The 71670-nt window shown below is 35.0% G+C and overlaps 8 protein-coding genes across 8 annotated transcripts; 7 read left to right on the plus strand and 1 right to left on the minus strand.

Moving 5' to 3' along the window:
- The first annotated feature begins 175 nt into the window (after positions 1–175).
- On the plus strand, positions 176–3905 carry LOC103837506 (adenylate isopentenyltransferase 8, chloroplastic). Its single transcript, XM_009113866.3, has 2 exons — positions 176–2522; positions 3270–3905. The coding sequence occupies exons 1-2, from the start codon at positions 2017–2019 to the stop codon at positions 3736–3738; spliced, it is 975 nt and encodes a 324-aa protein (XP_009112114.1). The 5' UTR covers positions 176–2016; the 3' UTR covers positions 3739–3905.
- Positions 3906–4306: 401 nt separating this feature from the next.
- Positions 4307–7111, plus strand: LOC103837516 (polyadenylate-binding protein RBP47B). Its single transcript, XM_009113883.3, has 6 exons — positions 4307–4887; positions 5415–5898; positions 5974–6056; positions 6149–6279; positions 6378–6468; positions 6773–7111. Exons 1-6 carry the CDS (start codon positions 4486–4488, stop codon positions 6884–6886), a joined length of 1305 nt encoding a protein of 434 aa, XP_009112131.1. The 5' UTR covers positions 4307–4485; the 3' UTR covers positions 6887–7111.
- A 2368-nt stretch (positions 7112–9479) lies between these two features.
- Positions 9480–13330, minus strand: LOC103837533 (CDPK-related kinase 2). Its single transcript, XM_009113894.3, has 10 exons — positions 12260–13330; positions 11526–11656; positions 11319–11360; positions 11133–11241; positions 10679–11054; positions 10491–10603; positions 10314–10421; positions 10165–10227; positions 9911–10078; positions 9480–9822 (listed from the first exon to the last, which is right to left on the minus strand). Exons 1-10 carry the CDS (start codon positions 12788–12790, stop codon positions 9679–9681), a joined length of 1785 nt encoding a protein of 594 aa, XP_009112142.2. The 5' UTR covers positions 12791–13330; the 3' UTR covers positions 9480–9678.
- Positions 13331–33783: 20453 nt separating this feature from the next.
- Positions 33784–34767, plus strand: LOC103838290 (protein ALP1-like). Its single transcript, XM_009114721.1, has one exon. The coding sequence runs from the start codon at positions 33784–33786 to the stop codon at positions 34765–34767; it is 984 nt and encodes a 327-aa protein (XP_009112969.1).
- LOC103837543 (transcription initiation factor TFIID subunit 1) lies at positions 34762–49318 on the plus strand. Its single transcript, XM_009113905.3, has 21 exons — positions 34762–34912; positions 34996–39788; positions 39859–39906; positions 40049–40146; positions 40225–40275; positions 40389–40434; positions 40767–41021; positions 41153–41368; positions 41699–42782; positions 42928–43130; positions 43223–43460; positions 43597–43933; positions 44011–44205; positions 44297–44392; positions 44498–44704; positions 45001–45207; positions 45363–45828; positions 45912–46048; positions 46177–46233; positions 46314–47315; positions 47434–49318. Exons 3-21 carry the CDS (start codon positions 39879–39881, stop codon positions 47797–47799), a joined length of 5289 nt encoding a protein of 1762 aa, XP_009112153.1. The 5' UTR covers positions 34762–34912; positions 34996–39788; positions 39859–39878; the 3' UTR covers positions 47800–49318.
- An 891-nt stretch (positions 49319–50209) lies between these two features.
- LOC103837555 lies at positions 50210–50719 on the plus strand. The gene has a single exon (XM_009113915.2). The coding sequence runs from the start codon at positions 50324–50326 to the stop codon at positions 50504–50506; it is 183 nt and encodes a 60-aa protein (XP_009112163.1). The 5' UTR covers positions 50210–50323; the 3' UTR covers positions 50507–50719.
- A 9897-nt stretch (positions 50720–60616) lies between these two features.
- Positions 60617–61657, plus strand: LOC103838305 (putative transmembrane protein At3g54730). The gene has a single exon (XM_009114743.2). The coding sequence runs from the start codon at positions 60617–60619 to the stop codon at positions 61655–61657; it is 1041 nt and encodes a 346-aa protein (XP_009112991.2).
- Positions 61658–64323: 2666 nt separating this feature from the next.
- LOC103837566 (pollen-specific leucine-rich repeat extensin-like protein 1) lies at positions 64324–67805 on the plus strand. Its single transcript, XM_009113927.3, has one exon. The coding sequence runs from the start codon at positions 65119–65121 to the stop codon at positions 67639–67641; it is 2523 nt and encodes an 840-aa protein (XP_009112175.1). The 5' UTR covers positions 64324–65118; the 3' UTR covers positions 67642–67805.
- Positions 67806–71670: the final 3865 nt, after the last annotated feature.

A 71670-nucleotide genomic window follows, 5' to 3' on the forward strand; every position in this document is an offset into this window, starting at 1 on the left:
TTGATTTGGAGTTTAGGATTTATCTAAGGATTTAGGGTTTACCCAAGGGTTTAGGATTTAGGATTTAGGGTTTAGAGATTAGAATTTTGGGTTTAGTATTTTGCTGAGGACATTAAAAATATATTTTTTAAACTACTATTTTTTTTTTAAATTTATTTCTTTTACCTTTATATTTTAAAAATATAATATAACATATAGCTTGAGAAAATATTTTGTTTTCTTTTTTAAAAGATTTCGAATATGAAATAATACAATCCTATTGGTTGGTGAACCTAGAGGTTCACCCCCTAGGGTTTAGGGTGAACCCAAGAATAAGTCTTTAAAAAACAAGGAAACGTTCTCTTTCTAAAACACGTTCTCTCTCTAAACCCTCTCCAAAAAGAATTCCCGATCTTGCCTCCGGCGGTCTCTTTCCCTTTTCACCGTCGGAGGGCGCCTCCTCCTCCCTTCCTCTCCGTTTTCCTTTGCTTCATCTTCCCCCTTAGCCGCTCTTCGATATGCGGCTTTCCCTGGAGCTCGAACGTTCGCCGGCGGAGGAGCCTAAGCCAACTCTGGCGGTCGCCTCGTTCCTCTGGTGACGCTGCAAGACTGGTGTACGACGGCGGGAAGTTGAAGTCGGTTCTTTGGATAGGGTTTCGGCTGGAGTCGATTTTCTCTTTTTAGATCTACGCGAAACTCTGCGTATGGCGGCGCGTGGCTACGGTGGGGGACTCCTCCGACCCGGATCTGTCCTTTCCTCCGGTTGTTTCTATTTTTTGTTGTCCCGGTGGAGTGGTTGTGTCGGTCTTTGTTTTGACTAGTTCGAGTTGTTGTTTAGATTTTATTTTCTTTTTCCGTTTCTTGTCGTCATTGTTCTTTTGTCAAAAACTTGAAAATTGGTAATAATATCTTTACATTTTTACCAAAAAAAAAAACTCTGCAATACAAAATAAATTTTCAAAATAATTCTGGAGTAAACTTTTCCAAAAAATCTACATTTAAATCTAAATTACTTTACCTAATAATTGTACCAAAAGTTAACAACTTGCATCTATATCAATACGTGTTTTAATTTTGAAACAAATATCCGTAATAGTTACATATTTCCTGGTTAGTATTATTTACAAAATGAAAATCTCTATAACAGAATTGGATTTAAATGGAAATTAAATTTAGGTTTAGAACTTTTTTTTAATTTAGGTTTAGATTTATATTTAGGAAAATAAATCTTAAAGTATTATATAGCCGTTGTCGAATTGCATTTAGGAAAGTGTAGTTTTCAAAAAATAAAATAAAAGATTTAATTTTCAAATTTCAAACTGTTAATGGAGTAAATTTAAAATTATCCCTTTATTTAGTATATATATATATATATATATATCTACTTATAAATGTATATATACTATACCGGTATTCTCGCATATGTTTATCTCTATTTTCAACCATCAGTAAATTATTTTAAAAGTTGGATATCTTCATATACAAAATAGTAAAATGTACAAAATAATATAATTTAACATATACAAAAAATATGAATTTTTATTATATCTCTAATGTGATTATTCAATTTATGTTAATAATATAAAATTAAACAAAAATAATAGATGATACACAAATTGTTATCAAATCTTTCTTATTTAAATTAATTAATTATCAGATATTTTTTAGTCATATTAGATAATTCCGTAACTTTTATTTAAGAAAAAAATAGATAATTTTTTTTTGTAGATTGCTAATTAATTTTATGGTTAAATTAAGAGGATTAATAATAAATATAGTTTATGTTTATTGACCAACATATCTGTTTAAAAATTCTAAAAATTATTCTAATGATGACAATCGGCATATTTTACATATTGTAATGCTTCTCAGTTATTATATAGATATCTAACCTTATAAACAACTTTTCAAAGATCCTTTTTGTTTTTGTGTTTGTTATCAGTGTATAAAAAGCATACCACTAATAGACTCATGAGCAGATCTAGATAGAGGTTATAGAAGAAAACATAAACAACATTTGTCTCCTTCCGGGTAGACATGCAAGCACTTACCTCTTTCTTCGTCTCTCGTTCCCTCGTCCCGACCACTCCAAGGCGACCTCGAGTGCGACCACTATCAGTACCTCCCATGACCGTTTGCATTGACCAATCACGCAATGAGAAAGTGGTTGTCATCATGGGATCCACCGGGACAGGAAAGTCACGCCTCTCAGTCGATCTTGCAACTCGTTTTTCCGCCGAGATCATCAACTCTGACAAAATGCAATTCTACAAAGGCTTGGAGATCACGACGAATCAAATCACTATCCCTGAGCGATGTGGAGTTCCTCACCATCTACTCGGTGAGCTTCCTGTGGATGGCCCCGAACTAACTGCCTCGGAGTTCCGATCTTTGGCGTCAGGGTTCATCTCTGAGATGACCTCTCGTGGGAAGCTCCCTATAATAGCAGGTGGATCTAACTCCTTCATTCATGCCCTCCTTGTTGAACATTTTGACCCTGAAACAAATCCATTCTCTAAAACCTTGATACCTACCGAGTTGAGGTATGATATTTATATGTCTTGACGTTCACATTTACATATAGTAGTTAATTTGCGCCAAAAAAGTTCAAAATGAATTCAAAATCTTAAAAATGTATTAGACCATTGTGTATACTTGAAAATGAAATGTCAAACGGCAACGTAAGGAGAATCTTCTGTTTGTGTGTAACGTCTTGATAGTGTAGTTGTGGATACAAGAGATTGAATACTGATCTGCTAACAAAGAAACTTGTACTCTAAAGCCCCCAAAAAAAGTTTTAAGAAAACTTCAAAGTATATTTTGCATGTAAGGTTTCCAGAGGTGTACTTACAGTGTATTGAAAAAGACATTCGCTTTAGCCCCCTGATTAATATAAATTTTTTTAGGGCTCCAAAATTAAATAAATTTATAATCTAATAGTTTAGACTAATTTTTTAAAAACATTTTCCACATAGTAGACTAATATAGCATAAACTTATTCCTTTACAGCGTTAGATTTGTGTATTTGGTGAAAGCGATATATCATATTGCAAAATTATTTTCATTATAGTTGTAAATAAGTTTATTTTTAAAATTTGTGTTAGGCCCCTAAAACTCTTCGCACGGCACTCAACGTTTCTAACGTTGGCATTTTATAGTAACTCTTATAGAACATACAAAATGTTATATTTTTCATGTTTTAATTTATTTCACATGTATTTAACTTCATTCGTGCATCATCTATAATCATATATAGAACATTATTGTTTATGTCTTGCTTTGATCAAAAGGTACGATTGCTGCTTCCTCTGGGTGGACGTCTCAGTCTCAGTCCTGTACCACTACCTCTCAAAACGTGTCGACCAAATGATGGAATCAGGGATGTTCGAGGAGCTCGCCGATTTCTACAACTCTAGAGACTCCCGGTCCACAACCCGAACCGGGATTCACAAGTCTATAGGAGTACCGGAGTTCGACCGGTACTTCGGAGTCTACCCGCCGGAGAAAAACGACAAGGTGTGTGGGTGGGACCCAGCAAGAAAGGTTGCGTACGAGGAAGCAGTTCAGGAGATCAAAGAAAACACCTGGAGGCTTTCAAAGAAGCAGATAGATAGGATCATGAAGCTTAGAAGCAGTGGTTGGGAGATTCACAGGTTGGACGCTACGGCATCATTCAGGGCACAGTCAAGAGAGGTTTGGGACAAGAACGTTTTGGAGAAAAGCGTCAAGATAGTGAAACGCTTCGTGCTCGAAGACTAGGTGTTTCAATTTTTCTATCATTCTCCTCATATTATCAATAAATACAATTTTTACTATGTATCACTTCCTCTCTTTCAGTTTTGTTATATTTAAGAAAAATATATCTTTTCTCAAAAATAAGTGATGCTCTGAGCTCTCACAACTATATAAAATTAATGCCATTAATATATCTCTCAACTATCTTATACTACATATTAATTATCATAACAATTTAATTTAAATAAATATAAAAAGATTTAACCAATTAAAGAAACACACGTCCCCTTTTAGATGAGTTTCTCGAGTTTTCTTTCCGGTACATCTCCTATCTTTCCCTTTCTTTAAAGTAAAAAAAAAGACGGTAAATCCGTAGATATGGAGTTTTACCCTCGCGAGTTTAATTAATTCAGTTAATTTATAAACCCTACGGAAAAAATTAAATGCAAGTGGTGAAACTGCGGTGGAATCAGAGCCGTCCAAACTGGGCCCCACGTTTCGGCCACTTCCCAAAGACCCATAGATTCAGCCTTAAACCCCCCTCAAATCCACAATCTCTTTTTTTTTTTTTTTTTTTTTTTTTTTTTTCACAATCTCTCTCTCCCCCGCCTCCCTTTTTAAGACCAAACTCTCTCTCTCCTCGCTCTCTCCGCGATAACCAGAGCTCAACGAGCTCTCTCTCTCTCTATTCAAATACTTAAATCTAACTCGGAGACTCTCTCTCTATTCACGGAGATATCAGATCGGATCTTTAGAAACAATTCTTTTAAGATGCAGACGACTAACTGCTCAGATTCGTCGTTATCAACTCCCGGAGCCACGCCTCCTATCCAACAACCAACTCCTCCGCCGCCTCAGCAGTGGCAGCAGCCGCAACAGCATTGGATGACGACGGCGGCGGCTATGCAGTATCCAGGTGCGGCGGCCATGAACATGATGATGATGCAACAGCAACAGATGATGATGTATCCTCACCAATACGTTCCTTACAATCAAGGTCCTTATCACCATCCTCACTTCCAATACGCACCGTATCACCAGCACCAGCAACATCAGCACAAGCCGCCACACGAGCGTGGATCTGGAGAAGACGTCAAGACTCTATGGGTTGGTGATCTTCTTCATTGGATGGACGAGGCTTATCTCCATACCTGTTTTTCTCACACCGGCGAGGTAAAAGTGTTTTCTGAATCTGTTCAGTGAATGTTTGTTACGTGGAAGTTTTGGTGAAAAATGATTTAGGACATGTTCTTGAGTTTCTTGTGTGTTTGAGTTTGATTTGTCTCTAGGTAAGGACTTTCTTTTTTTGGCAAAGTTCTTTTTTTGGATTGGACCCAATGATTATTGAATTTTGCCCTAGAGACAAATAGGGTAATGGAAGACAGCATTGCTCTGAAAAGGACAGAACACAATTTCAGATATTCGTTAGGGTAGAAAGTACTGTTGTACATTGCCACTTTTAGATAAAAACTTTTCTTGAAAAATAAATGCATGTAAAGAGACTAATTGGGAAAGATTTGTTTAATGCAGAACCAAATGCATGTAAAGTCTGTTGAGTTTGGGGGTCTTTCTGGTTATGCCGCCAGTTTATGTATTAAAATGTGTATTTCACTTTAGAATGAATTTTTATCATATGGAAAAAAAGACTAATTGAGTAAGATTTTCATTTTTAGTTTTTATTTTAATTTAATGATGTGCAGGTGTCTTCTGTGAAAGTGATTCGTAACAAGCTAACATGTCAATCAGAAGGGTACGGTTTTGTTGAGTTTCTTACACGTGCTGCAGCTGAAGAGGTTCTTCAGACCTTCAGTGGTTCAGTAATGCCTAACTCTGAGCAGCTCTTTCGTCTAAACTGGGCATCTTTCAGTACTGGTGAGAAGAGAGCTGTTGAGAATGGTCCAGAGCTGTCGGTATTCGTTGGAGATTTGTCTCCGGACGTGACTGATGCTATGTTGCAAGAGTTGTTTGCTGAGAGATATCCATCTGTCAGAAGCGCCAAAGTTGTGATCGATTCCAACACCGGCCGGTCCAAAGGCTACGGTTTTGTTAGGTTTGGCGATGAAGGCGAGAGGTCAAGGGCTTTGACTGAGATGAATGGAGCTTTGTGTTCCAACAGAGAAATGAGAGTTGGTATTGCGACTCCTAAAAGAGCTGTTGCTAATCATCAGCAACATTCTTCACAAGGTAACATATATTCTTGGTCTTGATGCACTAGACAGAGCTTTTGAACTATAAAGTTTTATGATTTTATTGGAATAGCTGTGATAGTGGCTGGTGGACATGGAGCAAATGGTTCTATGGCTAATGGTTCACAAGCTGATGGTGAATCAAACAACTCAACAGTGAGTTGCTATATATAGCCTTTCCCCTGCTTTTACTATGTAAGCTGTGTATTGCCAAGCTTCTACTCATTTTCTCTTATTTTCTAATGCAGATATTCGTTGGTGGCCTTGACCCTGACGTTACTGATGAAGACCTCAGACAACCTTTTACAGAGTTTGGTGAGGTTGTTTCAGTGAAGATCCCAGTAGGCAAAGGATGTGGATTTGTCCAATTTGCTAACAGGTACGGTTCTTTACCTAAGACCGAACCAACCAACCTGTAGGTGCTTAGTATATATATCAGATAATGTGTAATCTCAAAGCAACTTGCTTACTTTTCAGGAAAAGTGCTGATGATGCCATCCAGAGTTTGAACGGGACAGTCATTGGCAAGAACACTGTCAGGCTCTCATGGGGAAGAACCCCAAACAAGGTAAAACTTTTTACTTTGGAGTTAGTATTTTGATCAGGACAAACTTTGGTAATATGTTTTTTTTCTTATATTTTATGTTGTGTGATATTAGATATGTATATAAGCTCAGTTAGTGGTTGACAATAATAGGCAATAGATCTTGGAATATATAGCACCTTATCTAGTTTTCTCTTTTTGACTATAGAAGTGGGAATATCTAACACATGATCTCCAAACCCAACATGTCACTTCCCTTAACATGGTCACACATGTTTCATAAATCCAATAGATCTCTCTCCAATAATCTTAATGTGTTGTTTGGCAGTGGAGAGGAGACTCAGGGCAGCAATGGAATGGAGGATATTCACGAGGGCAAGGTTACAACAACGGAGGATATGCTAACCACCAGGACTCCAACACCTATCCTGCCGAGACTTGAAGAGAAGAGACTCAAGTGATCATGACCACAACACAATCAATCAATGCTAAACTTGTAGTAGAAAAGGAGAATTTTGTTAGATGGATTTGGTTTCGTTAGACTTATGTTGTTGTTTGGAGATTCAAAGATTTTGGTTACTACTGGTTTTGTCCTAGACAAATAGTTATGGTTGTGCTTGTTGGATCATGTTTGCTTTAAAACCGTCACCTTCTTACAAGATCTCCATAAGCTTCCGTCTCTCTCTTCTTTTTTTTTTCAGTACTTGTAGTTTCTTATTCTCCTAAGAGAGTCAAAGATGGAAGAATGGCGATGCTCTGGCACCTACTTCATCTCCAAGACTCTCTAGACCCATGTGACAAACAGATGTTTCAAGTGTTTAGATATAAAACATTTGAGAAGAAAGTGTTTGGTCTTAAACATTCTCATTACAATTTTTTAAACCTGTCTGATATTTTTAGTACTCTTTTTCTTTATCAGAACTTTGATTTCCTTGGACACTATAAAATTGTTCTTGACATCCATTAGCTGTGGTATGTTCGTCCTCTTTCACCTCTGTTATAACCTCAAGTTACCACCTTCTTCACCTGAGTAAAGGTTGATGGGTAGATACACCGTGCAACAATTTGACAAAACCTAAGAAGCTCAGCTTCCCATCACTGTGCCTTATCCAATCATGTAGAATGGTGTGGACTGGGATTGATGATCCAACGCCGAGCTCTTACAAAACATTTGTGATGATCCCTTTAATTAGTACAAAAAGTCAAGGCCGTTTTGTTGATCCGCCACTCAAATATATAATTTTATGATCTTTTTTGTCAACAATTTTATGATCTTATTTTAAAAACAGTAACTCAAAAACTTATATTTCATAATAAATTATAGATAAAGTACATAGATTTATTTTAAAGAATTATATATAAATAAATTAGATAACTGATTTGGTTTGTGTTCATAAAACGATATTTTCTTTTGAAAAGTAATTTTTCTAAATTTTAGAGAATCTATTTGTTAAAATTTTGAATGGGTAATAAAGTGAATTTTACAGAAACAAAAAACTAAAGTCTAAATATAGATTGAATAAAAATAACTTTTGAAAAATAAAACCAAAACCAGTTTAAAAACTACAGACAATCAATACCTTAAACTTCAAGATAGAAACAGCTTACTACAGTAAAAATTCTATGAATATTAATGATGTTGGAACAATATTATTTTATTAATTTACAGAGTTATTAATTTATAATGATTTTTTTAGATTTTCTTATTTAATTTTACCAGATATACATTGATTAAAAATTTTAAATGCGACTTTCATATGGATTTTCTTATATGATTTGGTGTATATTAAATATGTTTCATAGAATTTAAATGTGGTTTTAAATATAATTTTATTAAATATTATCAAAATATATTGATATATTAAGAAAATATAGTCGATGACAAAAAAAAATATTAATAAAATATAAAAATAATTCAATTATGAGTATAAAGCAAATAATATAGTGGATTTGTCCAATTAACTAACAGGGGCAGTCTTGTCAATCATATAAGACTTAGCCAAAGCAATCTGCAGAAAGTGGGTGATCTCAAAGCTACTTGTTGCCTTTGGTTTGGACAGGAAGAGTGCTGATGATGCCATCCAGAGTTTGAATGGGACAGTCATTGGCAAGAACATTGTCAGACTATCTTGGGGTAGAACTCCAAACAAGCAGGTCAAAGTTTTTACTTTTGGAGTTGGTGGTGCATTCTATCTGCAGTCTATATTTAGTATGTTTGATTAGGTTAAACTTTGGTAATAGCGTTTTTTCTAATCCATGTTGTGATATTAGAAACGTATAAGGTTAGTGGTTGACAATAAATAATAGTCCATAGATGTTGGAATATATAGCACCTTCCCTCGTTTTTTACTTTTTGACTATACAAGTTGGAATATCTAACACATGATCTCCAAGCCCAACTTGTCACTCCCCTTAGTATGCTCACACATGTTTGATAAATGCAATAGATCTCTCTCCAAAAATCTTAATGTGTTGTTGTCTACTTTTTGTGGCAGTGGAGAGGAGACTCAGGGCAGCAGTGGAATGGAGGATACTCACGAGGATATGCTAACCACCATAACTCCAACACTTCTTATAACACCTCCATAAGCTTCTGTCTCTATCTCTTCTTTCTTCAGCACTTGCAAGTTCCTTCTTCTCCTGAGAGAGTCAAAGATGGAAGGATGCTCTTGCACCTGCTTTCATTTCCAAACATCTAGACCTATATGAGACCCATACATTGTTGGAGAGTGGTGTTACCCTCTTCTCTCTTTCCTCATGATACCCTTCTCCTCCAAATGGATCTGGCTTGCTGCCGGGAATCTATTAAACGGAATGCTGATGAAAGGGAGGTCAGTGGTTTTGGAAGCCATTGGGTTGCTCAAGGCTCGTGGAAGATTCTTCAGAGTTTGAATGTTGGAGTATACCATGCTCCCCACACTATTGGGGATTTTTTTTTGATAAAAAACTATTGGGGATTGTTGTGTGTTGCATAATCCATGTCTAATTGCTATAGAACCGGACCCAGAGATATGCAAGGATCAGGTGTTTTCAAGTGTTTAGATATAAAACATTAGAGAAGAAAGTATTTGGTCTTAACATCATCCCATTACAACTTTTCAGGCATGTCTGATATTTTGAAACTATTTTTCTTTATAGGAACTTTAGATTTCCCTATTTTGACACTATAAAATCGTTCTTGACATCCATTAGCTGTGGTAGTATGTTCATCCTCTCTCACCTCTGTTACCTTCTTCACCGAGTTTTAGCTAAAGGCTGTCGAGTAGATACACCGTGCAACAATTTGACAAAACCTAAGAAGCTCAGCTTCCCATCACTGTGCCTTATCCAATCATGTAGAATGGTGTGGACTGGAACTGATGATCCAACGCCGAGCTCCTACAAAACATTTGTGATGATCCCTTTTAATTAGTACAAAAGAATGTGAAAATAAAAAGTCTTAAAAGTGAAAGAAGACAAAACTTACAGAAGCAAGTTCTTCAATGACAATAACCCTGTTCCCATTCATCTCAAAAAGCTCATAAGCATGGCGAACGCTCTGCTCCCAACAATCAAGAGACTCATGCTGATGAACACTAATTGAAGCTGCACAAAACTCTTCAAAATCCATTCCTTTGTACTGTAGTCCATTTAACTGTTCATAGTTCCCAACACCAAATCTTTTGTTAAAAAACCATACAGCAAAAGAACGAGAACAAAAGACAACAGGAGAATCAATACCAATGCAAGAAAGTCTGGGATGCGTGACTCTTTCATTGCTTCTGTTGCATTTGTAGCAAGTGCCTGTCCAACAAAGAAATCGAAGCTAGCTTTTGAGCTGTTTGTTCTCTAACCATAGACAGAGAGAGATGGAAGTAAGGTGCATATACCGTTCTGATGTTATCCAAAGTGATGAGACCATTTTTGTTGGGTGCTAAGATTGCAAACTGTGCTTTCAGATAAAGAAGCTCATCTGTAATCAATGTCTTGGACAGAGCCTGGAGAGAGTATAAGAGTTAGGATCAACACTAACAATGTGGAACAAAGGTTGGCAGAAAAAAATGTACCATCAAAGCAGCTTTGCGCAGAGAAGAAGATTTCAAGTATGCTTTGATCTGCCTGAAGATGAGAATATCAAATGGGATATTCATCTTCTTACTACCAGAGATCCAAGGATGCACTGTAAAAAACAAAAGAAGTCTTAAGTTAAATTGATTTGTATTCAAAGGTTGTGGAGAGTTTTAGAGTTACTGACTCAAAGCTTGAGAGGCTGTCATTCTTTTCCGAGGGTCTTTGTACAACAGCCGCTTAACAAAATCTTTAGCTTCCAAGGACAGTGAAGGCCAAGGAGGCTCATCAAAACTAGGGTCAGCTTTAAGAACTGCTCTGAAGATTCCTGATTCAGTTCTTGCCCAAAAGGGACGGCTTCCACATAGGAGAATGTAAGCTATTACTCCTATGCTCCATACATCTGCTTCCGTGGTGTAAGATCTGTGTAGAACCTCAGGGGCTACGTAGTATGCACTACCGACTATATCGTTTAGTCTTTCGTCTGGTCTGACAAAGTCTGATAAACCAAAGTCTATGACTTTTAACTGAGAGTTCTCCTCCTTGGAAGTGTACAAGAAGTTCTGGTACATGAAAAAGTATTTCAGATTGGTGTTAAATTAGGGAGAAGTTTTAAAATAAGGACGAGAAATGAGGTTCACCTCTGGTTTAAGATCTCGATGAACAACTCCTTGGAGATGACAGAAAGCTACAACGTTAAGGATCTGTATAAGCACTGCTTTTGCATCATCTTCAGTGTATTTTCCTCCCCTAAAATAGAATATAGAAATAGTTAGTCTAAGTTAAACAAATTTTATAGCGATGAATCTCTTTTTTGATAGACAGACCTTGCTAGTATTCTGTCAAGGAGTTCACCACCTCCACATAACCTGAGAGTTGGAAGAAAGCAAATGTTAATTTACACAGCTGAATATTTTTGAAATCAAGAAAACGAGAATTTGATATGCTCCACTAGTTGATTATTTTCCTGAATTTATAATTATCATCTAGTTGATTCAAACATTGTATGTAGTGTGCTAGCACGGTTCTCTTACTCCATAACAATGTAGACGTTGGCATTGTCCTCGAAAGCATCGTAGAATTGAACCAGATTGTTATGTCCTGACAACGCCCGGAGGATTTTAACTTCTCTTCTCACGTCCTCTATAGATATTGCAGTTGTCATCTGCCAAACAAAAATACTAATGAGCAACAGTCTATTATGAATTAAGCCAACACTCACATAACTTGATATTATGATACAAATTTTCATTTCCTTAATGACACAAGCAGCACAAAAAAGTATATGCTTCTAGTTTATTGACCAATTTTAAAACGTGTAGAACTTTTCACCAAAAAGAAAGTCAGCAGAACTTACATCTGTTACCATTGAAAATCTTGGCCTTTGACAAACATATATGAAATATTGAAACGTTAAACCTCATATGTATTCATACATACATACTCGATTTTATATTAATTTCTAAGCATAAAAGTCCACACGCCATTTATTTTTCCAAAGAGATGGCTCAAACAAGAGGGACAGTAAATTGATGGAGAAGAAAATAAACATCAAGAGAACGTATCAATGGTTTCTTCTCCCTTCTAAGTTTCTTCTACTTGCATCCATAAGCTATTTTTTTATTAACTTTAAAGTTCAAACAGTGTAACATCTAATAACAAACAAGAGACCAACTAGTACACTGACTTAAGCATCAAGACTAGAGCATAAAAACTCAAAATCCAATTGAAGCATAAGCTCAAGATTAGTAAGAGTAGTAACATTGACCTTAGATTTAGGGATGACTTTAACAGCAACCTCATGATCCTTGAACTCCCCTTTCTTGAACTTAGCAGAGCAAGTATACCCAAAATGCCCTCTCCCAATCTCTTCCCCTAACTCCATCCTACTCTGAAACTCCTTGGAGAATCCAAATCTCTTGTCCAGCCCCACCTCCTCTCTCTCCTCCTCCTCTTGCTGCCTCGCCGCCGGTGAAGTAGCCTCCTTCTTCTTCTCCTTCCTCCGCCGCAGAACATCCCGTATGTGTTTCGCCGGGGACGGAGGGTGGAAAGCACGCGCGAGCTGACGGAGCGGAGTGCCGGTGACGCTCTTGCTCTCTCCTCCGCCTCCGTCGCGGTGGCTCTTGTTGCGGCGGTGCCTGGCGGGGCTGGGAGTGTAGAAGGGGAAGAAAGGAGAAGCCTTTACGGCGGTGGAGGTGCGAGCAGGGGTAGAATCGTCATTTTGTGGAAGGGAGTCTTTGGGTGCGTAAGGATTAGGTTTCACGGAGGTGGAGGAGGGCTTGGAGGTACAACCTCCCATACTCTTCTTCTTCTTCTCCGGTTACAGCACAATTAAAAAAAATCAATTTTTATTTTGAAAAATTAAATCAAAAAGACAGAGGAAGAAGGATTCGGACACTCGACTTTATGAGAATCACAGCAGGTCTGGTTTTTAGAGAGAGAAGGGAAGTGAGCTGTAGAGGAGAGAGAAGCCACATGGCAGGATCTGCGGGGTGTGTGTTTAAAAATTGGGTTTTGATCTGATGAAGGTAGATATGGGATTGGTTGAAATTAGTTGCTTTTTGCCACGTCTTTCTTTTTTTTTTTTTTACACATGTGTTTTTTCGTTAATTCTTTTCTAAGCAATATATAGTTGTTTTAATCATTATCATTTGTCTTTTTTTTTTTTGTGGGGACTAATATATTTTGTCTTTTGTAGTTTTCATATGTATTTGAGGAATATAAAACCAATCAAAGTTTAACATAACTTGGTGACTTGTGAAAATCTCAATTTATGGAAAACACAAAATCTCACAGAAATGATTAGATTATAAAAAACGGTATTTCAATCTAGTAATAAATACTACAACTTAAGATGAGATTAATATATTTTGTAAATATGATTTATAAATTTAGTAAGAACAAAATAGCTAATTTATTAATCCATATATTTATTTTTAAAATAAAATATAATCTATATTAGAATTACATTATGTGCATATTTCTTCTATAAAATTGAGTTGTTGAACTGTATTTCTTAAGAAACAACCCCACAAATGAAATCTTAAACTCATAAACGACGACATCTCAGTCAATTTAAATTACCACAAGTAAGTGCATGCGTTTCTGTATCTGTAAATAAATAGTTTTATTTATGCTTTGAGCATGGAAACAAAATGTGGTCCATTCTAACACACTTTTACAATTGGAACAACTGCATGTCATCGGTGGTGGTCATAATTTTGTAATTTTGTAGAGCTTCTACTTAAATTAGCTATCAACCATGAACCATTTTATTTAAAAAAATATGAATCATGTAGTAGCTTTTTTCATATTAGTTGTTGTTTACTCTATTTTCTCTAGTAGAAACTAAATGGTTAGCGAAGAAGCTAAATTGGAATATTTTACTAATTAACGACAGTCAGCCAATTTCTCCCTCGAAATCAGAATTACGTTACATATATCAATCGATTGTATACACGTATCTACTTGTTCTTGAGACATGATATCTGTAATCCAACAACTTCGTTGTATCTGGACAGGATGGATATCAATTTTTAATAGTTTAATTGATCTCATCATCTTCAAGAAAAATAAATGGTTCACATCTCTAGACTTTATTCTCACTAACTCTTTGATTTGATGATCACTCTAAGAATATTTTACAAGATCGGAGAAGTTACTTAATTGTTATTTTCATTCTCCCTACATAATCTTATTATAGACAAAGTTGGTCGTTTGATTTTTGATCATTCATCTATTCATATATTCAAAACATTAAAAATTGGGACAGCATGATTAATGATTAGTTTTCTACTACTAATATTCGAGTCACATAACTAGTACAAGTGAATTAAAAAAAAGCTGAAGTTTGAGAATGATACATTACAATCCCAATTAATCTCTCAAAAATAAATCAAAACATACAAAAGAAATTTCCCAAATGAGAATATGACAAAAAATAATGTATAAAGAGAAAACCCTCTAAAACTTAACCATTGCCTCCGTAGTTCATATACTATACCTTCCTCATATAGTCATGCCCTTGCTTCTGTTAACACATCTTACAAAACCAAGTCACATTTATTGTTTGGTTAATTCTATAGTTTTAGAATTAGAGATTCACTACAAGAAAACAGCGGTATTCTGACGTACGTTCCGACGGAAAATGAAATCCTCGGAAAATTCCGAGGAATTTCCGAGGAAATTCTGAGGAAACACAAAATTTGGTTTCCTCGGAATTTCCTCGGAATATACCGACGGAATTCCGAGGAAATATCATTCCGTCGGAATATTCTTATGGAATACCGAGGAAAATTGTATTCCTCGGAAAAAACCGATGAATTCCGAGGAAATATTATAGACGTTAGAGAGCCGTTGGAGAGCCATTGGGGGATTTTAAAAATTCCGAGGAAATTCCGACGAACTAGCCGTTGGCATCGGAATTCCGTCGGAATTTCCTCGGTCTGTCGGCAGGATTTCAACTATAAATACAAGCATCCCTCTTCCTCTTCATTCACTCCATATCTTCATCCTCCCTCTCACTCTCTTTACACACGAATTTGATTCATAAAAAAACATATCTTCTTCAAATTATTTTCGTTCTTAGATCGATCGAACTCATTTGGATCCGAACACGAGATTGCTTACGGAAGAATACCAACGAGGTATAACCGAATTCATGGGGTTAGTTCACCGACAACCGGAAGCAAAAACAGGTATGTTAAGATGTCCTTGCTCTAATTGTAAAAATAAAAAGTTTATTAAAGAGTGGGATGTTTGGACTCATCTATATTTGAGTGGGTTTACACGAAGTTACAAAATTTTGTATCATCATGGGAAAACTGATTATGAACATGGTAGTACTAGTACTAGCGAACCTCAGCCAGCGGTTAGATTAGAAGAACCAATTAGAACGGATGTAGATTATGGTGTAGGTACTGAGCAGATGGTAAATGATCATTTTAGAGGGGAAGATTTACCCAATGCAGAAGCTAGGAGATTTTATGATATGTTGGATGCTGGAAATCAACCATTGTACGAAGGTTGTAGAGATGGTCATTCAGCTTTATCATATGCTACAAGATTGATGGGCATTAAAACGGATTATAATTTAGCTGAAGACTGTGTGGATGCGATTGCTGATTATGTAAAAAGTATTCTACCCGAAGATAATGTAGCTCCTGGCTCATACTACGAGGTTCAGAAACTCGTAGCTGGTCTTGGTTTATCGTATCAGGTAATAGATGTATGGAGAGACAACTGCATGATTTATTGGAGGGCGGATGAACTGCGGGTTTCATGCAAATTTTGTGGAAAGCCTCGTTATAAAGATACGAGTGGAAGAGTTCCAGTGCCATATAAAAGGATGTGGTATTTGCCTTTGACGGAAAGGTTGCAGAGGTTGTATCTGTCTGAACGCACAGCAACCAATGAGATGGCATGCGGAGCACTCAACAGATGGTGAGATCAGACATCCTTTAGATGCAAAAGCGTGGAAGCATTTTCAATCAAAGTATCCCGATTTTGCGTATGAGAGAAGAAATGTATACCTTGGATTATGTACTGATGGCTTCAGCCCGTTTGGCAAGAGTGGAAGACAATATTCTCTATGGCCAGTCATTCTTACACCATACAACCTACCCCCAAACTTGTGCTTGCGACGAGAGTTTTTGTTTCTCTCGATTCTCGTTCCCGGACCAGAGCATCCTAAGAGATCACTTGATGTGTTTCTTCAGCCACTAATATATGAGTTGCAACAACTATGGGCTCAAGGTGCTGAAACATACGATGTTTCGTATAAAGAAAACTTTCAAATGCGGGCAGTACTAATGTGGACAATAAGTGATTTTCCAGCATATGGTATGTTATCTGGATGGACAACGCATGGAAGGCTATCATGTCCATATTGTCAAGATAACACTGATGCTTTCCAACTAAAACACGGAAGGAAAACGTGTTGGTTTGACTGTCACAGGAGATTTCTACCACCAGATCATCCATATCGTAGAAATAGGAATTTGTTTACGAAGAACAAGAGGGTGTTTGACAGTCCACCTCCGGAAATTTGTGGGGAAGATTTGAAGACACAACTGAGAGATTTTGGTGCAGAAAGGACGCCAGACGTCGGTGGACATGAGCGTTTTCCGGTAGATGGTGTTGGAAACCTACATAACTGGCACAAAAAATATATTTTCTGGGATCTGCCATACTGGGAGGATCATCTACTAAGGCATAATTTAGATGTCATGCATATTGAGAAGAACTTTTTTGACAATCTCATGAACACGATCCTTAATGTTCAAGGTAAAACAAAGGATAATTTGAAGTCAAGATTGGATTTAGTCGATATATGTGCTCGTTCAGAACTTCATGTTGATGAGAATGGTAGGGCTCATTTTCCCATATACCGACTTGATGCAGCGGGAAAGGATGCGTTCTTTGACTGGATTTCAAACGATGTGGAATTTCCAGACGGTTACGCATCTAATTTGCGTAACTGTATCGACAGAAAGGAAGGAAAGTTTACTGGCTTGAAAAGCCACGATTGCCTTGTAATGATGCAGCGCCTCCTTCCGTTTGCCTTCAAGGAACTATTACCACGAAATGTTCATGAAGCAATTGCAGGGATAAGTGGTTTCTTCCGCGATTTATGCACGAGATCAGTGACTCTTGAAGGTACTGAAAATTTGTAGACTAACATAGCCGTGATTCAGTGCAACCTTGAGAAGATATTTCCTCCCTCATTTTTTGATGTTATGGAGCATCTTGTTATTCACCTGGTAAGAGAATTGGAACTTGGTGGTCCTGTGCAGTATAGATGGATGTATCTGTATGAGCGGTATATGTTCCATTTGAAGAAGATGGTGAAAAATTTAAGTAGGGTGGAAGGTTCTATAGTCGCACAGATGATCAATGAAGAAACTTCAAACTTTACCGAGTACTACAGAAGTTCAGACCAAAAACAGAAGACCTGCTCGGCATAATGATAGAGGCGAACGGGCAACATATCATGTTACGGTTCCAGACATTTTCACAGACGTTGGACGACTTAGCGCAAAACCAAAGGACCGTCGACTTACTGATCAGGAGCGCAGTCATTTGCAAACATATTTGCTCACCAACTGCGAAGATGTTCTTCAATATGAGAGGATTTTCATGGCAGAAAAGCGGTTTGAATATAGAAACGCCACAGAGGCCGAACTAAAAGAAATGAAGCAGAGAGAATTTGGTGGATGGATGTTTACTTATGTGAGTGCTGGTTTGGCCAGAGGTGAAACATTTGACGATTGGATACGCGAGATGGTCGTTGGACCAAACTTTGTTGTGAAGTCATATCCGAGATTTTGTACTCGAGGATATGCATTCACAACTCAGAAGAGGAGACGTTCGAGTACGACTTATGATGCTGGCGTTTGTTCTGCATCAGGAGATGATGTATACTACAGACACATACATGAGATTTTGGAAATCAAGTATTTGGGCATGGTTGGATTGCGCTGTACTGTTTTCTATTGTGATTGGCACGACAACACTTCAGATCGAGGTGTGAGAACAGATGCATTTGGTGTTACATCAGTAAATTCGAGACGGAAGCTGCAATATTATGATCCTTTTATTCTTGCTTCTCAGGCCGATTAGGTTTGTTATATCAAGTACCCCCGGGTAAGGAACAGAGATGATCCATGGGTTACTGTTACAAGACTCAACCCGAGAGGCCGAGTTAAGAGAAGTTCTGAGCTGGAAGACCCACTACAACCAAGCACATCCGGCAACTTAAGTGCAGCAAAAGATTTAGGTGGAGTTGGGCTTGTAGTCGATTTAACCGACTTCGGAGAGGAAGCCGCCGTTCACGTAGAGGATGAACCAGTGATTGGAGAGTTTCACCAAGATCCAGATTCAGATTCATCTGGTGATGATGACTCGAAAACAGACTAGCCTCGATCTTTTTTTTTTTTTTAAATATAAATACCGAGGAAATTCCGAGGGTAGATAGGTTTTCCTCGGAATTTCCTCGGAATAGACCTCCGAGGAAATTCCGACGAAGGTAAGGTTTTCTTCAGAATTTCTTCGGTATATTCCCAGGAAATTCCGAGGAACTAGTGGTTTTAAACCGAAAACAACGTTTTGCGGATTGAATAACACGTATATAACCTTCATTAAGTGTCTTAACCAGATTATGAAGTCAAACTTTGGTGTTTTACCCAATAACAAACACTTTTACGATTGCATGAACGAAAATCACACAACATAAGAGAAACACTTATACACTTTAATAAACGGTAAAGGGAATACTTACAATTATTTTTGAAATTTTGTTATTTCATGGTTTATGATCATCTATACGAAGAATCCTCAACGGTATGCATTATAATTGTATAAGAAATGAAATACGGCGAAAAAAATCGATGTTTTGAAACCCCAAACCCTGGTTTCTCATAATTTCCTCGATAATTACCGAAGGTGTTCCGAGGAAACCTGGTTCCGTGGAATATTTTCATTTAACCGGGTAAACCAAGCCGCCAAATATTTCGCGAAAATTGAATTAATGATTTCCGAGGAAATTTCGACGGATATATTAAATATTTCCGAGGAAATTCCGACGGATAATTTCCGTCGGACGCCTCATTTTATTAGGTCGAGCCCGACCTTCTTCCCCATTTCTCTCCGCCGCACTCTCTCTTTCCCCTGCGATTTCGTCGACTCCTCTCTTCTCCCTTGCGATTTCTGGCGCTTTCTCTCTTCTCCCTCGCGATTTCCACCCTAATCCTCATGTATGAACCCTATCCCACTCTCTTAGGTTAGATTTGTATGGTTTTTACGTAGATTTGATGATTTTGGAATGAGATTTATAGATTTTTGTTAGGTTGAATGGTAGGATTGTGTAAAATCGAGTTTGATTATGTATTTCACTTGATTTGGATTATTTTTTTGGTTTTTATTAATTTTGTGGTTATAAAAATCGAATTTGTAATTATATATATATATATATATTGAAAACGTTTTTGTATATAAAATCTATTTTTTGTATTTTAAAATCATTTATATATTTATTAAACATTTTTAAAATCTATAAAACTTTTTTTGTGATTAAAAATCATATATATAATATTTCAATTAATAAGAAATATAAAATATAAATTTCTATATTTATTAAACATTTTTAATATTATTAAAACTATTTTTTTTAATTATTAAACTGTTTTTGGGATTTATTAAAACTATTTTTAAATTTTTAAAATATGTTTTATTTATTAAAATTTTTTTTTAATTATTAAACTATTTATATTTTTGTGATTAAAAACTATTTTTTAACTATTTTTTATTTAAACTGTTTTTTTTTATTAAAATTATTAGAACTAATTTTTAAAAATGTTTTTTTTTTAATTTACAGGTCTTATGATGATCAGACCCGGCCTCGACCCCGTCGTAGCCGGGGTGGTATGGGGAGCCAGTCTCGGGGTTCGTCCAGCCATGTTCAGGATTCCGTTTCGCCCCACAGCTCCTACCATACATCTCCCTCTCCATTACCCGCTCCTGCTACTCCCGCTCCCGCTGCTGCACCCGCTCCTGCTCCTCCGGGTCCTCCGGGAGTGATGAGTGTTGCGGAGTTGGTTCGACTGCCCGGTCGTGACCATCTTCCCTATCTCACTGAGTATCCACATGGACAGGGTCAAACATGGTAATTAAACTTTTATTTTTTTCCTTAAAATTTGATTGATTATTAATAATTTGTTCTTTTTATTAGGTTCAACCGATACAGGAACGAGATCAGCGCATGGATCAACCGTATGATGTACTAGGCCCTCGACAAGGGACACCCGACTTTCACTGACTTCCCTCTCGAGAAGCAGCATCTGTGGTTTCGTCAGTTTGCGGTAAGTATTCTAATTTTTTACTTATATTTTTTCTTTATTAAAACTATTTTTTGTAATTATTAAACTATTTTATATATTTATTAAACATTTTAAATATTATTAAAACTATTTTTTGTAATTATTAAATTATTTTTGGGATTTATTAAAACTATTTTTTTAATTATTAAACTATTTTTTATTTATTAAAACTTTTTTTGTAATTATTAAACTATCTATATTTTTGTGTTTAAAAACTATTTTTAAACTATTTCAGCAAGAATTCAACTGGAATTCCGATGATACGCTCTCTATCTATCACCATTTTGTCCATAAAGTTATGGACAACTATGGGAAGCAGATGTACGAGTGGAAGAAGAAGTGGGAAGCAAACAAGGTAGTTTTTAATTTATTAACAATTTTTTATTTATTAAACTATTTTTTAAATTATTAAACTATTTTTTTAAAAAAATTAAAAGGTCCCAAAGTCGATGAACGACACGGTCTGGAAGGACTTGTGTGCGCATTGGGATAAGGAAGAGATGAAAAAAACTTCTTCCACCAACTCCAACAACCGCAGGAGCGACCGTAAAGGAAAGGGCATCTACAAGCATAACTTGGGTGCTCAATCTATTGCCACTCTGGGGGATCGCATGGTAAGTTCAACCGCTTTTTCTTCAATTATTTAAGTTTCAGAATTTTATTTTTTGTGCATTTCTTCAAATTTCTAATGTTTGTTTAATTTATGTTTTTTCAAGGCGGAAGAAAATGAGGGCGAGCCGGTTGATGATCTCGCCATAATGAAAAGGGCGTATACCAACAAGAAGACCGGCCAGATTGATGATGGTCTTGTGAGGGACGTGGTCGACCTGGTCCAAACTAAGGTGTATGACGAAGTGTCTCAGCTTCAAAACGATGATGACGATTCGACGGCTTCGACCAACTTGTCCCGGGTTCGAATCAATGAAATCGTTGAATCGGTAAGTTCTTTTTTTTTAAAGTTTAATTTATTTATTTCTTGATTTTTATTTTATCATAAATTTATATTATTTAAATTTGGTTATTTATATTTCAGTCGGTTCCAAAGAAGAAGGGACGTTTGGTCGGTTTGGGTCGTCGCTCCCGGTCGGCTGCTCCTTCTTCTGCACCACCGCCATATGTTGATCCAGAAGTTCTTACGGCTCAGCTGAAGGACAAGGATGATCGGATATCTGCGTTGGAGACCCAGATGGCAGCTCAACAGGCGGGCTATGAGACACAGAAGAGGCTGAACGAGCAGATGATGGAGATGATGAGGAGGATGTACCCGAACGAGGTGTTCCCGAACTTTCAAGACCCGTAGTTTTTTTTTTCTTTACCAAAAACTCGGAATGTTTTATTTAACTTTGAATATTATCTACTATGTTTTCTATTTTAATTTTAATTTTATATTTTCGAATTTAAATTTCAAAAATTTTAATTTTTTTAAAATTTTTTTTTTTTTTAAATTATTTTTTCCGAAATTCCGAGGGAAAGAAGTTCCTCGGAATTTTCCGACGGACATAAGTTCCTCGGAATTTTCCGAGGGAAGTAAGTTCCTCGGGATTTTCCGAGGGACAGAAGTTCCTCTGAATTTTCCGAGGGAAAGATGTTCCTCGGAATTTTCCGAGGGCCAGGTTCCTCGGAAATTCCCGATGAACATTCCAAGGAATGTTTCGTCGAAACTTCCGAGGATTGGGCCATCGGAATTCCATCGAAATATTCCGAGGAAGGCGTCCCTCGGTATATTCCGAGGAAACTTCCGACGAACTTGGTGTCCTCGGAGTTTCCTCGGAATTTAGTTTCCTCGGAATTCCGTCGGAAATTTCCGAGGAATTTCCGAGGAAATATGAATTTCCGAGGAGTTATTTCCGAGGATTTTTTTCGTCGGTATGTCCTCGGAATAGCATTATTCCGACGACATACCGACGATTTTTTCCCTCAGTATTGATGTGGTCATCAGATCAGCAACTGAACCGGAGGTCAACCCAAAGCCCTACTCAACCAGCCAAGGCGCAAACCAGGACATACGTGCACTAAAAATGCCATATCTTACAACCCAGGAGGGTTTAAATCACGAGGATAATATTTATGGATTCTACACTCAAGAAGAAGTCCAGGCCAATTGGAATTGGGCCAAAATATTCACGGAGCAAGAAGTTATGAATTTTACAACCCAGAGGTTTCTCAGCCGGTCCATCTGCGAGTATCCGACTTTAGAAGGAGATTTAAGCTCAAGTAAGGAGCGGCCTGAAGCAAAGCCCATCATAGGAGTCAAGAGGAGTTTATCAGCTTTCCAGAAAGCCCAAGATCAGGAGAAATGGCCACGGAATTATGAAGTTATGATCCAATCTCCAAAACCGGTCAAACCAGTTCTACACTTGCCTCAATTGGAAGCTAACCGGTTCAATCAGCTTCAAACCAGACATTGGCGACCAGGAGATCATTTAAACCAATCAGGAGATATTCTAGGCATCCAGGAGGAGTTCTACAAGTTCATACCATGCACCAGAAACCATTGGATCAGGAGGATCCTCATTTACTCAAACCTGCCTTATTTGGAGCAAACCGACATTAATGTCCAACAGCTCTTTCCTCTTCAGTTTAGGCACGACCTCAGCACATTCCAAGCAGTAAAGAAGGTTCCCAGGAAGCTTACTTATCCCCTTAAACCATCCAGGTTCAAGAAAGATCAGATTCTTTACTTGGAGCCAAAATCCCACAAAAGGCTCCAACGGCTAGTTTTTGATTTCTTTCTTAGTTTTCGATTTGTTTCCTTTTCTATTTGTTTTAGAACGTTAGGACCTTTGTCTCTGAGCCTTATATAAGCTCCTAGACGTCCATTGTAAAGAGCACCCTTAATCACCAAGTTAATAAAAAGTTTATTCAGTTTTATCAAAGTTGTTCTTTGTATAAAATATCGGTCTTTAGGATTCAAAGAGAGATTCTTTGTTGTCTTATTGATTTCGTGAGTCTAGTTTGTTTGTGAAAATCAAACAAGCTCAGTACACAGATTGAGAGAGTCAATCACTTCGATCCATCATTCCACCAGATTGAGAGATTCAATCAAACCTTCCTCTGCAAATCCACTTCAGTTCATCATCTAATCAAGCTGAGAGTGATACACATCCAGCAACTTGATTCCATCCTATCCTTTGTTTATTTATCTTGTTTTATTATCTTTATCATCATCATCTCATTGGTTTTCATATTTGTTTCTGTTTGCATCATAAAAACTAAAAACTCATAAAAATCGGTTCTCTTTGTTTTCAGGTTTAAACCTTGGTTCCACCATTCAACCAATTCGTGGGTTACCCCCCCTGTGCCTACAACATTTTGGTATCAGAGCTCAAGCTCCTGAATCAGGTTACTCTATCCTTGCATCATTCATATTTGTTTGCATTTGTTTTTCATCATAAACCGAAAATCCATAAAAACTGTTTCTTTGTTTCAAGTTTTGTTTCTGCATTTGTTTTGTGTTCTTGCTGTTCATTCTGCTAAGTGCCACGAAAAAGAAAAGAAAAGTTTTGTTTGATTCATTTAAAATCGAAAATCCCAAAAGAAAAGTGTTTGCATTTATTATTTCCATAAAAAAAAATCCCATAAAAAGTTATGTTTTGAATTTGATTCCTTTTCATTTGCATCCATAAATTTAAAAGCCAAAAGAAATCATCCTAGTTATTGTTTCATATCATATTAGTTGGTCCATTTCGTGATTGCATCAGAAAAGAAAAATAAAATATTTTCAAGCTTAGTTTATATCTTTTGCATAAGTGGTTTAATTGTTTGCATCAAAGAAAATTTAAAAAAAAAAAAAACAAATATCAGCATTAGTTTGCTTTCCATATTTTCTTTTCATTTGTGTTTATTATCATATCATATTGATTCATTTCGTGTTTGCATTGAGAAAACCAAAAGAAAAATAATTTTTGCATACTTTATTTCATTTCGGTTCATAATTGCATATTTTCTCGGTTTAGTTTAAATTGCATTGTGCACTTGATTTATTTTGGTTCGACCAGACCTTCCCATATCTTTCACTTGATCTTTGAGAGTGTTTTCAGGAAGCCATGGTAGGAGAAACACACGGCCACTGTCAGATGGCCAAAGAGAACCAACATTTGACAGCTTTGCAAGAGGTTGATCTGATTGCACAGCTGAGGAAAAGAAAGAAGGCACAAGGCCAACGTCCACAACCAGGAGAAAGGAGATTTGGAGATGCTCCAGAGGCTGTCTATGTCGAGCCCAAGCCACCAGATCCTTCAAGGATCAATCAAACCCCAACTTCTCAAACCCACAAACACCATGTTGTTAATTCTCAATTTAATTATAACTCTTTTGCTGATAAAAATAAACTCTTTACATTTTCAGGAAAAAGAGGTTATCTAATATGGGAGAGGAACCTTGATGAATGGTTTCACTTCAACAACATCTTGAAGGAAGAGAGGCTTGCTTATGCCATTGAACAACTTAGAGATGATGCCTTTGAATGGTGGGTACAAGAAGAAGGTGATAGATGGTTTTACAAGGAGCCAACTATCAAAACATGGAGAGCTCTTAAGGAAGTCATGAGATATGAGTTTGCACCAAAGATTACAAGTTCTGAAATCCAGGAACTATATCCAAGGAGGTATCCAACTCATGGTTCCAAAAAAGCAAGAAAAGATGTACCAAAAGAAGGTCATAGAAGCTTGATCCATCAAGACCAGATTCGGCCAAACCAGAAGCCCACGGTTTTCTATGATCAAAACCAACCTATTGAGGTCCCAAAGACCATGGAGGAGAAGAAGTTTGTCAGCCAAGACACATTGGCCAGACACAAAGAAAAACCAGACAAACTGATTTTTCAAGAAAAGGCCAAGGTAAGTCCTATACTTGATAAATTTGTTTGTAAATCATCTCCCACTGGTATGAGTCACTTGTCTTTGTCCAAGAATGATAAGACAGGTCCTGAAGTCAAGAAAGACACGATCTCAAAGTCCTTTTTGGATTTAAAAGTTGTTCATGATTTAAGTCCAAGGAATGATGAGATTTCAAACCCAAAGAAAGAAGAGGCATCAAGCCAAGGTAAGTCTTCTAACTCTGAGGATTTGAAATATCAGACATGTTATAGATGTCATAAGAAAGGACACTATGCTATAGTTTGTCCTACTAAGAAAGCATTGATAGAAACATCACTAGAAGAGAAAACAGAATTATCTATGAAAAGTGATAGTTTTATTCAATCTGATATATTGGTTCCAAATTCTTGTATAATGCACTTGTCTTTGTCAAAGGGTGATGTAACAGGAACTAAGGAGCATAAATTCAAAGGAGAGGATCCACCAGGCGCCACACCTGTGATGAACCAGAAGATGGTTCAAGACACAATGCAGTCCATATTGCTTAAAGAAGCAAAACCAAAACAATACCAAGGTAAGGCTTTAGAATCTCAAAAGAGAATGAAAGCTGACTTGCTCTATCTTGGTGCAGATTATACAGTTTCGAGGTCGAAACCTTGTCAAGAGGGAGGGGATGATGTGGTCATCAGATCAGCAACTGAACCGGAGGTCAACCCAAAGCCCTACTCAACCAGCCAAGGCGCAAACCAGGACATACGTGCACTAAAAATGCCATATCTTACAACCCAGGAGGGTTTAAATCACGAGGATAATATTTATGGATTCTACACTCAAGAAGAAGTCCAGGCCAATTGGAATTGGGCCAAAATATTCACGGAGCAAGAAGTTATGAATTTTACAACCCAGAGGTTTCTCAGCCGGTCCATCTGCGAGTATCCGACTTTAGAAGGAGATTTAAGCTCAAGTAAGGAGCGGCCTGAAGCAAAGCCCATCATAGGAGTCAAGAGGAGTTTATCAGCTTTCCAGAAAGCCCAAGATCAGGAGAAATGGCCACGGAATTATTAAGTTATGATCCAATCTCCAAAACCGGTCAAACCAGTTCTACACTTGCCTCAATTGGAAGCTAACCGGTTCAATCAGCTTCAAACCAGACATTGGCGACCAGGAGATCATTTAAACCAATCAGGAGATATTCTAGGCATCCAGGAGTAGTTCTACAAGTTCATACCATGCACCAGCAACCATTGGATCAGGAGGATCCTCATTTACTCAAACCTGCCTTATTTGGAGCAAACCGACATTAATGTCCAACAGCTCTTTCCTCTTCAGTTTAGGCACGACCTCAGCACATTCCAAGCAGTAAAGAAGGTTCCCAGGAAGCTTACTTATCCCCTTAAACCATCCAGGTTCAAGAAAGATCAGATTCTTTACTTGGAGCCAAAATCCCACAAAAGGCTCCAACGGCTAGTTTTTGATTTCTTTCTTAGTTTTCGATTTGTTTCCTTTTCTATTTGTTTTAGAACGTTAGGACCTTTGTCTCTGAGCCTTATATAAGCTCCTAGACGTCCATTGTAAAGAGCACCCTTAATCACCAAGTTAATAAAAAGTTTATTCAGTTTTATCAAAGTTGTTCTTTGTATAAAATATCGGTCTTTAGGATTCAAAGAGAGATTCTTTGTTGTCTTATTGATTTCGTGAGTCTAGTTTGTTTGTGAAAATCAAACAAGCTCAGTACACAGATTGAGAGAGTCAATCACTTCGATCCATCATTCCACCAGATTGAGAGATTCAATCAAACCTTCCTCCGCAAATCCACTTCAGTTCATCATCTAATCAAGCTGAGAGTGATACACATCCAGCAACTTGATTCCATCCTATCATTTGTTTATTTATCTTGTTTTATTATCTTTATCATCATCATCTCATTGGTTTTCATATTTGTTTCTGTTTGCATCATAAAAACTAAAAACTCATAAAAATCGGTTCTCTTTGTTTTCAGGTTTAAACCTTGGTTCCACCATTCAACCAATTCGTGGGTTACCCCCCCTGTGCCTACAACAAGTATGCCGATGTTTTCTTGTAGTGATTGGTAGGTGAGAGTGAGACTGAAGGTTTGCCAGTTGCCACGTCTCATGGTGAAGCCTCTAGCTCCTCAGGCATTCTTGGTCCCTTTGTTGCTGTCTTTGGAAACAAAAAGTCGTGTAGGCTAAGGCTCGGTGACATTGGACTGAGGCTGAGTCCAAGCACGATCCCGGAGTTACGTCCTCCTCCTCCTTCCGCATAGCTTCTTGGACATCGTCCTTGTCCTTTTCCCAGAGTCTTCCAAGATTGTTGTCATCACCCTAACGTGCAGGTGCAGACCAAGAAATGGTGTTTCCTTAAAGTTGTATGGAGATTCAGCTGCTGCTGCTCGGTTAAATGGAGACGTGGGGAGTCTTCCCTAGATTCATAACGAGTTTCGTCATCAATGAGGATGCCATCAAAGTTTCTTCTGTTCTTGAGGACTTATTTGGGCTGTAAAAGACAATATAACGCAAATTAACAGCAGAAGGTTTTTGAGTGTTCATTGATAAATATATGAGTGTTTAGGGGTGGGCGTTCGGGTACCCATTCGGGTTTGGTTCAGATCTATTCGAATTTCGGATTTTCGGGTTTAAAGATTTCAGTCCATTCGGGTATTTCAAAATTTTGGTTCGGGTTCGGTTCGGATTCGGATAACCCATTTAAATTATTTTAAAATTTTTAATATTCATTATATGTTGAAAATTTCTCAAAATCTATAAAACAAAATAATATATTACATATAAATTTGTATAATATATGTCAAATACCTAAAATTTACATATAAACTGGTTTGATTTGAATATTTTGATAGAAAATCAATATGTATTTCAAGTATTTTGGTGTTTTGAATATATTTTAGCTATTTTAGACATTTATTTTTGATTATTTATGTATATTTTCAAGTATTTTTGACAACTTAAAAGTATCTTATATATTTTGGATGTTTTTAATATATATTAAATTTAAAAATAAGTAATATATTTAGGTATATAAATCTATTTCGCTTACATTCGGGTTCCCAAAATATTTTGGTTCGGATCGGGTTCAGTTTCGGTTCTTTAGATACCAAAATTTTGAACCCGTTCGGATATTTAATCAATTTCGGTTCGGGTTCGGTACTATTTTTTTGGATCGTATCCGGTTCGGTTCTTCGTATCTGGGTTTTTTTGCCCACCCCTATGGGTGTTATTGACTTACGGAGCATCTAAGAAGGAGCCTCACACGAAGTCCTTTCCTTCAATTTCTTTCATCGTTCAGCTTCTCCTGCTGGTATGGATCACATTTGGTATATTCTAATATATAGAGTTTTAGATTTGACCAAAAAAAAAAATATATATATATATATATATATATAGTTTTGGATTAAAGATGAACGTGTGAGAGAAAATATTCACTCACAGCTTTATCCGCGAAATTAGTTTTACCATACTCATTAAGTGCGTGAATCTTTGGATTAAAACACCAAGAATGTTAAGCTCTTTAAGTCCATGAAAAGCTCAAGAACGGAGGAAATGATTAGAAACAGAACTTAGTACTTACTTTGTTGCTCATCAAGAAATCTCCTTTTGGACGAGAAGAGTTTAATTCTGGACGATGACAAATTCGAATGGCTTTTTTTTTTGAATGAATGTAAAATTATATTCAGTCAAACTGTGTTACATCTAGTGCTTCTGTTTTTTATTTATATACTCAATCAACTAAAATAAAACCTTTCTATTTTCTATTTTCTATGTTGGATTTGGAACTTGCCTTGTTCCAAACCAAGTGCATAAGCTCCTTTCCAAGTATGCTTGACCCGTGGCTTTGACAGCAAGGAGATGAAGCCTTATCGTTTTGTCAATAAGCTTACTCAATATAGCAGCCGTTTTTGGTTCCTCTCCATGCCTTCTGCCATTTCTTTCTCTCCATATGCTATGAACTGCAGCCTGAAGAGAGTATCTGATAAGAAACATTTCTGTTGGAGGGTAGCTTCTACCACAAACCATTTCCCCAATATCATCCCAGTCAGTAGTGAAGTCATCCCTAAGAAGCCCTTTCACCAGAGATTCCCACACTTCAGTCGAGTAAGGACACTGAAAGAAGAGGTGCTTGCATGTCTCCTGAACTCCCCGACACAGAACACACTCTGTGCTCACAGAGACGTTCCAAGCTTGCATTTTGTCTCCTGTTTGCAATCTGTTCCTTCTCGCAATCCATAACATGAAAGAGTATTTTGGAGTAGACTGAGGAAACCATATACCTTGACTCCAAGCACAAGTTTGATGCTCATTTCGCACCTGTTGCCAGGTCCTCTTTGAGGAGAATTTACTCAGATATTTCCCTTCACCCCACTTCCAAAGCTTAACATCATCAATATCGGCTGACCCTCCAATACGCAGCCTATCAATCTCATCTTCTATGTCGTTGAGAATACTCTGTCTGTGCCTCCGCCGTCGATGATTTGATATAACATCTGCCATCGTAGCGTTATTTGCTATGCCAAGGGCAATAACGCCACGATCACCTACCACCTCTTTGAGACACCCAATCTGAGACCATACTTCATGCCAGAATGAGGTTTGACTTCCATTACCGACCTCAACCTTTAGAAATTGCCTTGCAATACTCCTCATCTTCAATAGCTTTTTCCACATCCAAGATCCCAAGTTTGTGTTAACTGAGATCGACCAAAAAGATCTCTTCCTTATCAAGTAGCAATGGATCCATTTGACCCACAGAGAAGAGCGCGACGATGCTATTCTCCATATAAGCTTCAGACAGTAAACATTATTTACTTCCTTCAAGGGCCTAATGCCCAAGCCGCCCTCATTTCTTGGTAGACAAATGTCTTGCCAGCTAACTTTTGCTTTCGTGGTTTTAAGGTCCGGTCCAGACCACAAGAAGGCTGCGCACAGTCGCTCTATCTCTTTCAGGCAGCTGCTTGGTAATCTGAACGCAGCTAGCCAAAAGTTTGCAAGACTCATAATGACCGAGTTGATCAGTTGAAGCCGACCAGCGTGTGAGAGGAAACGACCAGTCCATGAACTCATTCTTTTCCTGATCTTTTCCACACTTGTTGAAACAAATCCATACTTGTTGTTTGTGAATATTTTTAGAAAAAAATCCATGTTAAATGAAAGTGTGAAGTAGAGTTTTAAAGCCTTTTTACTTTCCAACAACTCCAAATATCTTCTCAAGATTCTGTTAAGAGTGATCATCTGGCAAATTCTCTGCGACACCAGTCCGCCCGTGTAGAAACAATAAACAAGAAAAATAAATAATTGATATTGTTGCAATGGATGCAAGGATTGCGGAAAACAGATGACAAAATAAATGAAACAGAGATTTAACGTGGTACCATATTGGCAACATTCACATGCAAGGAGATATATTATTATTATTGGATTGGAGGCAATTTCAGCATATAAGAGCATGATTAACCATAAATCCCATATGGGTTGCTTAATGAGTATTTAATTAATTAATTGAATTTTGATTGGACCTAAGCACTTTAGTTAAGATCTCATTAAGATGTGTCCTCCAATGGAGGATTTTTATTTAGGGGTGCTTAATTTTTTTTTAAGAGCCACCGAGGGAGCCGCGATTCGTCGCCGAGGAGAGCTGAAGAAACAGAGGCGGTGTGGTGTAGGAGAGCTTGAGAGACGCATCATCGGGGATCAAATAGGACACGATCGGCGAGACCACCAACAGATACGAGCTTTCCACGGAGACAGATGCCGGCGGCTCCAACCGATCGGTGAGAAAACAAGAAGCACTGGCGGATTCGACGAGGAGAGGTGGAGAGACGCGGTTTCGTCTATGACAAAGAAAGACAGAAGTCGTGCGTTTTGTGCGAGAGAGAGATGTAACCATTGCCCAACACGTGTCCATTTAGCACCGATTCTTCTGCTCCCTTTTTAAGCACCGTGTTTTAATCCCATTTTTCTTTTTAAAAAAATCATTAATTACCTAAGCATTGGACCTAAGCACCTGCGTTAAAGATGGTCTAAGAATATATGCAGATTTACGCCCAATACAAGTGACTAAACAGAATACTGTAGTTCATTTAAAAATGATTCTTTACTATTTGGTGGAGATCCACATGTTGTCTAATGCTACAGGTCACAGAAAAGATTCAGGACACATCAACATATATATAGTTGATTAAAAATACAAGGAAGGAAAAAATGAAGGCTTTCATGATAATTAGTTACCTGTAAATCCTCTGTCTCTGTCAGTAAATGGAACTTTACGCTTAACTCTCTTGTTGCAACCTAAATTTATCACAAAATATCTCAGTATAACTCGAGATCTCATAATAGCTTGAGAATAAATAAAGAAGCTTAGGAGCTTAGAGGTTGAGAATAAAGAAAGAAGCTAAGAAGATCATGGTTGAGGCTTATTGGTTGTCAAAGCTTACAAGCTTCGCCAATATTACCAGTGAAGAACAGGAAGACGCTCGTAAGCTTCTTGGTTGAACCGCCAAAAAAAATACACATCTACCAGATCTTTAGGTTTTCACGCTTCCTTGCGTAACGAATAACCCAATTGCGATCTTATATATGAACAAGATTAATGAGACCCAAAAAAAAAAAACAATTACACAGGCATAAGAGTACCCATTATCATATCAGTCACATATAGATACTATCGTGGCAAAGACTTTGGCATACTGTCTTATGAGGATTATCTAATATGAATATTATCTACTTTCACATGTTTATATTTAAGCATTCAACAGATAATATCGCTACTGAGTTATTTAACTACTGTATGAGAAATATCAGAGATATTAAATTGAATGCTTATCAAAATAAGAGTATAATTAGTTTAGATTTTAACTAAGAATCGTTTGGCAAATCACTAATTGGAAATGAAAATACAGTTTATCCTTTATCAAAAAAAAAGACAACGGTAGCGCCTGCAAATTAGGGCAATTTCCTGCATCCGAAAAAACGAGGTTAAATCAACCGGTCATGTGGTACGCTTCAACGGTCGAGAACAGCTATTAGTCTATGAATGGTAGAACTAGTAAGCGGAACGCGCTGGATCCGCGGTTGAACTTTGATATGATGCATATTATGTAATATTTTGACTTTAGATCATTTTGGTTGATGCTCTTTTGGGTTTTTATACATATTTTTAAAAAGTTAGGGCAATTCCAACAAGAATACCAATATAATATTGCGAAATTCTAGGTACAGTAGTTAGCAATATATATTATTTTTTGTGGTTAGCAATATTATTATTAAAAGATAAATAGCTACAGGGTTTTATTTGTTGAAAAAGAAAGAAGGTAGAACAACTGTCATAAACAGTTTTAAAGAAGCTACGGGTTATACTTTAGTATGGAGAAGTTTTAAGAATCATCTTACCAATCAAAAAACTTGGTATGATTGCTACAATTGGTTGTCCAATAAGACTGGAGTGACTATAGATCATAGCACAGGACAAATCAACATGGACAAAGAGTGGTGGGATGACCGGATAAAGGTATTTTGTTAGATTAAACACTTTTTATATATATATATATTTTTTCTTTTGACCTATATCACTAATTTTGCTTTATTGAATTCTTAGGAAAATTCAGTGGCTGGAAGATTTCGTAAAAAATCTTTAGCCAACCAAGATTTGCTAGAAAAGGTTTTTAGTGGAACTCATATTGGAGCTAAAGATGGATGGTCAGTTGGGAGTGGCCAGGATGTTTATCGTCCCCAATATGGATATGATACTGAGATGGAGTTCAATATTGGTACAACTTCTCAAAACGAAAATGTAGACGGGTCATTACCAAACATGGTAAATGACCAAGGTGATGATCTTCCATATCCAACTTCAAGCAATAATCACCCTCCCCGTGCTGGTGGTAATAATAAGCCAAACAAGCGTAAACGTACAGCATCAAATATTGATAATTCGTCTGAGTTATCAACAGTGATTCGAGAACGTTCTGATGCAATAAAATTGGCAGCATGCGAAATGTCGTCGGCTTTGACATCTGACATAACTATGGCTTCACGGCGTCTACACCAAATTTCAGAGATTGAATTTGGTTCATCTTTTTACTGGGATGCCACTAAATTACTTTCTACAGATGAAACTGTTCGAAGATGGCTAATAGGCATTTCTGAAAATGAACATGCGCTTCGTTATCTAGAACATGTTGTTGGTCGTAAACATAATGAATAGTTATTAATATTTAGAGCTTGGTTTTCGATAGATTTTAAGTGGGGATTTAAAAATTGATTTGTTTTATTTATTTTGCTTTTTATTTGAACTTAGTAATTTAATAATTTTTCTTTTATACTAAAATTTTATATTTAATACTTTATTTCCCATGTAACTTATATTTAGATTGTTATTTACAGATTGTACAACTATTTTGGTGTATGATAGAAGATGGAGATGAAGAGTCTCGGTTGATTTCTGAACTGTCAGACGAAATCAGGCTAGAGAAAATGATTAGACAACCATTGTGTGCACATCCTACTCGTGGTCGTCAACTTGTCCACGATTTAATCCATGGACATTCATTACAATGTCACTTTCTCTTAAGAATGCAGCCAGAGGTATTTCTTGATCTATGTGACAAGATAGAGAATCAATACAAGATGAAATCTTCACGAAATATGTCGGTGAAAGAGAGTGTTGCAATATTTTTGTACATCTGCGGTCACAATGCCACTCAGAGAAGCGTCATGAGAATGTTTGGACACTCACAAGAGAGCATATTTAGAAAGTTTCATGAAGTTCTTGATGTCATGGAACTTATGGCAATAGATATGTTCAAGCCGGATCCAACAAATCTCACTCAAGTCCATCGAAAGCTGCAGTCAGATAGACATTATGGATCAAACTTCAAGGGCTGTATAGGTGCAATGGATGGAACACATGTTCCTGTTATGGTCTCAGGACGAGATCAACAACGATACTGGAACAGGAAAAATCAATGCAGCATGAATATTCTAGGAATATGCAACTTAGACATGTTGTTCACATATGCATATGTTGGTGTGCCTGGGTCTGCTCATGATGCAAAGGTTCTAGCATTGGCTATGGAAGATCCTATTTTTCCGCATCCACCTTTAGGCAAATACTATCTTGTTGATTCAGGGTATGCTTTACGTCGTGGATATCTGGCACCATATAGACAATCTCGGTACCATCACGGTCAGTTTCAAAATCAAGCACCACCCAGCAATTTCAAAGAAAAATTTAATCGTATTCACTCTTCGATTCGATGTGTTATTGAAAGAACTTTTGGAGTGTGGAAAGGAAAATGGAGGATAATGCAAGATCGAGCAAGATATGACATTCAAACGACAAGAAAACTTGTGGCAGCAACAATGACACTGCATAACTTTGTACGAAAATCAAGTATACCAGATCCTGATTTTGAAGCAAATTGGCAGCAAGGGGGCAGCCATCAAATAGATGAAGAGATTGAAGACCATGAAGATGCACAAATGGTCGATTCTCGGCAATACATGGAAGGCTTTCGAGATGAGATTGCAATGAATTTATGGAATTCTCGTAGATAAAAGAAGAAGAAGACAATAGAGAGAAGATAGATCTCTTCGTCAAGATGGTGCACAGGCATTATACATTTGAAATCCGTCAAATCCGTTCACATTTACTCCTAGTTCGTCACCCTCGTCCAACAAACCTGCGATAGTTGAAGAAGATGTATTTTAAAATGTGGTTTTCATTTTTGATTTAAAACCCTTTTTTAATCTCCCTTAGTCATTCACTCTCGTTCAAATCTCCAGGAAGGATTCCGGTGAGTTCATGGTAGAAATCTCAAACCTCCAGTCAGTTTCGGAAATGATATCAAGAATTGAAAAACGTATGATAGAACTCGGAAACATGAAAATTAAAAAAAGGTATCTTTACATCTCTGTTTGATCGATTATCTCTCTAATTGATTCTCTTTTTATTTATAAGTATGTGTATTTCGTATTCCTATAGCCATGGCCTTAGCCGCCGAACGTAAGGCGGAGAGGCGTAGAGTCATTGAGGCAATAAAAAAGTAAGCGTAACAATGATTTACATAACTATGGTCATGGTTTATAGGTATTAACAGATTAATTTACGATTACTTTTACTATAATAGTTTAAAGGAGACTCTACTCAGGAAGATGAACTCTGAAGATCAAGGAGGGTCTTAAGTTTTAAGTATTGATAGTTTTACGTACTGATGAAATAAAATTCAATTTGAGATAAACCAGATTCATGATATTTATCTTTCCTTTTTGATTGAAAAATCAATTGACAGAATTATTAAATATTTTTTCAATAATGGTAATTAAATAGAATATTTTTAATTTATTAAAGATACTTGTGTAATTAACAAATAAAAAACGTAACTGAATGTGACAGATATGAAATGATTGCTCAAATAATATTATAGATATATATATTTTGCCAATTATCCCATATTTTATTCACCTGCTAAATGCTTTTAGTGGATGTTGAAAAAGCAAAAAATGTTACGTGATTATCTGGTGTTTAATGTTTTCAATGGTTTAAAAATTAAAACTAAACAATGTAATCCACCAGAATAACATGTCATTTTATTATTGGTGACTTAAATTGCTGATATTTTTTTACATCTTAAGTTTTTTTCATATCAATTATATAACAAATTAGTTAATTAATTTAAGTATTATAGATATCTTTAGTTTTTTTTTTCATATCAATTATATGACAAATTAATTAATTAATTTAAGTATTATAGATAAAACTTTATTATTTTGTGTTATATAAGCAAAGACTTGTTTCATTTAGTTTGGGTACACCACTTTAAATAATGAACTAGATTTTGATCCGCGCTTAGAAAGCGCAGGTTTATTTTTTGAATTTAATAATTTTTAATAAAAAATTTTATATAAGATAGTTTATAAGTTTGGCCATATTATTCGGAACCGAATAATCAACCTGTACCAAATTGAAAAAATGAAACCAAACTTGAACCAACATTTATAAATAACCGAACATATCAAATATCTCTAGAACCAAGATAAATAGATACCTGAATTTTTAAAATACAAATTATATACCTACAAATATTAATTATATGTAATTTCTAAATAACCAAATATCTTAAATATACTATTTATAAGCTGAATTATCCAATAAAAACAAATTACTCAAACATTTTTTTCAAATATTAAAAAAAATATCTTAATAAGTCCTCAACATTCAGTCTAATTTTCCACTAAAAGGTACCAAAACACCAATAAGTGGTATCCACAGTCAAACTAGTAAACACAGTCACCATATATAATCTAGTTTTAATTTAATAAAAATATATTATTTAAAATCCTTTAAAATCTAAAACCCATATTAACTCGTGAATCTATACTAGATGACATGGTAAAAATCTAAAATAACATGATAATATTTTTTCAAAATTTGATTAAATTTTTCATATAAATTTTACTAAGATATAAAATTGAATAAACTACATTTTTTATGTTATACATTCTAGTTTATAGGTTTTATAATGACTATATTAAGATTAAATTTTTGAGTTTTAGAAATAAAATTATTATTAAGTTGAGTATAGTTGAGTTACCTATAAATGTTAAAAATAAATAATATATTTTATTTAAACATAAAAAACATTCTAAAAATGCTATAATTTCCTGAGAAAATATTTATACAAAACCCTTTCTCCTAATAAACTCAGTTGTAAAAGATTTTCATCACAAAAAAAACCTAGGAAGGTTTTCAAAGAAAAATTTATGATTTTGAAATATAATTAAGCTTGTTGTTGTACTGTGAAATATTTCTCTAATCGTAATTGGAAGTTAATATGTTTTGACCGTCGAATGGTATCATGTTTTTAACTTTCGGTTAACCGTACTTGCATCATGTTTTTATGTTAGTTTGAGTCATAAAACATTTAATATGAATTAAAAGTATGGTATTGTTCAGACTTTAATTACCAATAAATCCAAATGTTTTTATTGTAACTGCTTTTGTTAAAGAAAAATTATTGTTGGTTGTATGATTATTAAATCAGTTATAAAATAATCTGTTTTTTTTAATAGGTTTAGTGGCACAAAAGTAGTATTCCAAGGAAAAATATGGGTAAAATATATCAATGATTCTGAATTAATAATATTGATGTATAAATCTTTGGTGTATTATAGTAAGTTGAGTATTAAATAAAAGCATTGGTTATTTTATAGGTAGAGAAATATAAGGTAATTGATTAGTGTATAGTAAGAGAAATATATAGTGAGACCAAAAAAATAGTTAAGTTTAGTGAATAGGTCCAACAACCTTTCATAAGTAGATTGTTTGGGACTCCTTCCCTTTTAATAGTATAGATATAAGATTTTATGTGTATTAAGTATCAGGCGAAAGAACGAGATAATGATGTTGATTGTTAGAAAGTAAAACTAGTTTGTTAAATAAAAAATCATTGTACATGTTTTAGTTACTATTTTTTCCACCAATCAATTAAAAATGGTTTTCAATTCATTTACTCCAAAAGTAACAAATGTAAAATTAATATTTTCTTTTCAGTTTACTTTTCGTTTCACTTTTTGGATGTACTCAAGAGTTTGAAATGATATGATTTTAATGAGTATTTAAATGATTTTATATGAATTATAAAATTTATTATAATTTTTGTTAAACAACTTTAGAATTTCATCTAAAAACATATAATTTAGATTTTTTATTTTTATTTTTTTAAAATTTTTACTAAAAACTATATCTAAACACTCTAAATTCACTTGAAACTTTCAAAATTCATAACTTAATCTGATTTTTAATAACAGTGTATTTTAGAATATTTTATTAAATTTCTAGTTTAATAATGGTTGATTTAAATCAATCTTTTAAAATAGATATTTGAATAACAGTAAATTTATTATTTTAATACAAATCAATTCAAACTCTCCTTTGAATACATCCACTATTTTCTTCCTTTTCTACCTTTCTTTTTGCACTTTTTAACTCAAATCAATACCTATCAGAGCCATAGATTAATGAAGCAATATAAAATTCAAAGTCAAACTGTAACATGTAACTCAAGGTTAATCAATATTAAATTTAAATTTAGAGCGGTCAGAGAAACACTAAAGTGTTAATGTAGACATAAGTAGGAGCAAAAATAATTCGAACCATGCATGTAAGAGGAGACAGAGGGATTGATCAACACAGCAGCGAAATGAGAAGACGAAAGTTGGAAGATGCAAGAGAGAGTGGAGGATGGATCCTTTGTCTTTACTGTCTATTTGAGTAGGTATTGTCTTACACTAGGTGACCTCTGCTGGATCGCAAGAAGTAACAAATAAGTTGTTCACAATTGCCGACATTGATATCTTCGGGTAACTTGTGCGTTCCTAAGAAATGATATTCTCATGCTAGTAATAAGTAGCAATGACAAGTTTAAACGCAGCGATATAAGTTGGTGAAACTTACCAAAACATCCGGGTTGGCAGAGGCTGAAGCTCTGTACCGTTCTTCAAAGACCTGAACTCTTCACCACTCTTTTAGATATTAGAAGCGCTTTGAAACTAAGAGATTAGAGACCTTGAAGACTTAACATGAACGAAAAAAATTCAACATTATGTGTGCATGCATGAAGCAAGGTGGTTAGCATTTGTTGTAAAGAAGAAGAATAAACTTAACCACATCATAGCATGCATAACGCTTTAGATATAAAAGATTGTAAATTTAAGCTTTCTTCATACCCAATTCATCGATCGAACGAAATAAAATCTGAGTATATTATCTATGTACTGGTAAAACAATACTTCTTTTATGATTCCAAATATTCCACCAGCCGGACAACAACATTAAAACCTAATGTCGAACTCGGTAATCAATACTTGAATTAATTCCTTGTCCTTGGTGAGGATTGACTGGAGTCTGTGTGCAAATTGAACTTTTTAATTGATTATCTGCATGGACCTTCTTCTCCGAGGATCAACAAAATCAGACAATTGATAAGCTTACTCGTGTATATTTCAAGAAGAAACAGAGTGGCGGGAAGAAGTTACAAGAGAATTGAAGAAGAGAAGATTTGAAAATAAAAGACTCTAGTTCATTGAGAAGGTTTTACTTTCTGTATGTGAGTATAGATAATGTGGCCGTTGAGTTGGATAGCTTTTGGATTGAGTTGAGTCTGTTGACTTGAGGAGCTACGTCTCGGTTAGGCCAGCGTTTCCATAATCAAATACATTGGATTGAGTTGATTTTTATGCGGAGGAGAAATACAAGTAATGTTAATTGGAGATGTTGAAACAGCTTTCTCAATTGGTTTAATTGTCGGATAGGGTTTGGTTTGGTTTGATTTGGATCGGTTAATAACATTAATTCCGGTTGAGAACTGGACCCGGAAAACACTCAATTTTTATCGGGTCGGGTTGTAATCCTTTATAAATAAACGCCTCATACGATCTATCGAGCCCGCTAATTTCATCCCCCTTGCGATTTGGTTTTCCTCCGATTCGAGCATTGTTGCCTCGGAGCTCCTCTTCGCCACCGTGCGCCGTCTCTTCCAATCGCTCAATCGGCTTAGTTCTCCGTCTCCGGTTTAAAGGTTTTCTATACTCTCAATCTCAATTAGGGTTCCAAGGTTGATTCTTGATTCTAAGAAGCGAACTTTGCAGGGCACTTTATTGGATTTGAGATGGCTGAACGCAACGAGGGTTCTTCAGGTAATATATCGTTGCAATTTAGGCTATTTTAGCTATGTTTATAGGGTTTAGTTTCATTAGATAGAGTCTAAGAATTATTATGTAAAATCAAATGGCTGATTATAACTAACATGTTTATTGAAAACTTTTGATTGATTTGCAGAGGACGATGAAGAGTATGCGGACAGAAGCAGGGGACTGGAGTTTATCTTTGGAAACGTTGATAACTCTGGTGATTTGGATGCTGATTACCTTAATGAGGTGATTATTATAGCTTTTACTCTTTCTGTGTCTTCATAAGTTATGATTGTGTATGCTCGATGGTTTTCAATTCAACAGGACGCCAAGGAACATCTTTCTGCATTGGCTTCGTCTCTTCCAGACATAATGGTGACATTCTGACTCTTTTCTAGTCTTGTTTCTTTAAATTTATAGCGAGAGTGAAGTGTGAGTCTTTTAAGTGATGTTTCTTGTACCAAAACTGGTGTTTCTAAACTCAACAGCTGATGGCAAGTTCAGGATGTACAACAAGTGATCCAGCTGAACAAGGTGATGTTGTCCGCTTGTCTCCTGCGTTTTTTTTATAACTTTTCTGTTAGTTACCTTCAGTTTCCAACGTTTAGTTTTCATTTTACCCTGCTACAAATTTCTACCTTCCAATGAAACGTTCCCATCATCATGATCTTGCATTCTCTTAGTTTGGCCTTGGTCATAGTCTATTCTTAACTTGATAATGTGATGGAAATTGTCTTACATAAGTTGTATACATCAAATTTTAACAAGGTTTAGGTGTGAGATTTTTAAATCTGCAACAAGCCCTGCCTTCTATGTTACCAAAGCCTGCTTATCAGTTTGACTAACTAGGATGGTATATCATGTAGATTACAACGAAAAAGCTGCGGATGCTGTTGATTATGGGGATATTGATGAAGAGTATGACGGGCCTGAAGTTCAAGTAGCTACTGAGGAAGATCATCTACTGCCAGAAAGAGAGTATTTTTCGTCTGCAGCTGCCTCGGGTAGTTTATATTCCAAAGCTTCTGTGTTTGATGATGACGATTATGATGAGGAAGAAGAACAAGAGGTGGAGCACATGCCATTTGAAGAAACTTTTGATTCTGAAGATAGTGAATCAGGTTTGCTGTTGAAATTGCCGTTCGTGAACAAAAGATTAGCAGATTAAGTTCTGTACTTTTGGTGTGTCATTTAATTTCTTAGATGTCTCGGGACCTACTGACTGTGAGACATAAACAATATTGCTTTGCAGTTGTCTTAAAGGAAGACAACGCGTTGGAGTATGAAGAGGAGGCTTCCATCCTGGGAAATGAGGAACGATTGGACACAAATGAGAAAAATGCAACGTCACTGCCTACCCTGTATGTTGAAGATGGTATGGTCGTCTTACAATTCTCTGAGATATTTGCTATTCATAAGCCACCACAGAAACGAGCAAAAAGAGAAAATAGATATATCACTTACAGAGGTACGTGATCTGGAACGGTCTTCTTATGTTTGTTTCTTCAAATCCTATTGAGTTCTTTTGTTCTGGACATGAGTTTCTTAAAATCTGCAACAACAATGAAATTTCTGTAGATTTTCAGCATTTCCTCTTAAAATCTTAAGGCCATTAGGTGTTGAAAGCATGCGAACTTTTGTTTCTCAGTCTCTTCATGATACGTGTATTTGGTGCCTCAAAATGATGGCTGCGTCCTTTTTGTCTTTATTTTCTCTCTTTTTGTCTCTGCATTCTTGTTTTCTGTTTATAATTCATCTCTTCTTATGGGACTCTTAAATCATAGCCTCTTTTGTACAGATAGATACAAATCTATGGAGCTTGTTGAAGATGATGAGGGGTTACTTCTTAAGAGCCATGGTAGGGTCGACACTCATGTGAAACAAGCTGATCTGATTCAGCTGGATGTTCCGTTACCAAAAAGAGGGGATTTACAGCTGGTAAAAGCTGGCACATTCGGAAGCATCATACCAGAATCGAGAGAATTTACCAAGCCAGGACGGGATTCATGCACCATGGGTGAACTGTTGAAGCAGGACTTACAAGACGATAAATCATCTCTGTGCCAGTCACAATCATCAATGGAAGTTTTTCCTCTTGACCAGCAAGAATGGGAAAATCGAATTATTTGGGAAAATTCTCCTGGAGTTAGTGGTAATTCTTGTGAAAGCTTCGAATCTGGAATTGAGTCAGAAAGCCTGCTTATTCAAGGAACAAACTCAGAGACTGAACAAGAAAGCTTAAACGTGGTGAATTCTGGAGAGCAAGCTCAAGCTGAAAATAATAAGCATGTATCTTTTTTTGTCAGTGGCTTGGAGTCTCTTGGTTCACACACTACTAGTGAGTCCACTAACAAAAGTAGACGTCATCCGCAACTCCTTAGGTTAGAATCTCAGTGGGATGAGGATCATCGTAGTGAAAATGACAATACTGGAGGGAAGAATTTAAAGCAGCTTAAAAGGGACACTGTTGGACGCTTTAGCAGACTTGGATTGCAAGAGAGGGATATGGGGGATGACCCATGGTTAGATAGCATAATTTGGGAGTCAGATAAAGAGTTGACCAGGTCTAAACTAATATTTGACCTTCAAGATGAGCAAATGGTCTTTGAAATCCCGGATAACGGGGAAAGCAAAGATCTTCAACTTCATGCTGGATCTATGATTCTATCCCGGTCTTCAAAGCCCAAGGATAAAAGATTTCAGGAAGGCTGTGGCTCAAATTATGGGTTCCAGTTCAATATTTCTAATGACAAGTTCTATATGAATGGGAAAAGCTGTCTGCAACTGCAAGCAAATGCTAATCAATTCGGCGTACACAGTTTGAGAGTTCTTCATTCAGCGTCAGCGATTAAATTACAGACAATGAAGAACAAATTGAGCAAGTAAGTGGGTCAATTTACATTGTACACTCGTATTTACATTGTTTTCTGTCTGCACACTTCAGATTGCTATCACACTGGATATAGTTCTTTTGACATCCATCTTTTGGTAGTATCTGTTATAATGTTTTGTGTTAACTCGTTGCAGTAAAGACATAGCAAATTTTCACCGGCCCAAAGCTTTATGGTATCCACATAACAATGAGCTAGCGATCAAGCAGCAAGGAAAGTTACCAACCCAAGGATTTATGCAAATTGTAGTTAAGAGTCTGGGGGGTAAAGGAATCAGGATACACGTTGGCATAGAGGAATCTGTCTCTTCTTTAAAAGCCAAGGCTTCTAGGAAGCTAGGTTGGTTATTTTTCCTTTCCCTTTCTGTTTAGACGCGGATTCTATTTGGCGAACATGAGGTACTATTGATTTCACTGAAAATTGTTTTGCAGATTTTAAGGAAACTGAAGCAGTGAAGATTTTTTATATGGGAAAGGAACTTGAGGATGAAAAGTCTCTTGCTGAACAAAATGTACATCCAAATTCTTTGGTCCATATTTTACGCACCAAGGTACATCTGTTACCATGGGCACAAAAGCTTCCTGGCGAACATAAATCTTTGAGACCTCCGGGGGCATTCAAGAAGAAATCAGACCTATCTACTAAAGATGGCCATGTTTTCTTAATGGAGTAAGGCACAAAACTTACTTGTCTAATTGGGAACTTTTGTTTTTTTTTTCTTAACCTGCATGCTACTTTGTTGCTCTTGTGGTTATTTTGTTCTATGTCCATTTAGTCACCATTACTTTTCATCAATCTGTGTTAGATATTGTGAAGAGAGGCCCTTGATGCTCAGCAATGCAGGAATGGGTGCAAATTTGTGCACGTATTATCAGAAGTCATCCCCAGCGGATCAGCATGGAAACCTGCTGTGCGATAAAAATGACACTTTAGGGAATGTGATGATTCTAGAACCTGGGGAGAAATCTCCTTTCCTTGGGGAAATACATGGTGGCTGCAGTCAGTCATCTATTGAAACAAACATGTACAAAGCACCTGTTTTTCCACATAAGTTGCAATCAACGGATTATCTGTTGGTCCGGTCTTCTAAAGGAAAGCTCTCTCTAAGGCGTATTGACAAGACATTTGCTGTTGGACAACAGGTTTGCCTTTTGAAAGATTTATCTCTTTGTTTTGGTTTCATGTTTAAAGTCGGCGTGCTGAGATTGTATCTTCTTAGGAACCTCGAATGGAAGTAATGTCTCCTGCATCAAAGAATCTGCAGACTTATTTGGTGAACAGGATGTTGGTCTATGTGGACCGAGAATTTAAGCATCGCCGCCGTATTCCTGCAGATGAGCTGTCTTTCTTATTTTCTAGCTTATCCGATGCAGTAGTAAAGAAGACCATGAGAATTCATGGTATTTTTCTTGAGGTAATTGTCAGATTCTTGCGCATAAGCGGCATCATGCAAGTTTCTGTTATACATTATCACGCTGACCTCTTTCATGGACTCTAAATTGCAGAGGGATAAAAATGGCCATATTTTCTGGTACAAGAAACATAGGTTTGACAAGATTCCACATGAGATTGAGTTGAAAAATCTTGTGGCACCAGAGGATGTAAGTCTCGCTTTTGTGTTCGTTGCATGTATCATGTTAGTGAGCTTTGAGAGCTATTTCTGGAAATATATATTTAAAGATGCATTCTATGTTTTGTTGCCCTAGGTGTGTTCCTATGAGAGTATGCTAGCTGGGCTGTACCGGCTCAAACATTTAGGGATCACCCAGTTTACATTGCCTGCCAGCATATCAACTGCATTGGCTCAGCTCCCAGATGAAGCCATTGCTCTTGCCGCTGCTTCACATATTGAGAGGGAGCTGCAGATTACTCCGTGGAATTTGAGTAGTAACTATGTTGCTTGTACAACTCAGGTGAGTATCACTTATCTATACTGAGAAGTTTTATATGCAGTGAGTTCTTATCTTTACATTGTATCCCTAATCCATTAAAGGCATGGTCAGTCATCCGTTCTCACTGCTCGAGCGAAACATTACTAGTACTTTGCAATAATGACTAGAATCTATTTCAGCTCTATCATCTCTAGTTTTGTTAAGAGGTTTTCTTTCTCCCGTCTCTGGAAGTGGAGTTGATGTGTATTCTTTTGTTGCTTGGCCCGTTGGCCGGTTCGATTCTCATTTACCTGATTTTCAACTTTTTGTTTGAGTAGGACAGAGCAAATATAGAGCGTTTGGAAATTACTGGAGTTGGCGATCCCTCTGGACGAGGTCTAGGATTCAGCTACGTCCGAGCTGCGCCAAAAGTGCCAGCTGCAGCTGGTCGTATGAAGAAAAAGGAAGCAGCGTGTTGCGGAGCCCCAACTGTAACTGGTACAGATGCTGATCTTCGCAGATTAAGCAGGGAAGCAGCTCGAGAGGTTCGTTTCTTTATTTTAAATGTCTAGGAACCTAAAGGGACACATATTCTCTTCTATTTTGCTAGTTTCCCGTTTCTTCTAGACTTGTATAAAACGTAAAGCTCATCGAAATTTTTTTGACCAAGTGAGATATGGTTGGCTGGATCTCTTTATAGGTTCTTCGCAAGTTCAATGTTCCTGATGAGAAAATGGCCAAGCAAAATCGATGGCACCTGATAGCTATGATACGCAAGCTATCGAGTGAGCAGGCTGCATCTGGTGTACTTAAGGTTGATCCTACGACAATAGGTAAGTATGCCCGTGGCCAGAGAATGTCTTTCCTACAGTTACAACAGCAGGCCCGGGAAAAGTGTCAGGAGATTTGGGATAGGCAACTTCTGTCCCTTTCAGCTTGTGATGACGATGAGTCTGAGAGTGAAAATGACATGGACTCCTTTGTCGGAGATCTGGAAAATCTACTCGATGCTGAGGAGTGGGAAGAATCTAATACGTCTAAAAATGACAAGTTTGATGGAGTCAACGGATTCAAAATGAGACGGCGGCCATATCAAGTTGTGACAGACGAAGATGTTGAAGATGAAGCTGCTGAATATGCCGAGTTACGCCGATTGCTGATGAAAGGTACGTGCTTTTAACTAAAGCATTAGCGCTATTCATTTAAGATTGTTTCGGTAATGAATCACTGACCGGTGGTGTTTATCTAGATGACGAAAAAAGGAATATGAATGCTGAATTTGTCAGAAAGGACAGTGTCAGTGCCAAGAAACATATTGCCTCCCGTCCTGATGCATCTTTCTTAGTTACTAAGAGCACCTTTTCCAAAAACACAGCAAACGTCAGTGTAAGTTCGGAATATTTTAAACCCTTTCCCTCTTTTCTTTTATTGCTTACTGTGTCAACTTATCAGGTCCTGCATTAGACATTATATGATCATTCTGAGGTGATGTCTGCTCTATCTGTCTTAACCAGGTATTCAAAGAAAGAAAACCAGTGAGAGATAACTTCTTCTGTGGAGCCTGTGGTCAGGTATAATTACTTGTCTAGATTATGAATCTAACATTGAATCAAAGAAAAAAACAACGCTTGACTGTTATGTTCATGACCAGCCTGGACACATGAAAACCAATAAGCACTGCCCAAAATACAGATCAACTACAGAACCACAGCCCGAAGGTATATATGTGAAGAAGTCTTCTGGGACACCGAGTTCTTCAGATCTATCAGGCCAGGTCAAGCTGGAACCTACCAAAAGCAAAAAGACCGCGCCAAAAAGTCAAACAAAAGTTTCTGTAGATGAAGCTCCGAAGGGAGATAATCCAACTTCCAAAACCGGAGGTCTTACCCTGAGGTTTAAATGTGCTATACCCGCTGGAGGGATGTTAGATAAACCCGGTTCTGAAACTCCAAGACGCTCTATGGAAGAGCCTGATAGACCTTTGCCTTCATTGATGCCTGCATTTATCAGAGAGAGAGGGGAGAGCGAGTCTCACAGGCCTTCTGTTTCTGGACAATCATTTTCTAATACAGAGAGAAATCAGCCTGCATCAAGCAGGCTCACTATGTCAATCACGCAGCCATCATTACGCATGGATAAAGAACTCCTGATACAGCGGCCGAATGAAAGGGAACAGCCCCAGAAGAAACTTGTTATAAAACGTTCGAAAGTGATAACTGATAGCCTTGAACTGAGTTCACAGTTTGAGTCCAGGAAGACAATGAGAATGGCAGAACCAGAAGGTTTTCAGAGTCAGCAGAGATTCAGATTGTCAGAGAACTCACTACACCGGGGACCAAAAGAGGGTAGAGTATGGCAAGAAGAACGGGAGATAAGTACGGAAAGGCACAGGGAAGCAAGGGTGAGAAGGGATTATGCTGATATGACTGAATTTGAAAAGGCCAATGAGATAGGGAGTGAAAGGGAGGAAAAGGAACGGCAAAAGAAGCTGCAGCCGGAAGTAATAGAGAGATATCTAGAAGGTTATCCTCGTCGAAGAAACGATAAAAAATTGTTAGAAAGAGTTCAGAAAGTCAGAAGCCAGTATGTCTCTGACTTTGAAAGGAACGTGGCACAGTACGCACCTCAACCAAAACGACGCAAAAAGGGAGAGGTACAATTCTCTTTCACTTTATCTCATTGCTCTGTAACCACGTTGCATGCTTTCACTGTGATACATGATCCTATGAGAATTCATCTTTGTTTTCTCTTCTCTGTTTACTTACCAACAGGTTGGCCTAGCAAACATCTTGGAAGTCATAGTGGACACACTAAGAGCCAAAGAAGTAAACGTGTCGTACCTCTTCTTGAAACCTGTTTCGAAGAAGGAGGCTCCGGACTATCATGACGTTGTGCAACGCCCCATGGATCTCTCGACAATCAGGGATAAGGTACGGAGGGTAGAGTACAGAGACAGAGAGCAGTTTAGAAATGATGTCTGGCAGATCAAGTACAATGCTCATCTTTACAACGATGGGCGTAACCCGATGATACCGCCCTTGGCAGATGAGCTGCTGGTGAAATGTGATGGCTTGTTGGAGAGATATAGAGATGAGTTAACAGAAGCAGAGAAAGGTATAGTAAATCTCATTGACTGATTGAGAAGGGAAGCTGTATCCTATTTAGATGGGATGGTATCAAGTTTCCAGGTTTCAAATAAATTTCGACACTTCCTAATATGAGTAGTGAAGGGTATATGGAAGTAATTACAAAAGTAGGGCAGTGTAAATGAGAATAGCAACAACAAGAAATTTTTTTATATAAATTGAAAGGGAAATTAACAAATGTTTTTGTCGCCAATTTTTAGTAGCCCATGTAGGTAGGCTGACTTGAACACAGGAACTGACTGGTCAGAGTCCTCTGAAGAGAGCACTATTGGACAACAAAGGTTTTCAGTTGGTGTGGTTAGGTTTAATTCAAAATATAGAAGTAAAACTATATAAAATATTCATACAATTTTAAAGTATTTATTATTCAATATATTCTAAATTAGATTTATCTAAACATACTCCATAATTATATTTATTCTCATGTCTTTGTGGTAACAACATGAGAATCTAATTGTCACACACGAATAGTTTGACGACTAAATCCACTGGAAATAAATTTAAAACTTTAAGTGATTATCCAATTTTCTTGATGTAGTTGTCATGTGTAGGTATTAAAATCTGGAATAAGATTGTCTATTGGTTACTTTTAAAAAATGTTTTCTTATGGGTGTTAATTTTCTAAAATAAAACTACCAATAGCTTAGACACAACATTAAACAACTACGACTGAAACACGTGGCATGTGTCTCATGGGCTCGTAGAACATATGGTTAGCTAATTTTAATGCTTAGTTTAATTAAGGTTCGAAGCAATGAAGCTTAAAGCTTAAGAAACAATAGTTTTGATGCTCCTTGCACAAGTCGCAACAATCTTCACTCATATTTTCTTCGGACTTGAGCATCTTTAGTGTTTGTTGCTACGTCCCATTAACTACTCTACTGATCTTATTCTCAACCTCAGGGATTAAGTTGATTTACTTAATTCACCCCTATCTTTGATTTATATTTAAAATCCCTAATTCTCTTGTTACGCGTCGATTTGCTTTGATTAGTCGGTAGCTAACTCATTTTATATCACCTAGAATTATTCTCCCACTGTCCCACCATACCTAATATATCGTTGCTTGGAACAAATTAAAGTTTCAGAAGTATATACTTCTAATCATATATATCGTTTCTAACTATACTTTGGATTTTATGACAATTTCTTCAATTTGAGTAAGTTTTGTTTCAGATTATACTTGAATATGAATTAGGATCATATTGTTTTAGCAACATGCCATGTTGTTATTTGCAAATATCGCAAAGTTAATGATACAGATTCCACTTTATGTAATAAACAACTACCAATCATTCGAGATAAATTAATGAATAATAATCATTATCTTATGCACTTTATGATCAACACTTTATGATCTTTTATATTGCAACCAATTGATTCCCCATAATAAAGTATCAACTTACATGATTTGATGTGTATGTAAGTATATATTAATCAAAATCTTAGTCAGCCTTACACTGCAAAGGGGAACATATGAAGCTTCATAAGTGTTATAACAAAAAAAAAAGTCAGAATATCAATTAAAATTCAACCAAAATCAACATCAAATTGTATTGATGTCCTCGTCATGTCCTATTGGTGCATAATTTCCATCCTGATCCATATCAACCAAACGCGTATGGTACTATATATAAACATACCGTGTATAAATTTACATTAAATAATATCATAACGAGCATACATTTTCACGTGGATTATATACGTGCATGGACACGCTTCTATTTAAACGATATCTTTATTTGAACCTTAAACTACACTACACAACAAACTGAGAAACCATTTGTGGACTTCAAGAAAAGCTCTCTAATTTTAGATTTAGGGAATTAGTTTAGCTAATGATCGTTGATATATAAATATCTTAATTTTAGCTATCCTCTATTTAAATTCCGTGCTCAAATATGAATATATATATATATATATATATATATATTTAATTGTATATAAATTTTACAAAATAGTTACAAAAAACCATCATAATCAGCATCTAAAATATAAATTATAAAACTGCCGATATGATATTTTTAATAATTTATTAAACAAAATATATATTAGAAAAATCATACGTACAACCTTTCTTTTGCATGCTCGTATCTAGAACAAGTATATACAAACATGTACATAGATTATATGTTTTCTTGTCGGTATACAATAAATGTATATGTACGCCCCTATGTGTTAATAGCAACGTTAGACACATACTTACACATATGTAAGTAAAGAAATGCCCCCAAAGAATAACGGCCCTTCGTATTAACCAAAGTACACTAAAGCATCTTCCGAGAAAATTTTCTAGCGAACCAAACAGCCACGTGGTATATCAATCAACCAATTATTAAATTTATCATAATCCATACGAATAATTGTATGGCTCGACGTGAACGTGTATAAATATAGCTCGCCTTTTGCAAGTAAGACATCACAAAGACAAGAGATTTCAAGACGCGGAAAACATAGAGAGAAGAAACATATACCTCAAAAGCACCAAACACAAACCAAAGAAGAAGAACACAATATGGTGTCTCAAAAGCTGGAGATTTGCATCGAATTAGTGAAGTTTGCCGTCGTTTTTGTAGCCACCGTGGCTGAATCAGTAGAAAAGGCTTTCCGGAAGCCTTTGCCGGCGCTTCCAGCAGTTCATGATGGTAGCCGGAATAGTTACTCGGCCGTTCCCATTCCTCTTGTTGGATTCATGTGATGAGCTTTCTTTTGTTTGTTTATTTTATTTTTCTTCTCTTTTTTGGGTTTTGACCTCGTTAAAGTTAGGAGTGGCGTTTTGAAGTTGTTGATATGTGTATACGCATAATCAAAGTAATCATGAAGAGTTGCAGATGAATCAAACCGTTGAACTTTACCAAAAAAATTGAGCATTAATCGCTTTAACTTTCTTTAAGATCGATCCTTTGAAGATACTACTAATCTACAACTTTGAAAAATTGTAAATTACAAATATATTCGCCATGTTCGAAAACGCAGACGCCTAGCCGCTGATCGGTTCATAGCCGCCGCGATTTTACCCTACTCGGACTAAAAATTTGCTGACCTGTTAATCGGTCCAATAAATCAATTAATCAGCCCATTTACCGATTAATCGGCCTAATTAAACGATTAATCAGCCCATATAAATAACATTAAACTATGAATATATATTTAGGGCTTAAGGGGTTTATATATAGATCACAATTTCACGTCTTTTCTCCTCACTAGCTGATGTGGGACTTTTGTACAACATGATTAATAATCGAAAATAAATAAAACACGCACCCGGGAATCGATGTCGGGTTGATTGGAATTAGTACAAGGGTCTCGGCCATTAGGATACATTGATTCGTATGTTCAAACGAATCGGCCCATTTAAATCAATTAATCGGCTTAATTAAACGATTAATCAGCCCATATAAATAACGTTAAACTATGAATATATATTTAGGGCTTAAGGGGTTTATATATAGAACACAATTTCACTTCTTTTCTCCTCACTAGTCGATGTGAGACTTTTGTACAACATGATTAATAATTGAAAATAAATAAAACACGCGCTCGGGAATCGAAGTCGGGTTGATTGAAATTAGTACAAGGGTCTCGGCCATTAGGATACATTGATTCGTATGTTCAAACGAGCACATATTAGTATATATATGATATAAATATAATATAAGTACAAAAACTAGGCTCCAATTAATCTCCGCTTAATCTCCGATTTTGTGGTAACTTGGTGGGTCCAGGGTTGCCGCCGACTAACGCCTAGCGTAGTTTCGAACCTGGTATATTCGATAACTTATGATATTTAGTAAGCCATCCAGTATTTGTTTTCTATTATTGACAATCTTTTAAAAAAAATCCCCACCCGTTGTAGAGAGAATACTTAAAGTCTTACACGGAAAGAAATACTACCACTTTCTAAGGAGAAACAATGCCTGAAAATAGTGAGGTGTGTGAATTAAGTTAGTTGGTTTCTGAAAAGAGTATGTCAAACTCTTAGAAGTGGATTTGAATTGTGGGATTCTTGACACGACACGAATTCAGGTCTCAGATAAAATATGTAACCATGTTCATGTAAGTTAACTTTCAGTTTATATAACGAAAAATTGGTTACATTTAGTTTTCCGGAATTTAAAGCGAATGTATCCTAATTAATTAATAAATTTTCGGTTTATTAGTTTTAACCTTCTCAGGATTCATGTCATGGTAAGTAAAGTGTTCAACATAATTTGATTAGTTTTTTGAAAATAATTTAGTTGGAGTTGCTAATGTTGAAAGTCAAACCAATTACAAAGTGATTATTGTTCTTGGTTGGCCAACCACGAAATGATGTTAAATCGCCATGTCAAATATTCTGTAAGCCGGTCCTAGAGATCTGTGGGCTAGAAGCCAAAAAAATTATGTGGCCGGGAAGGGTCGTGACCTCTTCAAACTATTAAGGGTACAGTTACCAAGTAGGGTAAGGGAAGTTTTAGGAAAAAAACGGCCGAATTTTAACTTATTATTTGGTGGCTGGAAGCATGTGCTTGACCTGCTTCTGTTCAAGGCCGGCTAAGCAAACTTATTATCCAAAGAAAAAAGACGGTCACCGAGATCTAACGGCTTAAATATTATGATCAGAATCGTAGATATATGCTCCCCGCAGTTAGGAGGATTGTTCTTGATCATTCAGAGCTGAAACTCTTTGATCAATGGCTTATCTTTCTTGAACACCACAAAGATCCGACTTATCGACGGGAATCTCTCGATCGGGCTTGAGCATAAGTCTTGTATATTTTCGTTGCTGAACAATCGTTGTGGCTGAATCAGTAATCCCGCCAACTCAGCGTCCTTCAAACTATGCATGGTGCAACCGTGCAAGTCCAAACGTTGTAATCAAGATAAAAGAATTGAGCACGAAAATAATTATTCCTAAACTGTGTGTTTGTTTACCTCTTTAGCACTAAGGTAATACATAAATGAAATAAAAATTGGGCCTCAATTGGAAAGTGTATTGAGTTTTAATAGGCCTGTCTCCAGAATATAATCTTTAAGTCCAGTTGTGGAGCTTGCCATCCAGTCATCCACCTAACCAACTTACAAATAGTTTAGAATTGTTGAAAAAAATATAAACACAAGTATTTAACGAGGATCAAAAAAAAAAAGATGACTCCAGGATTGTATAAGATAGGTTTGTTTCTGGGACTGTATCTGTGCAATCACCGGCTTATGACTCTAGGGTTAGATATGCTATATCTATCCACTTTAAGTGGTGCTTTCGATTAGATATGCTATATCTTCCAATCTCATTAAATATTTGTTAGTAAATTATTTCTCTATTCGATTTCGCTAGTTTATGCCTCATTCATTTCCATCGTGCCCCATATTCTTTATATTCAAATGAAACATGTACTTAGATTTATATTTGGACCTTGAGTACCATATATTCAAATGTACTATACTTTATATTAAGATGTAATATGCTTTATATTCTTCATTATTTAAATCGTATGCCTATATTAACTAGGTAAGAAACCCGTGCGATATCGCACGGGAACTCATTTTATAAAAAATCAAATAAAATATATTTTTAATAATAATTTTTTCCATACTCATTTACAATTGCTTTAGGGATTACTATTTTCATGTTTGCTAAAAAAATGTATTTTTAAAGCCATTTAACAAAAACAAAATGTATTTTAAATATTAAAAATACATATCACATTAAATATATATTGACTTATGTTGACATGATCCGTTTCATTTATATTATTGTCTTAAATTTTTGTGGAATTCTCATAAAAAAATTATAATTATTATATTAAACTAATGTAATAATTAAATAATTAAGTTGATAAATTATGGATTTGCTTTTTCTAAAAATAATCATTGATGTCATTTATTAAATCTCTAAATAGTAAATTTTTGAAGTTGAAGTGGATATTGAGATATAAATACTCTAGAATTTAATAGTTTCTCAATAAAATTTTCTAGGCCTAGGCTAAGATACAACAATAAATAGAGTTCTTCGTATATTTACGTGCTTTTTCAAATATTTTAATGATCTACAATAAATATCTCTCTTTTCTAATCTATTTATAGTTGTTGTAGTTTTTTAGTTGTGATTTCTTAATGCTTACAATTCTTTATATAAAGGAGTAAGCATTGCAATGGTTAATAAATAAACATTGCAATGCTTAGTTAAAGGTTTCAATACATATCACTAAAAGTCGCAATAGTTTATCACTAAAGTAACAATCTCCAACAATTGAAATGATTCATCACCAAATATTGTAATCTTTCGTCACTACAGAACTGCAATCACAACAGTTGGAATGCTTTATTTAATCACTTGCAACTAACTGTTCAACAAACAACTGCAATGATGACCTAAGCCGTTGCAAATATTCAATTTAATCCTTAATAATCTACATCCATTTAAGTGTAATTAAACTCATGTATAAAAGAAAATGTTTTAGTCTATCCAATTATTATGATGAAAAGCTACATGTTTATATATTTGACAACTTCCCATGAAATGTTTGAAAGGACGCATCTTTGACATTTTAACAACTTCTTTGAAATCAAAGTGATTTTCAGGATGAAAGGACATGTTTTTAATATATAACTAATGAAACTCTTGAGATGAAAATACACAATGTTAAAATAAAAAAAAATACATTTTAGACATTTTGACAACTCATTTTAAACCAATAAAATTTTTAAGATGAAAAGACACATTGTTAAGATGAAAAACATATACACTTCAACATTTTAATAATTTCTTTTAATCCAATGCAACTCTTAAAGAAACAATGTTAAAAAAAAGTTACATCCTTATTAAAACCACTTGCTAATTGACATCAAATAAAAGTTGCAAACTCAATTTAATATATAGTATTTTATGCATCAAAAACAAACTGTTAAAATTCAATCTTGTAGAACTACGTTATACGCATGATACAAAGTCGTATTGTATACAATCGATACATATATAAGTACAGTACAGAAAGATTCAAAAACTTTATATTTTTGTACACGCATTGAGAAGACACTAGAATGAAAAGTTGGATGGTTTTAATCTCATAATATCCACTAAAATTAAATATATACAACGATGCTTGCTAGCAAATTTCGCTGAATATAATGACATATATTTACTAATGTATCTTGATTTTTTTTATATATAATCTAAGCGTATGGAAGTATATGACATGAATCATGTCTTCATGGAACATACATGAATATAAAGGAAAAAACACATCTCGTCTAGTTGAAGAAATTAAGACCAATAACTTCCCCTGTTTAGATTTTTTTACTATCCTAACATGAATGAATTTTTATACTATTTTTTGTTGACGCCGTTTCATTGTCATATCTTCTAAGAATTTGTAACGATGTAACTGTATATATGATGATATATTATGTACATAGTATATTTATAGTTTTTCAAAAATTTATATGAATAGTCACAACCGTTCAGATTTTAATACTTATTTTAAAATAGTATTTTTTCAAATTATTTTGAAATTGACACATGATTACTAAAAATACCTTAAAAGACAAAATAATTAAAGAAAACCACTTATTAAGATATTATAACAACTTTTAAAAAATAATTTGTAATAAAATGAAAAGACACAACTCTTAAAATTAATAATTATAGAAAGATATTAATTTGAGTTTTTTTAATGAATGTTAAATTTTATTCAGTCAAATCTTTTGGTACATCAAGTGCATCTTTTTCCTAATGTTTAAAGAATCAAAGACTAGAAACTTTTAAAAACAGGAACTATCTTATTTGGGCATTTTAACATCTTTTAAAGACTAATTTGTAGTTTAAAATGAAAAGATACAATTCTTCAAACTATAAAGAATATAAAAAAAAACATATAACCTATAATGAAAAGACACAAATTATATACATACTATATTTATTAATTTGACAACTTTTTCGAACTAATTTTAGTAGAAACACACACATTTTAAGAACTAACTACTATCATAGGTATGGTATAAATATATGAAAAAACATGTACTACTGTTTCTAATTGAAGTATCAAACGAAAGACATCAAAAAGGAAAAAAAAGTATCAAACGAACATGGCTCACTGAAAATAAATCAGTGTAACGAAAACAAATTAGTTAGTATATCGGCATGTTCATAAATCAGTGTAACGAAAACAATTAGTTTCTGGGATTTACACCAAAAAGAAAAAAAAAAGTTTCTGGGAACAAATAATCAAATTCTATTTTTTCTAAAGTTAATAATCAAATTCTTCAGCCAACCATTTTTCCCCTTTTCCATTCAAACCTAACTGGGTATTGTTCGAACAATTCTGCATCAATTATAATTAGTTACACATACAAGTATGAAAAGGGACATCAGTAGAATTTGACTAAGCTACTCTCAGATAATTTCTTCTGGCAAAACATCAAATACCAATCAACAAATAATAGAAAAGCGCAATGAAAATCGAGTAGAAAAACATTATAATTAACTTCTGTAAAAAACTTGGGAAAATACCAATATCTGTAAGTAATATGAGAACAAAGATTGTTAGTTGGCAAAAAAGAAACGTGATTCCCTCCATCTCCTTCCCACGCAGTCCCAAACTTTTAAAAAGAGATATGTCCCTTCAAGTAAAAAAAAATAACCACCCACTGGTTTAATAGTTTTTCCTGTAATTAACGAATCAAGGGTGAAACTGGAGTAAGAAATTGCAGAGAAAAATTCAGATACAAAAAATAAAAGGAAACGGCTATTGTGTTTTTGAAACGGTTATTGTGTTTTTTTCATAATCTGATCTAAAAGGAAACAAAAAAAAGAACAAAGAGATTTTTTTACGCACCCAATTCATAGCAAAAAATTGTTCCATACACGTGCATATTATACAAAGAGAGATTTTTACACTTTTCGTAACATTAATGACCTTTGACCAAGAGAAAGAGAGAGAGATAGAGGGACAGTAAGAGATTAAAGAGAAAATAGTTTGGAGGTAGGGTTTATTTTGGGAAGATATGGTTATGAGCCTTGGCTTTAACTTCATGATCAGCGAGATTCATAAAAGTGTAGGAGACAACTCCTTTGGTCACGTCATGTGTGATACATCGAGCATTCAATTTTTTGTTTACAAAATTTTGATCCAAGATTGTCTAAATAGGTTTGAAAAGGTACGTGTGGTAAAGTATGCAACACTTCAAAAGTTAAAGGGTTAAAAATGAATAGGTATGTATAACAATGATAGAAAGTTGCAACCATAGGACTTTTACAAATCGAAAATGTATGAATAGGTAGATATTAATAGAAAGATGCAACTTTTTGTGACATTTTTCACAACTTTTCACATTAATTGTGAAATGATGCAAATTTTCATCTTAAACATTGTATTAGTTCTTATAGATTGTAAATATATATATATATATATATATATATATAAAGATGCGTCTTTTTATAAAAATATGTTTTTTTGATAAAAAATCATATGAATAACCACAAATTTTCATATTTTAATTAGTTATTTAAAATAGCACTTTTATAATGCTAATATATAACTTTTAAACAAAAAAATCAATTAATATACATTTTATGATGAAAAGTCACAACATAACATTTTTTCACAAATTTTAATAATAGTTTCACATTGAAGAGATACAACTTTTAATCAAAAGACATCTTAATGAACAAACACAGCCTTTAACAAAAATAAAATTCTTATAAAAGCACACAAACTTTGGAATTAATTGGGATTGCTATTATTAGTAGATTAAGGGCTTGTATTTCACCAACAAATTAAGAATATGACAATTGATTTTGACGTTATTAGATTTCATAGCATTTGTGCAATAATTTTCCGGTTTTGTCTTTCTTTTGAACCAGTTTCCAGTCAAAGAAAAAAAATTGTGATCAATATTTGTGGTGATTATTGCGGCATGGTCGCGGCGGTAGTGGTTATCGGAGTGGTGATATTGGTTATCGCACCGACGGTGGCAATGACTACGAAGATGATGACTACGATAAGAGTGATTAAGGATGAAACAAAAGTTGTCAATCCAAAAGAAACAGCCATCTTTCATACAAAGATTAATATGACTGCGATGATTAAAGAAAGATAAAATGTTATGGAAGAAGATAAACATAATAAATAGTAGAACATTCTACATATGGCATAGTTCATATTAATAAAATTAATAATAGCGGAAGTAATGTTTATTCCATGTCAACCCAAAACTTCTATAAACTAAACCCAAAACACTAATCACTAAATCCAAAACACTAATCACTAAACCCTAAAAGAAAATATAAACCCTAAGCCTAATATCAAAATATGCACATTGTACATAATATGAATTATTATTAAAATAAAATAACAACAAATGAAATAGCATAGTACATATTATTGTTCAAATTTTGAAATGTTTATGATTAGAGTGAATGAAGTAATGCTTACCTCAAAGCCAACCCAAACTTTCCATAAACTAAACCCAAAACACTAATCAATAAACCCTAAAGAAAATATAAACCCTAATCCAGTATCAAATATACACATAGTACATTGAAGCATTATCAAAATAGAACAATAAACAAACGAAATAACATAGTATATATTAATGTTCAAATTTTGAAATGTATATGATTACATGGAAGGAAGTAATACTTACCCCAAAATCAACACAAACGTTCTATAAACTAAGCCCAACACACTAATCACTAAACCCTAAAAAGAAATACAAACTCTAACTCAAATATCAAAATATACACACAATATATAATATAAAGTATTATTAAAATAAAATAGTAACAAACAAAATACCATAGTACATACTGTTCAAATAGAATAGTATTACCAAAAACTTACATGACAAACGAGGAAGCCTCGATCGTAACATCATCGTGGTCTGCAGATTTTCAGAAGCGGAAATGCTAGTATTTAGCATAGATTATGGATTTGGTAATGGTTGTGATGGCTATATAATTGGAGATGATCGTATTATAATGGTGACAAAGGATAAATGGTGGTAGTTATAATCGATGAAGAAAAAAGAGATATTTTTCTTTTTCATTAACTGAAGAGTAAGTGTAATATAGTATATATTATAAAAATAGTTGAGGTATTTTTTTTTTGGTTAGTTACTTATATATGATTTGTTTGTAGCTATATGTTCCAATTTCCCATTAATTAACCTATATTATTTGAAAACATGCATTACCTAACATAATCTCTCTGTATGACCATTTCACAACGATTACTGGATTTTGTAGACGGTTTACCCATTTCATTACGATAAAATTACATGTTGGATAATGTGTTAAAAAATGTTCTTTAAAATGAACTATATTTTATATTCTTCATAAATCTCGACTGTGTGCACTATATTTTTACCGTGTTCAACGATTTGATCTTCATAATAAATGCATGAAATATAGGGGTCACCTATTAGAGAAGTTTTCTAATTATGATACTGTAGTTTCTACAAAAACGGGTTTGAAATTTTTTTATTTCAAGTTTTAAAACATGGAGATAGGGAAGGGAAAATAGTGTTTCACATGTAATTATCAACCAAATATATATAACACATATTTTGAGAGCATCTAACTGATTATGTCATAAATTTTTAGTTCCTTTAATAACGGGATTGAAATCTTCTGGTTTCAAGTTCTAAAACTTGGAGATAGGATAAATAGTGGGGGTGATTGGTAGTTGCTGTAGGTGCTGTCCACAGCCCTATTTATTTATACAGCACTAAATTCAGAGCAATCAAGCTTTAATTTTTTTTTTGAAACCACAGCTTTTAAAATAATCTACAGCTGTACAAGTGCTCTACAGAGCCAAATATCCAAAGCAATTTTTTACTGCTTTCCACAAATTCTACAGCAATAAAATCTAAAGCCAAAGCAAAAAGTCTACAGATTTTTTTCTACAGCAAAAATTTTAAAGCTACAGCCATTACCAATCAGACCCAGTGTTGCAAAAATTATTATCAACCAAATCTATACCATATATTTTTAGAAAACATAACTGAATATTTCATAATATTTTTAATCAAATCTCGTCATAGTACCATTTTTATCTACTATTTTGAAGTCTACTAGGACCATTTTATTAATCACATAATATGACATAATAGTTAATATGAATATTAATAAAATTATTTTTAACTATAGATTTGAATTTTATTTTCAGTTATAACAAAATCTGTTGAGAAAAATCTAACAAAATCCTACTAAATTTTTAAATACTTTTTATTAAATATTACATTAATTAATTTTATAATTAAGTAATATAATGCTTTCATTTAAATAAATTATCATCTACCACTAAAACAGGTTCAAATTTGTTAATCATGTCATATTTTTTTATACAAATGAAGTTATTAACATATGTTAAAATTTTATTTCTACAGCTATATATTTTCAAAAATCATATGTTGAAGAATATTTTTTATTTGATTATTTCAAATTATGAAAACTCAAAAACGTAATAAAAAAGGTAAAATGTATAAAACAAACTCCTATATTAATAAAGTAATAAGAAACCTACACAATAAAATTAAAGAGTTATAAAATACATAACACTAAGATATAAATTGTATATTTAAATTTATATAATAATATCAAAATTAAATATTTATAAAATGAAAATATACCCGCACGATGTGCGGGTTAAACTCTAGTATATACTTATAACCAACCTGCGACAAGAACTTTCCTCTCCCGCTGCGTTCCAGGCCTCCCCAGGCGTTCCAGGCCCGATTCCCGATGTGCGCCGCTTGGATGGATCTGCTCCGCTCCACCGCCGCCGTTTAGGTTTCTCCCTCCGAAGAAACTTCCTCCTTCATGTTTCTGATGGCGACTGCTCCTCTCCCGCTGCGTTCCAGGCCTCCTCCGGATCCACCACCGTGTAAGTTTCCCCCGCTGGGATCTTTCTCTCCCATCGAGCCGCCGGAACCACCAGACCCTCCAGATGCACCTGCTCTTCTTCGTTTACTCATCAACTTATCCAGTCTATCTCCTCGAGCGTTGGCCCAAACCCTAGATCTGGATTTTCCAGTTTCGACATCTGAGACCAAAAGTGCTCCTCTCCATCACAGTGATATTGTAACTTGTCTCTGTACCATTATTGCCAAGTACCTGGTTGCCGCTAGACTTCCCTCGCCAGAGACACCATTGCTAGCTTATATTTCTCTATGCGGTAACTTCTTCCCAACTATTGATTCCTTTATGATAGTTGAATCCACCCTTTACTCTGCTATAGAGTGTTTGCTGCCTGCTACCTCCTACTCTGCTATAGAGTGTTTGTTTCCTGTTACTTCCTTCTACTCTGCTATAGAGTGTTTGTTGCCTATTACATCTTGGTTTCAGATCTGTCTAACTTTTTCTGGAGTGGAATACTTAATGTTGAATTGCAGATTTTCAGCTTGGTTGTGGTTTCAGATCTTCATTATCATCACTCTTATGAAACCAACTTCAACTTCCCTATTACCATTGTTTTTGTATCGTTGCTGCTCATGTGTTGCACGGTCAGCCTTTGGATTGGAAGATTGCTCTACAGATGATTTGTTCTCTGTATTGTTCAAAGGCTCAGCATCTTGGTGTCATATCGCCTCTGCTATTGTAGCCAGTATTACGATTGTTATTTCTGCACTAGTTGCAGTACCAATCACAAGCACTAGTTCACTGATTGTGTTCTTTGTTTTCCATGGCGTCATTCCACTGCTTAAGCCTAGTATTGTCGAGATACGAAGACGTTTCGGCAATGTTAGTTGTTTATGTATAATGATTGCTTCTATCTTTGTGTTTTTGCTTGCCTTTTCTTGCAGCAAAGTTGTTAGCCAGTATGGCTTTGTTATCATCTTTGTAAACAATTCCTCCTCTAATGGAGACTAGTTATTTATAAAATGTTGTTTGATCAAAAAAAAAAATACTTATAACCATAGTCCATATTCTAATTCAATAATAATATATTAGTATTCGTTTAGGAAGTTCCTACATAGGGGTAGAAGTTCGGATACCCGTTCGAGTTCGGATCAGATATTTCAGATTTTCTAATATTCCGGTATAAAGGTGTAGAACACGTTCGGGTATTTCTGTACTTCGGATCGGGTTCGGGTATTCTTAGTTCGGAATCGTTTATTTCAGATCGGATTCAGAGATTTAGATCTTGAAAGAAAAAAATTAAAATTTTATTTTTCAAGTTTCTTGTATTTAAAAATATAACTTTCACTTAACTGATTTTTTTTTATTTTTTTTTAGTTTGAATGATTAATAGATTTGGACATAATATTTTAAAACTAAAAAGACACTAATTTGGTTATTATTTTAAAATTTTCAAATGTAACTTTTGTTAATTCTTGAAATAAAAAACTTTACATGCATTTTAAGTGAGTAGAAAATCATTTTCTCCGTAATTATATGTAATTATATAAACTTAAAGTATGTGTAATATCAATATAAATATGTTAAATAAAATGAGAGATATAAACTAGAAATATAGGGTTAGTAATACATATGTCCGGTTATCTTTGGATATCCACTCGGGTTCGGATATTACCCGTTCGGATTCGGATATCTAATCTCTCCTAATTCAATATCCGTTCGGGTATTTTGCTACTTCGGTTCGGGTTTTCGGATCGGGTTCGGATAAAATGCCCACCCCTAATCCTGCACATTCTATTTCAATAGCAGAAACATAGTTTTTTACTTTCCTATATATTTGTTGTGGAATGTACCCCTGCAGATCGATAATACTAAACAAGAAATATATGTAATATACAATTTATTTGACGGATTTTCTACCGCGAGTCTATATTTTTTAACAACTTATGACAAACTAAATACACAACACAATCGAAATATTCTTGAAGACACATGCCTACTGGGTTGCAAGCCAAGTTCAGTGCCGATGGATCATGTTGTTCACTTGAGCATTGATGATGGAGTTCCTTTGGAGTCTTCGACTCCGTATAGAGAGCTTATTGGTCGCTTGCTGTATTTGACTATTACTCGACCTGATATCACTTTTACAGTCAACAAGCTCAGCCAATACCTCTCTAGGCCGACTGATCTTCATATGAATGCTGCTCACAAGGTCCTTCGATACATCAAAGGCAATCCTGGTCAGGGATTATTGTTTTCAGCTTCGTCTGATCTCACATTACAAGCCTTTGCTGATGCTGATTGGGGTACTTGTCCTGACTCTCGTCGTTCTGTTTCTGGCTTCTGCGTTTTCCTTGGTGGTTCTCTCATCTCCTGGAAGTCTAAGAAACAAGATGTCGTTAGTCGTAGCAGTACAGAGGCCGAGTACAGGAGTTTAGCAAACGCGACATGTGATCTTCTTTGGTTACATCAAGCTTCTCACAGCTTTCAAGATCAAGGTCAAGCTTCCTGTTACTCTCTTTTGTGATAGTAAGTCAGCTCTTCATTTGGCGGCTAATCCCGTCTTTCACGAGCGTACCAAACATGTGGAACTCGATTGCCACACTACTCGGGATCGCATGAAGTCTGGCTTCCTCAACACGCTTCACGTCACCACCGCTAACAACCTTGCTGACATTCTGACAAAGGCTTTGCAACTTGCTCTGTTTCGCTTCCTCTTGTCCAGATTATCAGTCTCAAGCCTTTATCTTCCTCTTCCTGCTCCAGATTAAAAGCTTGTGGGGGCGTATTATGTTAGTAACCACGTGATGTCCACGTGAGGCTGTTGAGTCAGTTAGAGACGTATAGCTGTGATTAGCTTAGTCTCTCTGTTTCTTCTCTACTATATATACACTTTGTACATTCACATTAAGATTAAGAAGATATTTTCATTCATTAATCACACAAACTAGTATTTAAAAACTAGTTTAAAAACCACATAAACATAAGTATTTAAAAACTAGAAAATCTATAACACCAAACATTATACAATTCTTTTAATAGATTAAAAACTTAACCGCGGTCATGATCTAATAGTAACATTAGATAATAAGGTGTTGACAAATCGAACAATTTGTATGTTTATGTCACAGACAATATATTAGTTGAACATCTTAAAAGAAATTCTAAAACAGATATAGTGTACTAGATGGAATCATTTTCTTGATTTGATCCTTTGATATTTTATTTTAGTGCTATACTACTAATAAAGACATTTTCTTAAATTTCTTTGGGAGAATTGTTTTTTTAGAGCAAAAAAATGATAACTATGTCCCTTTAGACTAATCTCATATATTTTATGTCCCATTAGACTAATTATTTTTAAAATGGCAATAATGCCCTAAAATTTGTATTTTTTTGTTTTTTGTTTTTTTTTTTGTTTTTTTATAAAAAAAAATCAATTTTTTTTCAAAATATGAAAGTGAATATTCCCAAATATTTTGTTTTCATATTTTTAGGAACTGATTTCTTATCCGTAGAATACATCTAATCTGTAGAAATCGATTTCTACAGGTTTTTAGAATTATAGTAATATGTAGATTTTGATTTCTACATGTTTTAGATTTAGAGTAAATATTTAGAAGTCGGTTTCTACGTGTTGTAGATTTATATTAATGTATAGATTTTGATTTCTAAAGATTTTAGATTGGTAGGTTAAGCGCGGAATGTGTATTCTAAATATTTTTAGAGTACTCTTATTTACGTAGATCACGTATTCTAAACATTGTAGATTCAATGAAAAAAGTAGATTTTGTTTTCTACTTCGTAGAATGTCATTTCTACTTTATTTAAAACATAATTTGAAATTTATGATTTAAATATTTTTAGATTTGAAAAAAATACCACTAAATTCATATTGGTATTTTATCACAAGTTACTATTTTTCCAATTTTTTTTTGGTTTGTAAAATTATTTATTAAATTTATTTTCAAAAATATTAAAGGAAGTTATGGACAAAAATGACACAAAATAGATATTAATCTAAAGGAACATTGTTATCATTTTTTTGCTCTAAAAAAACAATTTTCTCTTCTTTGGATTTCTTCCTCATCAATTCGTATATGTGGATTTTGGTGATGTTGTAATTTTCTTTTGTTCTAGTTTATCCCAATTTAAAAATAGAAACAGTTTTCATCATGCTGACAAAGAAATAGCCTAACAGTTTTAAGAAAAAATAACAAAATTAATTTTAGCGTTTTTAAGAAACCAAAACGCTAACACCAACTGAAATTATGTTCACAACACAGAAATATTTTTTTTTACCTGTTCCACGAATTCTATATTAACTACTACAGTTTGCTATTTTTGTTTCCTTTCTAAAATAGAAAAGCAAATCGGTGGTTTATGTTGGCCTTTCTTTCATTAAAGGCTTTGTCGCCACAACATTATCTATTAAGCAAGCTATTAGGGCATTCCCAAGGTTTTTCACCACCATGACCCGAAGAACAATGGGGAAGCCTTATGGCTGCTTCCTTCTCCTCTTCTTATTTATCATTTTCGTCATTGTACATTCTGCAGCCGGTCTCACTAATGAGGAAACTTCGTTTCTCACCAAACGTCAACTTTTGGCTTTGTCAGAAAATGAAGACCTTTCTGATGACATGGAATATGAAGTCGATTTAAACCTCAAGTTTGCTAATACCCGACTTAAAAGGGCTTATATTGCCCTTCAAGCTTGGAAAAAAGCAATATACTCTGATCCCTTTAACACCTCGGCTAACTGGATCGGTCAAAACGTATGTTCTTATAAAGGTGTATTCTGTGCGCCGGCGCTTGATGACCAAAGCATAATGGTTGTAGCAGGAATCGATATTAACCATGCAGATATAGCCGGGTATTTACCTCCCGAGCTAGGTCTATTAACCGATGTCGCATTGTTTCACGTCAATTCTAACAGATTTTGCGGAGTAATTCCAAAAAGCTTGTCAAAGCTAACATTAATGTATGAATTTGACGTGAGCAATAACCGTTTTGTTGGTTCATTTCCGATGGTTGCTCTTTCTTGGCCATCTTTGAAGTTTCTTGACATAAGATACAACGACTTTGAAGGAAAACTTCCAGCAGATATCTTCAATAAGGATCTTGATGCTATTTTCTTGAACAACAATAGATTCGAGTCGATCATCCCTGAGACAATTGGGGAATCGACTGCTTCTGTCGTGACATTTGCTCATAATAAATTCAGCGGTTGTATTCCAAAGACCATCGGGCATATGAAGAACCTCAACGAAATTGTATTTATAGGGAACAAGTTGAGTGGTTGTTTCCCAAACGAAATCGGTTTGCTGAACAATGTGACAGTATTTGACGCGAGCAACAATGAGTTTGTTGGAAGTTTGCCGTTGAGCTTGTCAAGCTTAACCAATGTGGAACAAATGGATTTTTCATTCAATAAGCTCACCGGATTTGTCACAGACGATGTATGCAATTTGCCAAAATTGTCTAACTTTACATTTTCTTACAACTTTTTCAATGGAGAGGCTCAAAGTTGTGTTCCCGGAACAAGTCAAGACAAACAGTTCGATGATACAAATAATTGCTTACAAAATAGACCAAAACAGAAGCTTGCTAACGAATGTTTGCCGGTGATTACTCGTCCCGTGGATTGTAGTAAAGACAAGTGTGCTGGTGGTGGTGGTGGAGGAGGTGGCGGATCTAACCCATCACCAAAGCCAACACCTAACCCACAAAAATTGGAAGAGCCATCTAAACCAAAACCAGAAGAAGCTCCCGAACCACAACAACCTAGTCCAAAACTTGAGACACCAAAAACATCAGAGCCTTCTAAACCAAAGGAACCTAAGCCAGACGCACCAAAACAGCAATCTCCTAAACCAGAATCACCAAAACATGAGTCACCAAAATCAGAACAGCCGAACCCCAAACCTGAGTCACCAAAGCAAGAGTCTCCTAAGCAACAACCACCAAAAACAGAGACACCACAAATGGGGTCACCGCCAGTAAAACCACCAGTATCAAATGATCCGTACGAAGCATCTCCTATTAAAAAGCGACGTCCTCAACCACCGTCAACCGAAGAAATACCATCATCACAGTCTCCACCACCTCATGTATTTTCACCTCCTCCTCCAGTACATTCTCCTCCACCACCTCCTGCATACTCTCCCCCACCACCAGTTTATCCGCCACCACCTCCAGTGTACTCTCCTCCTCCACCAGTATACTCTCCCCCACCGCCAGTTCACTCTCCGCCACCGCCTGTCCATTCTCCGCCACCACCACCACCGGTCCACTCTCCGCCGCCACCAGTCCATTCACCACCACCGCCAGTCCACTCTCCTCCACCACCAGTCCACTCTCCGCCGCCACCACCAATTTTCTCTCCACCACCACCTACACCAATCTACTCTCCACCACCACCACCAGTTCATTCACCGCCTCCACCAGTCCATTCTCCACCACCACCACCAGTCCACTCGCCACCGCCTCCAGTTAACTCTCCACCCCCTCCGGTTCACTCCCCACCGCCTCCAGTGCATTCTCCTCCGCCTCCAGTCCACAGCCCTCCACCGCCATCACCTGTCTATTCTCCTCCTCCCCCAGTTTTCTCACCGCCACCAAAACCTACAACAATTATATCACCGGCAACATCTCCAATGGCAAATGCTCCAACACCTTCATCGGAGACAGACGAAGACTCATCACCAGTTCAGGCCCCAACCTCAGAATCTGAGACCGTCGAGGGACCAACAGAATCAGATCAATCACCAGTGTTCAGTTCAAGTCCTACTTTGACTCCAACTCCACTTTCTCAGCCAGATATAGCTCCATTACCGTCTGGTGAACAAGTCGAAGCACCATCACCATCAACACAACCACCAGTTACAACTGCACCACCATCAAAAAAAGATGATGACAACGATAGTTTCATTCTCCCACCAAACATTGGATTTCAATATGCGTCACCACCACCACCAATGTTCCCCGGTTACTAAACCAACCAACCATTTTTAATATTATTTTGTATCAAATTTGTTTCAAAATATACATTCACAAATTTGTTCACCGTAATATGTAAGTAGATGATTTTTATAAGTAACATTTCCAAAATGAACTGTAAACATTTATGTAACTTTATGTCTAGCGTAAATTCATCACATTTTTTTTTGAACTTTATCTTTTTAAGGTATAGAGTAAGATAGATCCATTACCGTAGATTTTTTTTTGTTACTTGTATTTTTGTCTCAAAGTTTGTTTGTTTACTTTCCAAACTAATCCCATTAATAAGCATCTTAAATTTGAAAACTCTGAAATTAAGAAGTGGTATATAACTAGCTTCATTCTTCGTGTGGACATGTAAGACCATCCACAACGGGATATGTTAAAGGAATCCTTAGCGCAAATCCTTAGGTTTGTTTTAATAAAATATTATTAATTATCCTAATTTAACTAAGGATTGGTCCGTCGAGAATGATATTAAGGATCAAGTCCTTGTGTACGTGTCACCGCTTGAGTGGGTCGGTCTCGGTTTAGGGTTTGGCTTGGGTAAAAAAAAAAGAAAATCATTCTCGACCGAAGGAGAAAAAAAAAAGAGCTCTCGAGAGAAAGGCGACATCGCGGTGATCTCTCTCCCTCGGCTTGACCAAGGTAAATCCAAGCCTTAAAGTTGTAGATTTCTCGATTAAGATCAGTTTCCATCTTGTTGGTTGTCTAAAAAGGGCTGGGTTATGTAGTTTCGATCGATTTGGGAAAAGTTTTGAAATTAGGGTTTCAAAACTATTTGGGGAAAAATCGATTTCTGGATTCTTTGCTTTTGTAGATATGGTTTCGAAACAATTTTGGTTTCAATCGGAAGCAAATCTTCTCTTTATTTCTTATACGGTTAGAAATTCTATTTTTTGTTTCAATTGATTAACGGTTTCAAAACCTATTATTTTTTGAATCGAAACATGTTCTTATTGATTTGTCATTTTTAATGTTTGCAATCGATTACAACGAGATTGTGTTATCTTAGGTTTATTTGTGTTTGATTTCAATCTGTATATATCCAAAATGATCAACATTTATCCAATCTATCACACTTCCTCAAGGTCCTAAAGCAAACTTATTTGCTAAAGTTCAAGAACCAGCCCGAAAAGATGTGGAGCGGGCTTTTGGAGTATTGCAAGCTCGATTTGTGGTTGTCAAAAACCCGGCTCTTACATGGGACAAAGAAAAGATAGCAAAAATTATGCGAGCATGTATCATACTACACAATATGATAGTCGAAAATGAACGCAATGGATACGCTCAAATCGACATATCAGAATTTGAAGAAGGAAACGTCACCAGAAGTTCACGGGTGGAAACCGAAACCGACAGGCCTACAAATCTCAATAACATATTTGTCAATCAGAATCAGAAAGATATTCGGGATAGGCGTATACATGAACAATTGAAAAAAGATTTAATTGAGCATATTTGGAACAAATTTGGTGATGAAGATTAATAATTACTGGTTGCGCGGGTGTTTGTTTTCACTTTTCTATACATAAATTATTGTTTTAGAACATAAGTGGTATGTATTTTTAATGTTAATCATATACTTAAATATTTATATAACTATTTCAAATACAATAATTTTATAATTTAATGTTATAATTAATCAATTGTTTAAAACCATATGTATTTGTCACTTCTTATTATATATTTATTTGTATTTAGTTATTAAGCAAATTAATATATTCATGAGAAAATATATTTAAAAATTATTTTGTATTTAATTTATGCTAAATTATGACCCGTCTTTCAAAACTGGATTTATTTTTACAAATATTTTTATGCTTATTCATTTTAGATAATATATTATTGTATATACAAAATTTTAAGATATGTTAATTTTTAGACATGTATTATATAGTTTGTTAATTTTAAGCCATTCTATCATCAAGTTATATTTTAAAAATAAATAGTTTATATTTATGAAAATAAAATTTATAAATTTATCAATTGAAAATAATTTTATCATATTTATTTTAGTATAATAATTTATAAAATAGGACATAACTATTTATTTTTTATTTTATAAACGCTAACTTAAAATACATTAAGTTATTGCTAAAATATCTTTACAGAGATTTATTAGAATTTTTAAAATATAATATATAAATATATATTATATTTAAAATGAAGATATATTATGATTAAAGTAGTCACAAAGATTTTATATTATTAACTTTAAAGAAATATATGTTAATTTTTATACATGTATTATATAGTTTGCTAATGTTAACTCATCTTACCAACATATTAGATTTTATTTTTGAACATAAATATTTTATACTTACGAAAAATAAAATATATAAATTATATAAATATATAAATATATAAATATATAAATTTAATACAATTTTATTATATTTAGCTCAATATAATAATTTTCTTAATATGATTGATTATGATTATATAATAGATAAAATATCATAGAATTTTTTGTTTTTCATTTTATAAACGATAACAGAATATATTAATGTATAATAATATTTCAAACTAATTTCAAAATTAGTGAAAATATTTAAAAATAATTTCGAAAATGAAGATCTTGTAAAAATCTTTTAAAAAAGATTTGTTAGAATTTTAAAATAAATATACTTATATTTAAAATAAAAAGATATCAAAAGATATTATGATTAAAGTATTTTAAGGATTCTATGTATTATTAGTCTTAATAAAATACATTTAATGATATTTTTAAATGATAGTCCAAATTAAAAAAATCACACATGAAAAAAGTCATGACTCCTGTTTTAATATATAAGATTGTATCTTTGAGTTTAATTATTGTATTTTTTTTTTCTATCATGCAATAAATAAAAAATAAATTTCAATTTAAAAAAAAATATTTTTTTATTCCTAAGGACTCCTAATTCACTACAAAAAAAGGATCATATTACATCACTTAAATAGAATCACAAAAATAAATGATACTATTTAGAATTACTTATTAGGAAATGATACAAAATATCTGTTTTAACATCAGTCATAACAAATGACTAGATTTTGACCCGCGCAGGCGCGCAGGTGTATATTTTGAAAAATATGTTGATATTTGTTTTTCATGTAATTATTAGGATTTGGAAAAATGAATCCGAGGAACATAACCGATACCGATCCAAAGATATAGTACCAAACCCAACCATAAATTGATTAAATATTCTAATTATTCAAAATTTTGTTATTTAGAGAACCGAATCTGATCCGAACCGAAGTATTTGGGTATCCGAATTTATCTAAAAATAGATTTATATACTTATATATATTAATTATTTTTAGATTTAACGTATATAAAACATCAAAAATGATACTTTTAAATTGGTTTAAATACTTGAAAATATATATAGATAGTCAAAAGTAAATATCTGAAATAATTAAAGTATACTCAAATCACCAAAAATACTTAAAATAATTATTGATTTCGTATCCAAAATTTTAAATCAAGCCAATTGATATGTTAAGCTTAAGTATTATGACATATGTTATTCAAATTTATACGTAATATATTATTTTATTTATACATTTTGAGAAATTTAAAATATATAATGATTTAAGACTTTAAAAATAATTTAAATTAGTTATCCAAACCCAAACCAAACCCGTAAAGATCCAAATCGAACTCAAACCAAAATTTAGAAACATTCTAATAAGGCTGAAATCTTTGACCCCGAAAACCCAAAATACAAACCGATCAGAACTAAACCCGTATGGGTATCCAAAAGCCCATCCCTAGTCATTATTATATATCGTATTTTATCATCATATAATTAATCGTATTTTATATGTACCATCATATAAGTAATCATATAATTAATAGTATTTTAGACATACCATCATATAAATAATTACATATATTATATTTTTAAAACTTAATATGAAATATGAAAACCATAATTTGAGTTGGTATTTCAAATTGGGCTTTGTATTATATTTTTCTTATATATATTGACAATATTTTTTTATAATGGTTATTGAAAAATAGTTTAGTAAAA

The sequence above is a fragment of the Brassica rapa genome, chromosome A01 (genome assembly GCF_000309985.2).
Source record: "Brassica rapa cultivar Chiifu-401-42 chromosome A01, CAAS_Brap_v3.01, whole genome shotgun sequence".
NCBI classification, from domain to species: domain Eukaryota; kingdom Viridiplantae; phylum Streptophyta; class Magnoliopsida; order Brassicales; family Brassicaceae; genus Brassica; species Brassica rapa.

Excerpts from the sequence above, each read along its gene's own strand:
- LOC103837516 (XM_009113883.3), top strand. The coding sequence starts at position 4,486 with ATGCAGACGACTAACTGCTCAGATTCGTCGTTATCAACTCCCGGAGCC. Across the intron at positions 4,888-5,414 it reads GTTTTTCTCACACCGGCGAG|GTGTCTTCTGTGAAAGTGAT; the intron begins GTAAAAGTGTTT and ends AATGATGTGCAG. Across the intron at positions 6,057-6,148 it reads GTGAATCAAACAACTCAACA|ATATTCGTTGGTGGCCTTGA; the intron begins GTGAGTTGCTAT and ends TTTCTAATGCAG.
- LOC103837555 (XM_009113915.2), top strand. The coding sequence starts at position 50,324 with ATGGTGTCTCAAAAGCTGGAGATTTGCATCGAATTAGTGAAGTTTGCC.
- LOC103837566 (XM_009113927.3), top strand. The coding sequence starts at position 65,119 with ATGACCCGAAGAACAATGGGGAAGCCTTATGGCTGCTTCCTTCTCCTC.
- LOC103838305 (XM_009114743.2), top strand. The coding sequence starts at position 60,617 with ATGGCGACTGCTCCTCTCCCGCTGCGTTCCAGGCCTCCTCCGGATCCA.
- LOC103838290 (XM_009114721.1), top strand. The coding sequence starts at position 33,784 with ATGCAGCCAGAGGTATTTCTTGATCTATGTGACAAGATAGAGAATCAA.
- LOC103837543 (XM_009113905.3), top strand. The coding sequence starts at position 39,879 with ATGGCTGAACGCAACGAGGGTTCTTCAG. Across the intron at positions 40,276-40,388 it reads CGTCTCTTCCAGACATAATG|CTGATGGCAAGTTCAGGATG; the intron begins GTGACATTCTGA and ends TAAACTCAACAG. Across the intron at positions 43,461-43,596 it reads GGCCATGTTTTCTTAATGGA|ATATTGTGAAGAGAGGCCCT; the intron begins GTAAGGCACAAA and ends AATCTGTGTTAG.
- LOC103837533 (XM_009113894.3), bottom strand. The coding sequence starts at position 12,790 with ATGGGAGGTTGTACCTCCAAGCCCTCCTCCACCTCCGTGAAACCTAAT. Across the intron at positions 11,242-11,318 it reads CTTGACAGAATACTAGCAAG|GGGAGGAAAATACACTGAAG; the intron begins GTCTGTCTATCA and ends ATTCTATTTTAG. Across the intron at positions 9,823-9,910 it reads TCATTGAAGAACTTGCTTCT|GAGCTCGGCGTTGGATCATC; the intron begins GTAAGTTTTGTC and ends AATGTTTTGTAG.
- LOC103837506 (XM_009113866.3), top strand. The coding sequence starts at position 2,017 with ATGCAAGCACTTACCTCTTTCTTCGTCTCTCGTTCCCTCGTCCCGACC. Across the intron at positions 2,523-3,269 it reads TTGATACCTACCGAGTTGAG|GTACGATTGCTGCTTCCTCT; the intron begins GTATGATATTTA and ends TTTGATCAAAAG.